We start from the raw sequence: 72,089 nt of genomic DNA on the forward strand, positions 1-72,089 counted from the left end.
AAATTTCATAAACACTTTGTTCATGAGGTGGACAAAATATGCGGGGCGTTTGTCAGTCCAAACGGCATTACTGTAAATTCATACAATCCATATCTGGAGGTAAATGCCGTCTTAGGGATATCTTCTGTTCGCACCTTTAATTGATGATACCCCGATCTTAAATCAATTTTTGAGAAAACCTTGGCTTGTGCGAGCTGGTCAAATAAATCATTTATCCGTGGCATCGGATATTTGTTATTGATGGTGACCATGTTGAGTGCTCGATAGTCTATACATAATCTCAGTGTCCCATCCTTTTTCTTGGCAAATAATACTGGTGAACCCCAAGGTGAGGAGCTGGCTCATATAAATCCTTTGTCCGGTAATTCTTTTATTTGCTTCTTTAATTCTACCAACTCGGAGGGTGGCATTCTATAAGGTTTCTTGTAAATGGGGGTGGTGCCAGGTGCTAGTTCAATGCTGAACTCTATTTCCTGCTCTGGTGGCATGCCTGGTAGTTCTTCGGGAAATACGTCAGGAAACTCACACACCACTGGAACTTTTCTTAATTCTGAAATGTCCACCTTGTTCAACTTTGGTTGCCGTGATCTTGGTCTTTCTTGAGCTGCAACTTTTATTGTCTTGCCGTGATGATGAGTGAGAATCACAGTCCGATTGAAGCAGTCGATAAATCCCGTGTTGGTGGTTAACCAGTCCATTCCTAGGATAACATCCAGTCCTTTATTTTCCAACACGATGAGATTCGCCTGAAACTTTAGTCTTTCAAACTCAATAATCACACCTTGGCAGTAACTCTGAGTGATTTGCTTATTCCCGGGGGACTTGATGATCTTGGACTTTTCCAAAGGGAGTATCGGAAAACCATGTTGCAAAACAAAACTCTTCGAAATGAACGAGTGAGAAGCTCCAGAATCAAACAAAACCGTGGCAGGTATTGTGTTGACAGGGAACGTACCGAGCATGATATCTGGGGCATTCTGTGCTTCCTCCTTGGTCACATGGTTCAGGTGACCCTTCTTGTGATTGTTATTGGGGTTGAAGTTGTTACGCTTGGGGGCTGGATTATTCCCACCATGGTTCGGCTTGGGGGCCGAGTTCCTTGGCTTTGGGCACTGTTTGGCATAGTGTCCTTCCTCTCCCCAAGCATAGCAAGTAACACCTGGGCGATACGTAAAGTCCTTGTCCCTTGCATGAAAATGTTCGATTGGGCTTGGAACATTGGTCGTGGATTTGTTTGCTCCATTTCTCTGAAAATCAGTCTTGCTCCGGTTGTTGCGAGCATGAGTCGTCTTGTCCCTTTTGCGCTTGCGAATATCCTCCATGCTGCGGAGCTCATTCTCCAATGTAATAGCCTTGTCAACCAGTGTTTTGAAATATCGAAAGGTGTGTACGACCAGCTGGCATTTAAGTGCTGGCGCCAGACCGTCCAAAAATTTCTGCATCCTTTTATTTTCAGTCATATGCTCTTCGTTGGCATAACGAGATAATTGTGTAAACTGACTATTGTACTCAGTTACTGTCATGCTTCTCTGCTTGAGGTCATCAAACTCCCTTTTCTTGATCTTCATAATGCTCCTGGGAATGTGCGCCCCACGAAAACCTTCCTTAAACTCTTCCCAGGTGATGTTATTTTCATTGGGGTGCATGTGTAGAAAATTTTCCCACCATGATGCAGCTGCTCCAGTGAGGCAGTGAGGTGCATAAAGTACCTTCTCACGGTCTGAACATTGTGCAATATTTAATTTCCTTTCGATGTCTCGAAGCCAATCATCGGCCTCAAGAGGCCTATCAGTGTGAGCGAACGTTGGGGGACGTGTCTTCTGTAGTTCAAACAACTTGGAATGCGGCTGGTATGGTTCACGGTGATTTCCCATATTGATAACATGATTCATCATTTCTTTATGCTGTTGCTGGCTTTGCTCATATAGGCGGCATACTTGAGAAAATGCTACTTCACTGCCTTGCTGACTTGACTGCCCCTGTGTGAAGTTGTTGCTTGTCTGGGTACCATAAATTTCTTCCGGCGGACTTGGCATGGAACGGGTCCAGGGACGAGGCATTTTCCACTCTGGGGTATTTTTGCAAAAATTCATGAGAAAAACCGCGTGGCACAAGAATAATTTTGCAAAGGCAAAATTTAAGAGACTCCAAGAATTTCCAAGAAAAATACTTGATTGCGCATGGAGAAGGACTGCTCAGTACATATCTTACACGCGAGTCGTAATTATACAATACATCACTCAGGATGTGCGCACACATTCCTGACATGTTATTTAGGCTAGTGCACTTCTCCGAGTTCCTACATGATGCGCACACAGACTACTTCTCACCAAACCTATGTACATATAAACATATCATACAAGCTGGCACATCGCACGACTGCTAGGCACACTCAGTCGGAGAGGGTGAAAATTTCCCTCGGCCTGCCGAGGGTAAGACCCAGTGGTGCAGGAGACTCAACCTCCTCCTCACGAATAGGCTCGAGGCGCGAAGTACTGCGTTGAGGAGTTGGTGCGGGTGCGGCCGGTGGTGCAGCTCTGATTGGAGTAGGAGCAATGACTTGGTCAAACTCCTCAGTGGTAGGCAGACGGCGAGCGGTGGCTAAAATGGCAGGTGCATAGGATGCTGAGGACGAGACGAAAGTCAGCGGTGGTGCCATGTGGAGAAGCTCCCTCCTGTTGGCGGAACAACCCTGAACTGAGTCCATACGGGCAGCCACAAGGTCGTCCACGAGGTTGTCAAAAGCTGCCTCAAGAGCTTTGAGATATTCAACAAGCATCTCAATAGCCTCATCCCTCTCTCCCCTAGGGCAAGCGAATGCATAGTGACAAGTATATGGCACATGGCATGGGAGGTAGCGGTAGCGACGAGTCTTCATCGTAGGAAGAACATCCCGAAGGCGAGCTATCGCCTCACGGGCAGCCATCTGCATGGCATGCCTCTCCGTAGGCATGGCCCTTCCCACAAAACGGAAGTGGCGAGATGCAGAACGCCCTCCCTTGAATTGCACCACGGCCTGGTGCATAGACACGTTGTCGCTGATCTTGTGCTGGTAGAGTGTGAACTCTGGACGAGTCGATGGCCCGATCGTGAGCTTGGTGATGGAGACGAGAAGCTCCCCTCGGGCACACTGGCGAACACCTGTGACTCGCAGTCGTTGCCAACCATCTACAAAAGTAGGCAAAAATTCCGAAGAGTCAAATCATAAATTCATGACGAGCAACAGAAAATAGCTATATTTGCAAAAATGCTGAAAAAGCACTGAAGACGCTAATAACCGATTAGCGGTCGCACCTAGTGGCTTCCTACAGTCAGCCTGGCTCTGATACCAAGTTTGTCACGACCGGTTTTCCAATAAAACATTTATTGAGAAACCAACCTTTTTAACGGACCAGTATAGAAGAATCCTTCTTACTGGTGGACAAATCCTTGATACAGAAATCCAGAATTACTAAATATAATACAAGGTTGAGCGGAGGCTGCTCAACAATTTATTACAATCACGCCGATATCATACATAAAGGCGGATATGACACAAGGGGTATGGTGGCATAACTACTGACTCGTAATAAAAGTGGTGGTGGATATGTCACAGTGAGGTGGGTGACATGACTCCTAAATCTTACAGCTCATCGAGCGTCGGAGTGAGGCTCGAGGACTTTTATTCTGGGTAGCGGAAGCGTATATAATACAAGTGACAAATTCCAGGATCGCACGGGACTGACTAGGACTCCTCTAGGCGTCGGACTCGCCATCGAACTCTTCATCCATAAGATCGCCTTCGTCAACATCTGGCCAAATCAACAAGCCAGGTGAGTACTATGAAAGTACTCGCAAGACAGTTTGGACATAAGATATAACAAATGCAAACATGATGCACATGAGCAGATTAGTAATGCGCACTCTGATAATTAAATTTGCACTGCATGACAAGTAAAAAGGAAGTCAGGCGGTAGTCCTCCCGAAATCCCAATGAAATACTGAAGGCCAATCGAGTGTCTGAAATGACGCCTCGAAAGGAAAAAAATATTAACAATGCCGCAGTCGGGCGTCAGGGCGACACCACATAAAGGGCTTATATTGGAATATAAACGACAGTGCGTGCCACAGTCGGACGTCTGAGCGACATCACATAAAGGGCTTATATCAAAAGTAAATAACAAGAGTGCCACAGTCGGACGTCTGAGCGACATCACGTAAAGGGCTTGTATCAAAAGTAAATAACAAGGGTGCCACAGTCGGACGTCTGAGCGACATCACATAAAGGGCTTATATCAAAAGTAAATAACAAGAGTGCCACAGTCAGACGTTTGAGCGACATCACATAAAGGGCTTATATCAAAAGTAAATATCAAGAGTGCCACAGTCGGACGTCTGAGCGACATCACGTAAAGGGCTTATATTTCATTACTCGAAATTCAAGTAGCTCATGAATTTAAATCATCTCAAGGAAATACTCAGGCACGTAATAATAAAATGGTTAGTCCATCCTCAGGGACAACATTTAACCTGGTTTACTACTCAAGCTTGTTCACCGGGGATTTTCACTGAGACTGACACAGGGACTGACGCTGAGACTGATATGGATACTGATATGGATACTGATATGGATATGTTGACCAAGGTCCTTGACCACGTACATGATTACTCGGAAGGTTTTGACTCTGCAGAGTTTGTACTCTTAACCATAGCCAACGGATTTCAGTAGTCACAAAGGACTAGTTCCATTTACGGTATTTTAGGAGAAACACATCTAACCAGTACACACCCATTCCACATTCCGCTGCTAGGCATCACCCTAGGCAACGTTCAAGAAAAACCTTGAGACGGGGAGGCTACAACCTCGCGTAGCATGGGATCAAATTTATATCGCGCGCTCTAAGGGGTGCCCCCCTCTCGGTCCCAACCGGAAACACCCATGCCCCCTGACCGGATGACTGGCTTTAATCCAGGGCCGTGGAACCCTCATCACGGCCCCTCTATATGGTGTGTACAAGGAAAGAGGTTTGCAACTCACTAAACCGTATTCTTTGCCGAAAACATGTGGCAGCACGAAAAGGGAACGAACGGTAACGTGGCTCGGTTCACGTTAACGCCGGAGTTTGACGGTTGACATAAGACTGGCATGCTTCAACAATACCAACTTACCACCTTTCATGTCACCACATGCTCAGGTTACCTCCTATCATAAGATTCGCATCAAATTTCGAAGCATACTGGTATTTGCCTTGCATGCAATATAACACGCACTGATGCTCATGTAAACATGCCATGCACTACTGTTCAAGCAAACATGCAAAACACTCGCCATATCAAAGGTTCAAACATGCTTGCCTGGTTCGGAGTAGTCGGGGTCTAGCTCGGCGAAGTTCGCGGTTCCGTCACCTCCTCCGGTATCTACGGTATAAAGAAACCGCATACTAACGTAAATAACGTGTGTGTATAAAAAATATTTGAATTTTTTTTCAAATAAATACTATAAAAAACTAGACAAAAATATAAGATTGACAGAAAAGGAATCAACCAAAAAGCATCTTTTGTTTAAAAGATATAAGGGTTTTAGTCCAAGGACTAATCTGTGATGAAACAAAAAAGACCCAGGGGCTAGTTTGAAAAAGCAGAAAACGTTTCCGTAGGAAATACGCCAGCCCAGAAGGAAAACACACTTTGCCCGAAGGCGCATTCAGAAAACGGTTCGAATAAGAGAGAGATAGACTGACGGGCGGGTCCCACCCGTCAGGTTCAAACTTCGAATAGAGCTCGCCGGCGCCCGAGGGCTGCGGTGGTCGCCGGCGTTGATCCACGGCGAGGCAGGGGGATCGGAGGGTACCTACAGGTTCACTGTGTCCTTCCGCGTCGGTGGGTGGTGGACTTGGCCATCGGCGAGCACCACGTCGACGGCGGTCTTAACTCCGGCGGACGGTGGTTCGGGCGAGGATGATTCTCTCTGACGGGAGCTGCAACCTTCAAATTAGGGCGCGGGTTAGAGAAGTGGATGCGCTAGGAGGCTACTGGCATGGGTTGAGAGGCGGGGGTGCACGCACTTGAGCGAATCTTGCCGGATCCCGAAGCGGGTCGGGGCGGCCGAAGTCGGGGAAGAGGGCCTCCCCGAGGTCTCTCCAGTGGCTGGGCGTGGTTCTGGTGGGGTGGAGTGATGGTGCTTGGTCGAGATCGAGCTCGGGGCCTCCTTTTATAGTCGACCCGAGGGGGTTGCCGTGAACGGATAACTCCGGCGGGCGATTACGGCGAGGCAGTGGTCGGGCTGGGGGTTTAGGTGATTGGGCATCAACGTGACGGTCCACCGGTTCCGTTTTTTAGTTAAAATCTCGGTCGGACTTGGGTGACACTCCGGCCCTCGACGGAACGGCCGTACGGGCACGTCGGCAGCAGGGAGCGCGCTCTGTGCCTTCCAGTTCACGACGATGGCTCTGCAGCACGCACAGGGAAGGGGACGGCCACGCGGAGGCTTCTGGTGGCTTGGGCGGTGCTGGACGGCGCCGTCCCTCGCTGCGCCTCTCTGGCAGCCACAGCTGGTGCTGCTACCGCCGCTCACGGGGGCGATGCTCCCCTGCCAGCTCACCGCCGACGCCCGCAACTGTCGAGGTGACCGTGCGGCACGGTGGATAAGAAGGAGGAACAGGGAGCAAGGTGCCACTGCAGTTACTGGCGAGATCGACGAGGGGTTCTGAAGAAAACGACACCGATGACTGAAATTGTTCTCTGAAACTCTGAACTTGACAGTAACAGTGCACGCCAGGTGTTCGTCGATATGTTTTGGGCACGAGGAAAATTTTTCTGGAGCTGGGACTTGGTGAGGTGACCTCTTGATGCATCTAGAGGCTGCCTGATTTTTCTCAGATTTTTAGGAGAAGAAAACAAATGAATTTCACCAAAATTGGCAAATATGGTCCAAACTTGCAGCAAGCACATTTTGAAAATTTTGAACTGTGGACCAGTGGATCTTCATGGATCTTGGTTGAGGGTTCTAAGGACTAGCCAGGGAAACTTGTTTGAAAACAAAACTCAAAGGAATTCTAGTGGTTCCTTTGTAAATCTCTAAGGGCCAAAATAGGAGACATAAAATATTTTTGATTAAAAATAATTGGAGATAAATTCCAGGGGGAGTTAGACTTGCTGGATTTGAAGCTTGACTTGACACAAAGTGGGAAGATGGCTTTTGGGAGGGGATTTCAACTTAGGTCATGGCAAGAGATAATTTTTGAAAGGGGAAGGATCACTCCATAAGCCATAGGGTTATCTTTAAAAGAAAATATTTCAAAAACTTTCCCAAAGAAAAACATTTGTGTTGAGTCAACACAAGATGAAAAACCTTCAAGACCAAAGATCAAGTTTTGAATGAACCCAAAGAAAAAACTTGTCATAAAAGAATTTTTTTGAGAAGGAGAGTCCCTAAAAAAATTTAAATAACCTCCTTCAAATAAAATAAAGAATTAGATAAAACCAAATAAAATTTTTGGGGTGTTACAAGGCATAACCAAAGTCCAAATCCGTAGTGGTGAGACTGCCTTATTTTGGAAAGACGACTGGTGCAACCATATCTTCGAAGAGAATTTCCCTAGGGCCTTCTATACCAGAGCGAAGATACCTCGGTTCGTGAGATGCTTACTATCTCCGAAGTCAGTGAAGCCTTTCACCTCCCTCTCTCAATTCAAGCCCATGATGAGCTTAAGTCGATCCAAAGTTAAGTCTCCTGCACCACACTCTCAAATGAGAAAGATGTTTGGATTTTCACCTAGGGATCGTCAATGTTCAAGACTACGGCGTACTACAAGTTCTGTTTTCGAGAGTTTCAAGTCCACGAGGCGTTTAAATGGCTCCGGAAAGCAAAAAGTGTCCCCAAGATCATAGTTTTTGGTTGGTTTCTACTGGTGGACCGTCTTAACACACGCAACATGCTCAGCAGGAGAGACTATAACATTGGGACCAACCTTGATTGTCTGCTTTGTGGTGATCATGTGGAAGAAACCCTTGAGCACCTCTTCTTTCGATGCAACTTTAGCAAACAATGCTGGCTCAAGCTTGACATCACCTGGCCTGCCATGGGGGATCGGTTACATATGATTAAACACCTAAAGACGAGGAATCAACGTAAAATGATCATGGACATTTTCTTGGTCGCCACGTGGAGTGTATGGAAGGAAATAAATAACACCTACTTTCGGAAAGTGGCCCTTTCGATTGGCAGTTGGCAAGTCAGATTTAAAAAAGACTTTGCCAACATTGCTTACAGACTCCTAGAAGATAAGAGACATCTTGTGTCTGCCATCCTAGCTTATGTTCCTTAATTAGATTAACATCTTAGGTATCTAACTATTCTTTTGTAATAGCTTTAGGCACCCCCCGCCCCCACCCCTTGTACATTGTAATATTTTCACCCATTTTCTTTGGGCCATTAATATAATCATGCAGCAGGGCGTGTTCCTACTGTCCAACTTTCAAAAAAATGTGTTATGTGTACGTGCAACTTGTGTGGTTGTTGCACGGGCTCCAACACGCTCTTTGAGAAAAAAGGTGGCACAACTTTGGATATAGGTGACGTGGTGGCATCATACAGTAGCATCGTTCGCTATAGTTGTAGTATACTCCTACTAGGACGAAAACTCCTATAAAACCTTGCGCTTGGCTCTTTGCCTATTCGGGAGGTTCAACAGTTCGTACTCGTGTGAACCTTGCACTTGGCTCTTCGCCTATTCAGAAGGTCCAACAATGATAATACTATAGTACAATATGCTTCTGGCAATCTGACACTGATTGAACAGCTTCACGTCCACCGCGAGGGCGAGGGCGAGCGAGAGGGAGAGGGAGAGGGCGCTGTAGTCAAAACCCTCTCCTCGTCCTGCGAGCCACCACGCGCGTGGGCGAGGGAGAGGTGTAGTAAGCAAGCTTCTCCTCGTTTGGCGAGTTGATGGGACACATCAAAGCAGTACAAGTACTAGTCCTTTCTGGTTAATATGGCTTAATTTGGAACGAGAAAAATACACTGGCGGTCAACTTAGTTAACAATACGCTCTTTACGGTCACTATATATAGTTTTGCGGTGATTATACAATGACTAGCTCATCGTAGAGCACCGTATTACACCCTAATGACCGGCCACACAGTCGACGTGGCACTTTGTTGACTGGTTAAATTGTCACCTAGTTTCTGGGTCCTACCTGTCAGTTGGCAGAGCAAAGAAATCAGTTGAACAAAACTTTACGCAGGCGCGACAGGAGTCCAACCCTTGCGCGCGAACCACCCTGGCTGTGTATGTGAGTGCATGCACGTGTACTCCCTCGGTCTTCCAACAAAGAGTGTACATCGGCTAAAAAACAAAGAGTGTACATCTACACTTCCAATGCATTTAGCCTTTAATCTAAAATCTATATTGATTTACTAATGCACCAACTTGTGCTCTAGCTATAGGCTACATGTCTATCCTTAATTACAGCATGCAAAAACCTCATTTAACCGTCTTCTCTCAATGGTCGCATGCACACATAAATCTGCTACTTTTGGGTGTTAATTATGCCCTGGTCAATGTGTAAATCTCTAAATGTACAGTCTTTCACGGACGTAGGGAGTAGGTTGAGCACTTGAGCGTGAGCGTGTGTGTTGCGTCACGTGCTGTGTGCCGCATGGGTGCGTGAGTGTTGCGTGCATCCATGTGTATGTGTGAGTGTTGCATGTTGCATGCATGCATGCATGCATGCATGAGGCTTTTACTCCCTGCCATTGACATGTTCATATTTCAAGCGTCCTCTGTTCCCTCCATATTGTGATACTCCCTCTGTTCCCAAATACGGAGTAAAAGCCTCCCTCTGTTCCCACGGAGTATTTGTCTTTCTAGACATTTCAACAACTGACTACAATGGAGCAAAATGAGTGAATCTACACTCTAAAATATGTCTACACACATCCGTATGTTGTATTCCATTTCAATGCTAAAAGGACAATTTTTAGGAATGGAGGGAGTAGCAAATAAACATTAAGTTCTCTTGTTTTTCCCTCCTTGGTCATGGTGCACAACCAAAGATGACTTATTCACTTGGATGGAGGGAGTAGATGGTCAAAGTTTGACACAAAATGAATGCATTGGTAAACATATTTTTTTTAGAAAAATGAGTGCATTAATTGAGTGTTTTTGCAAACTATAAAAATTATTCCACCACTCATCATCTACCTTGGTTGATGAGATTTTTGAATTGATCCCTATAAACCGGGAAGGAGGTAGTACTAGTACTCCTACATTATTGGCGTCGGGTGCCTTGGTCAGGATGAGGCTACTTCCAATGCATCGGTGCTTGCATGGGGTGCTAAGCACATTAAAAACTTTAGCAACTAAAGCTCCCAATGCTTACATGTACAGGTGCTTAACTTAGTGGTGCTAAGCATCCTTTATTTAATGATTTTGTAACTAAAGTTCTTCGTGCATTGGTGGGATTCTTCCATTTAAGTCTTTTTTCTAGGTTCTCGCACTTATTACTAGGGTCACCACACTTATCTCTCCTCTTAATTACCTTGCCACATCAGACTTTTTGCCTACATGGCAGCCTTAGCACCTGTACAAGGCGGAGCATTGGGAAAGGCCCGAGCGTACAGGCATAGGGATACTATAGATAGGAAGTCTTCACGATCCATTATTCCCCATCTCGGTCAGAGAGAACTATTCAACAGTCTTCAGAGTGAAGTGACAATACACGCTATAGCAGATGGGACACTTGATTAATAAGCTGAACCAGCATGTTGGTGTTACTAAATCAGCCTTACCCAGTACTGCCATCATGTTTGCCAGTGGAGCATGCTTATGCAAATACGACTACACACCTCTCTCCTCCATTAACTGACATATGGGCCCTCTTGAGGTAGACCCACATGTCATCGGCGTAACTATTTACACTCTGAAGGACGGTATATCCTGGTAGTAGTACTAGTAGAATTGAGATTTAATGCACTTTCTTCCCTGTCTTTCACTCTTCTTCCTACTGTCTTCTTCTTCCTCCTCTCTTCCCCATCGTCGGCCGCACACCATTTCCCCCCACTCACTGCTCGCCTACCTGCGCCATCTTCCTTGGTAGATCGCGCATACCATATTACCCCGCTCACTACTCAGCCACACACGCCATCTTCTTTGTTCGCCCGCCCGAATCCACTTCCCCGCTGGCTCGCAGGCACCGAAAACCCCACTCACTCAGCGCCCTAAAAAACCCTATGGCACAACCTACTCACACGCAGAGCCACGATTGGAATTCCCTCCCCGATGTTATCTTGGAGCAGATCTATAATCGTATGGACTTGCTCAGCACCGTCCATCTGGCCGCATGCTCGGTGTCTTTGTACCGTCTACTCGTCTGCAACCGCCGGCTCTTTTGAAGACACCCTGCTTGCTAATGCCCGATCTTCGCAGGTGGCCTAGACACCGACTTGACGATCGTATGGAGGTTGCCGTGGTGCCCCTCGACATGCTACCACTACCCGTCCACCGGTCCTTCATGCGCGGCCACTACTGGTCGGGCATGAAGGCCAACTGGATCGTCCTCATCCACCAATCCGTTAGTCCGTGGCATCTCATGGATATCTACAACCAGTGAGAGATCACCCTTCCATCATTCGGTACCGCCACCATTGAGCATCGTGGCCCGCCGGACACTCTTGCCTACTACGCACGAGACGTGTCGAGCTTTTGGCTCGACCTCTGTTTGCTGAAGGTTGTAATCTGCGAAGTGCCCACACCATGAGAAGACTACATGGATTACAAGCTCATTGTCGTGTTCAACATGGGATAAGTCTATCTCGAATCCGGTCGCCATACATGGTTATGGCTCATCGATGATCCTCTTCACCCAACATTTTTTTCTGATGCTATAGTGCACGATGGCATCGTTTATGCGGTCGATGCACAGATTGGCTGCCTATACTGGTGGAATCTATTGTCGTGTAATTGTTCTATCTCATCTCATCTTTACCTTAAGAATACGACTTCCTGTTCATTGTTACAAATTTAGAATATATAGTATGTCTATAACCACATCATTGCTATATGTTCCTCTAATTTCCTAGATTTTTATGACCGCACATGTTATTGTTAGAGTTGATATGAGAACAATTGGCATCTAATGATTGTTAGAATAGATATTATGAGTATAACCTCAAGATTTCTAATTGCTATATGTTACTCTCATTTCCTAGATTTTTATAACAACACATGTTATTGCTTAGAGTTGATATGATAACTGTAGTAAGTGCTATGGTAGAATATGAGTAGGCCCTGTCATATCTATTTTCCTCTCATTGTTACATGATGTTTGAACCATGATATATTGCTAGAATATGAAAGCCATTGGCTTATTTTTTAACTTGGGGTATGATTATGACCACGACATTGCAATTCTCTGTCTATGATATGTGTCACTGTTATAATAATCTTAATTCCACACAAACTCTGAACATGATTGTTTATTTTTGTCCTTTTGGTCTCCAATTTGAATTGTTGCAGCAGACGCAAATGCGCTGGCCTTCATGACTCCAGGACCTGGAATCATACCAGCCGATGGGTGGTGGTTTATTGCTCGTTCAGCTGACGGTGGTCATTTGATGCTCATTTGCACGTACCAAATTGACCAAACCATTTCATCAAACCACATGCGGTACAATGCCTGGGGTGTTCGTGACATTCATGGCTATGACTGCTTCATGTTCGAGAAAGATCCCAGCTCCGTTGGACTGGGCGTATTCAACTGGAGGCGGGTTTACAGCCTCGGCAACCACTCCATGTTCCTCGGGCTCAATTATCCGATCATCCAACCAGTCATCGATCATATCACCGGCGATGATTACTGTGCTATGCAACTTCCATTCGCCAGGGGGAACTGTGTTTACACATCATACCATGGGTTTGATGAATCACCATATCCAGAGATTCGTCGACACAACTTGTTGCCAGATAATCTTCAGTGTGTGAAAGGCATCAAGCTTCCATGCGATGGATGGCTTTTGCAAACCCGACATGCGGCGATGTGCTTCATGCCAACAACAAATATGCACAACTTGATTCGTACTGATATCTAGACTGAGCCATGTATCCTACTGCTGTAGCATGACCCTCTTTTGTTGGATATTATGTACTGTTATTAGTTTGAAGCACTCCTTTGGTTTGAAGGATAGATACCTTTCTGGGATCAAGTGCATCCTAACTCACTTGCGTAGGATGTACTGATAATGATGATGGAGATGCTATGCAGAAGCCATATATATATATATATATATATATATATATATATATATATATATATATATATATATATATATATATAAATTAGGCTTCAAGTGTGTACTTGCTGGTGAAAGTGTTCTCCAATGGGAATTATATTTTGTATTACTCATGTAGCCTTCAAAGTCTGTCGCACAGCCTTGTAACTTCTTAGCCCATTTCTAAATTTGTACTAGTCCTCTATACCGTATATTGCGCTACTCGTACTACTACCTCCCTCCTAGTTTATTGGTCCCTGTGGTAATTTGTGTCAAATTTTGACCATAAAGTTGACTAACTAGATGTTAATGCATGTCACAACAGAGTATATCGTTTTATTCGTATTTGAACATAGTTTCCAATGGAATAATTTTCGGTGACATGCATTGATTTTTTGTTAGTTAAACCTATGGTTAAAATGTGATACTAAATACGACTAGTAAGTAGTACAGTAGCAGTACTAGTATACGTCGGTCAAATTATTCATCATGTCCTCACATTGAATTGACGTGACAACACGCTGCGCGTGAGGTGACACAAGAATCCCGGCGGCGTGTTCGGGTATTGTGGACTTCCTATGTGGAGTACTACCACTTATCTGTCGAAATCTTTCATCATTCACTTAAAACAGTCGATTGATCATATATTGAGTACCATATAACTGGAATTAACCGATGCAACTCCAAGAAGGATTGGCCGGTGCTGCCGGCTGGCGTCAAGTTCGATCCCATGGATCAGGAGCTGATCGAGCACCTTGAGGCCAAAGTGAGTGCTGACAGCGCGAGATCTCACCCTCTCATCGATTTGTTCATACCAACCATCGACAGCAAGCACGGCATATGCTACACCCATCCTGAGAAACTTCCAGGTAAGACACCGATCGGCCGTCTACTTGCACAAACATATTCCTTTGTTTATAGCTCTATTTTTCTTTTTAGACGCAAACCTAGTGAAGCAATTACAACTTGACAGTTAATAAAAAGTGAAACAAGTGACTGCAACATGCCAAAGATGTTATGAAAATGCCAACTACGTACACTAAAACCTGTATTCGACAATACTGCAGGTATCACACTAAGTGGCCTAAGCAAGCATTTCTTCGGAGTGTGGCATGTGGACGTGTCGCAAGATACAGTCGGAGTGCGGCATGCACGCGATGTGGCACAAGACCGGCAATACCTTTCCGGTGATGGTCAATGGCCGGCAGACAGGCAACAGAAAGGTTCTGGTGCTGCACACCAACAAGAACTTCGACCATTCCCGCAAAACAAAGAACTTCGACCAGCTGGGTGATGCACCACTACCACCTCGGGGACCTGGAGCAAGAGATGGAGTGGGAGCTGGTCCTCTGCAACATTTTCTACCAAACGAACACTAGGTCCAGGACTAAAAAGATTATAAGTAGTTTGGTATTGGTACTTGTACTACCTTGTCGTCCGCAAGTTGGTATTGCTGTTAACGAACTTTTGGTATGAACTTAGCATTAGCTTCCAACCATCATGTCAAGGGTCGACGTGGATATAAAGCTGAATAATTTGTTTCGAAACGAATTTTCAGGCACCTGATTTTTATTTGATGGGTAGCATAAGCACCTGCTGTTTGAATTCCTAGTTCTCCAAATTTTTCGAAACAAGTGCATGCACTTATTATCACGATGAAAAAACAATATACCTGCTGCATCCCAGTTATCAGTCTGTACTTGCAGAATTCTCTCGTTTATTGAGCAGGTATATTGTTTTTTCAGGTCGAGCTAGTTTCAACTGGGCTGTAGACTGCCCAGGCTTGGTTTTGTTTTTAAAAGGACTAGCCCATGAAGACAATGGGGCACAAAGATCCAGCAGGTATCTACTGCCCGTTGGCCCGCCAGCGTTACTTATATTTTGTCTTACAACATCCGCAGGCAGTTTTTTTACTGAATCAAACACACAGCCCGGTTCTATTTTCCTCTTGAAACGCCATGTCCTACTTCCATTTTCTAATCTCTACCTATAGTTTTACTAGTTCATATACACGTACCATTATGTTGAAAATACATAAAGTTTCCTTTTCATATTTACATCCTTATTTTTGTTGTTTTTTTCCCTCCCAGCGCTGATTTTTTACCACTGGTTTTCCCTTAAACCAACTCAATTGTCCCACGTCTTGTTTGCTTACAAAAACAAAGCGATATTTTTGGCAAATCAATAAGTTCATAAAAAATATCATTTCGGGATTACAATAGTTCGGACTCCACCGAAATATGCAAAATAAGGATGAACTTTTTGACCATGGTCCTAGGCAGAAAATGGGATGTAATAAATTACTTAAGAATTAGCAAATGGGCTGCAAATTATTAAAAAAAAGGAAATGGGCTCTATGTTGTTTGCCACAGATTTGGAGGCTTATTTGTGGGCCTACTAAGTTCATGCGTACACAAGGTTTCCCAAAAAAAGAAACTTAGTCAACAATCGACTCTACCAGCGTCAGACCGTTAGATGTCAATCTAACGGCAATCGTGCTTCTTCAGTCTCTGATCTTCCTGCTCCAGCCGCCCAAACCAGCGCCGGCAGAACCGCCTGCTCCCGCCTCCCGTGGCCGGCTGTGCTGCCGAGCAGGCTTCACGGCCCCACCATACTCGCATCCCTGGGCCTGGCTATCCCTCTACTCACCCACACCTCCTGTTATTTTCCGGCGACGGCAGCCGAACCAGTCAACCCTCGTACTCCCCACCGCGTCGGTAGCCACTGCCGTGTCTTCCCCGGCTCCGTGTCGTTCCCTTTGTAGGCCTCGCCATCGTCCACCGCCCTGGTGCTCTCGGCGCGGCGTGGTCAACGTGGTCAATGAACGACATCCATCGGAAGTGGACTGTACGTGGAAAGGCTGACAGTTGGGTCCACGGCTGCACACAAGGAAATGCCTCCTTATTACGCGCAAATAATGATTCCTCCACCCGACATCTGGGACCAACCGAAAGGGCCTCTGTATTTCGTGAAAAAACCGTTCCCGCCGCTGACAGCTTGGAACCACCAGCTATATCTTAGCACGCAAGGCAGTGCTTCCTTATTACGCACAAAAAATGAATACCCCCTGCTAGCTGGGACCCACCATATGGGAGGCTGACTTGTGGGCCTACTAAGTTGACATGGACGGAGGGCTTTGTCAACTTAGTCAATATGAACGATTCTAGCTCCAGTGACCGTATAATGTCCATCCAACGGCCGTAGTGCTTCTTCAACCTCTGGTCTTCTTGCTCTAGCTGCCCAAACCAACGCCGGTTGTGCCGCGTGCTCCTGCCTCCCGTGTCCGGCTGTGATGCCGCGGAGGCCTCACTGCCCCCTACTACTCCCACCGCTGGCCAGGCCATCCCTCTACTCACTCGCACCCCATGTTATTCTGCGGCGACGGCAGCCTCACACTGCAGCCAAACCAGTGATCCCTCATACTCCTCTCGGCGTGGGCATCCACTACCGCGTCTTCCCCGGCTCCATGTCGTCCCCTTCCTAGGCCTCGCCGTCGTCCACCGCCATGGTGCTCTCGGCGTGGCGTGGTCAATGTAGTCAAGGTACGACTTCCATCGGAAGAGTGCTGTACATGGAGAGGCTGACAGCTGGGTCCAAGGCCGCAGGAAGGAAGTGCCTCCTTATTACGCGGAAAATAATGATTCCTCCACCTGATAGCAGGGACCCACTGGACATGCCACCATATTTCATGAAAAAAATGTTTCCCCTGACTACTGGGACCCACCAGCTACATCTTCGCATGCAAGGAAGTGTGTCCATATTACGGGCAAAAAAATGATTCGCCCCCGTGACTACTGGGACCCACCAGCTACATCTTCGCACGCAAGGAAGTACCTGACAGTCGGGATCCACCGGGTCGAAGCGTACGTAGCGTTGTCATTCTGGTCGCGAACGTGTACGTACATACAATCGGTCTGTCTACAGGCTGCAGCGATAAACCGTGGCCGTGTAAGGAAGGGCACGTATCGTAGTAGAGGCACGCACGTAGCATGTACACGTACGTACAATGGCCAGGGTGCAAGAAAGTAAATACGACCACGTACGTACATACGGGCGGGGTCTCGAACGCCTACTCGCGCATACGTATGGCCAGGGCTCGTGTACATGGCTGTGGCTGGGTCGGAACGGTGAAACTGCGTCGTCGTCGTGTTCATGGGGAGGCAACGGAATGCGTCATGTTCATCGGGAGGCAACGGAATGCATGCTGTTCATCGGGAGCCAACCGGCTTGGATGGAACAACCGATAGAAACGAGGCCTGGCGTACCGCAGAACGGAGGAAACGGCCTTGTGTTCGACCAGCCACGGTCGAAACGGGCTCCTGTTCATCGGGAGGGGTCTGGTGTACCGCAAAACGGAGGAAACAGACCTCCTATGGTTGAAACGGGGTCCTGTTGAACCACCCCTCCACGGGCTACTGTTCATCCAGCCCTCCACCGACTACTGTTCAACCAGCCCTCCACCGGCTACTGGTCAACCAGCCCTCCATGGGGTCCTATTCATCCAGCCCTCCACGGGGTCCTGTTCATCCACCGGCTCGATCGATCGGGGTCCTGTTCATCCAGCGGCAACGGCCTCTACTACCACGAGGTCCTGTTATCCACCCCCCACCGGGAACTGTTCATCCAAACCCCCCAACAACACTCACTGTTCATCAAGGGAAGGAGGCAGCAGTGTTCGATCGGCTTCAGTTAGCAGCAGTAGCGAAGGAATCACTCGGGTTCAGTTAACAGCAAGGGATCGATCGATCTCTCGAGTTCAGTAATGCGTAGCCTGCAGTGCAATCGCTCGGGTTCAGTTAGAGCGCAACGCCTTGCACACACGCGCGTACGTATGAGAGAAACGCGCATCGCTCGGCCCCCGACCACCCACCGTAATCGGTAACTCCCCCGATATTTTCCCCGCCCTCGCTTCTACCACGGTTTTCTCCTTCATGGACGGCCCAAAGAATGTCATGCAACTGCGTCTCCAGCCCGCCCAGGACGAAAAGCCCATTTTCTTTCATGATTTTTTGTCATAGAAGTAGGGGCCCACCACATCTATGATGATACGGGTTTCGTCACTATTATCGTCATAGAAGTGTCATAAGCATGACAGTAAAAAATTCGTTTGGCCCAAAATGTCACGGATGTGTCTTTTTTTGTAGTGTATGCTGGAGGCCGTGCATGGCGCTGACCCTATGGGTGGGCTATGATGCAGTAGGCAAGTGGCACGGTGTACCGGGGCACCTGTTTGTTGGGCTCGGGAACCCTGCACACATCGTTTGGGTCCGTAGTGGAAACCTTGACCAAACTCCCTACGGATGGAACCTAGACTAGGGACTTGTGTGGTTAGTCACGTCATGGTCTACACCCACGTCGGCTTTCGCTTGAATCCTGTCGAGCACATGTCGTGTGCAGACGCTAAGTGGTGGAAACATGTGTGAAGAAGTACACCCCTGCAGGGTTATAAATGATCTATTTGAATAGCCACATCCGCGGTAATGGATTACTGGGTTGCTTATACAGTTCATAGAGAAGTGAACGTGGATACTCTAAAATGCGCAAGATAAGCGTGAGTGCTGTGGATGGCCTTATCGTAGGGAGACGAGAGCGGATCCATAGTGGTGCATTGATATGGTGAATATGTGGACTCATGTGCGCCACCTCAAAGAGTTATCAGCAGTCGTAGTACATGATAGCCACCGAGTCAAAGCTGGCTTGCTGCAGTTAAACTCCACCACCCCTTTGTTGATACTGATGCATATGTAGCTAGTTCTGATGTAAGTCTTCGTAGGTACATTTGTAGTCACGTTTGCTTAATTTATGTTTTTGCAGAGACTTCGGTCTCACTAGTAGTTTCGCATGGACTTTGATGTTTAGCTTGTTTCCTCAGTTACCATCTTGAACCCTTGGGAGGGTCATGTAGATAGTCAGGCTCTAAATCCTTCTTCCTTTTCAGATGTATGTACCCTTTTCAGATGTATGTACCCAGACATGTTTATGCTTCCGTTGCCTGTATGCTCTGTATGTTGGGTCATGTGACCCATGATTGTAATCCTTACTATTTATGACTCTTCGGAGCCTTTTGAATAAATACTTTGAGTCGTAGAGTTTTGTTCTGATGCCATGTTATATTTGCACATATCGAGCATATTGTGTGTATGATTTTGAAATTCATGGTAAGTGTGGGATCTGACAACCTAGTTGTTTATTCTTGGTAGCCTCTCTTATGGGGAAATGTCTCCTAGTGCTTCCACTAAGCCATGGCACCTTGCTACTCCTCCGGAACACTTAGGCTGGCCGGCATGTGTCCTTCTTCGTTCCTGTGTCTGTCCCTTCGGGGAAATGTCACGCGTTGTTCCTTTAAATCCTTGTAGCTTGCTACGACTTGGGTTCATACGTTGATGATCGACATGTTCGTTGCTGGGTTATGTATGCATGTCCCTATAAGTTAGTGCCACTTTGGATTCATGACTAGTCATGTCGGCCCGGGTTCTCTGTCATATGGATGCTAGCGACACTATCATATACTTAAGCCAAAAGGCGCAAACGGTCCCGGGCCAGGTAAGGTGGCACCCGTGGGAACACCATGCATGAGGCCGCAAAGTGATATGATGTGTTACATGCTAGCTCGGTGTGACTTAGGATCGGGGTCCTGACAGCTTTGGTATCAGAGCCAAACTGCCTGTAGGATTACCAAGCCAAACTGGTCGATGTCGAGTCTAGAAATTATTTAGTTATATAAGGAAATTGATTGTGGAAGGGAATGTAAGGTTCTTTTTACTCCTTTACCTTATGCTCTTCTGATCTGAGTCATCCTCTTATCTTCTACAAGGGTTAAGAAACTAGGCTTTCTCATCTATCCATCAGGATCACGTGTTACTAATCCGTAGACTTATAGGATTGGTGGTTTCAAGCCTCAGTTTAGTTCCTACTACTTCCGTGTGTTCATAGCTGGCCTTAGAACCTTGATATTGCGATGTTAAGTGGTTATGCCACCACTTTGCAGGATGTCTCAAAACTTTTTGAGCATTTACAGCCGTTATGTCGTCCGAGTCATCCCAGGTTTTCTAAATAGTCTGATGTACTTGCAAATCTTTCCTCCATGTTCCCGATGTCCTTTTGGGCCAGATTAAGCACACTAATCGGCATGTTGAGGTACTCCATTGCCTCGACGTATATGTTGGAGCTATTATTATGACCCTAGGTGTCTTACAGAATCATCTAGTAATCCAGCCATGTTTAGTGTTCCCAGTGTGATGATTCTGGCCACCCTTCTCGAAAGCATCCGTGATTCCATTTAGTTTGTAGGTATTTCATCTTTGGGTCTTGAACCCAAGATTCACTCTACTTACTTCATGTTGATAGTATTTGCTCGTTCCTTTAGGATATTAGTAACTATTGGGATATGACTATTGGGTATGAACCGCCCAGGAGGGGTCGGGTTATACCACTGGTGGCTTACCCATGAAGATGGCGGATCATGTGAGCCTGTTGACCACCCATGACCCAGAGGTGACTTAAGGCCCAGGAGGATGAACCGCCATTTATGTATGACTTGAATTGTAAGGCAAGCGTACCTAGTCACCGAGCCGGACACGTTGTGTATGAGCCGGCCGGGACTCCGTTAGCCGCCGGGCGTCAACCTGTGTATATAAAGGGATGACCTGGCGGCGGTTTAGGGAAAGAAACAAGAGATCGTAGGTCAAGCGTATTCGCTCCCTGGTAATCGAAACCCAAGCAATACCACCTCAAACTGGATGAGGCCTTTACCTTCACCGCAAGGGGCTGAAACAGTATAAACTCTCTATGTCCTTTGTCCCATTTAACCCCTTTAAGCTAACCTAGCTGCGATGGCTCCATGACTATGTCCTGCCGCTAGGACATCTGCCGTGACAATTCGATGACAGTTGGCGCCCACCGTGGGGCTAGCGCACGGTGGTTTTGAGTGCTTATAGGGCAGCTTTGAAGGCATCAAGGGATACGCTATGGGCCGGATGACCAACAGTCGTCGCGGCAAGCTCTACATCGACGATGTAGGCTAGGGCCAAGAGGCCGGCTCAATCGAGTACGGGTACCGGGTCCCCTTCGGCGGAATCCATGTCTTCATCGGCAAGATCGGTGAATCGGGCCCTAAGCCGGATATCTGCACCGACATCATCGAGATGGGTCAGCATGCACGACCCGCCCGAGTTCAACCCTCCATGAAGCGTGCCTTTGTTGGTTTCATCCATGGGGCAGAAGTTGAAGAAGGATCTGTGTCTGGCGGTGAGACGGCCATCTACTCTGACAGTGAGTCGTCCACAGGCGAGACTAATTCATTTTATCAACTACAAGGCGGCCAGCTTGGGGGATGTTTCGATGGTGAGAGTATTCTGGACCCCTATGAGCCGCCGAACAGGGTTGCGATCTTCATGGCCGGTACACAACCGGTGCTTGGTTCAACAACTGCCGCGGCTATGACCTCCAGCTCAATGGCTGCAGCGGCGGCTGGTGCCAGCGGCTCTGCACGCCCGTCGGCTCAAATTCTCACAGAGTTATTGGAGGCTCTAACGGCTTTGGTGGGGACAGAGGTAACCCCGGACAACCAAGAACAACATAAGGTTGATGTGGCGAAGCTGCGAGATGAGATCGCTCAAGCCAAGGAAGAACTGGCAGCTGAGAACGCTAGGATGGCTATGGAGCGGGTTGCTTAGGACGCCTAGGCACAGCGGATTCAAGCGTGGTCCTTCCGGCTCACGTTGGATCAGAACACTTCAAATGAAGTCATGAGGAGGAGGCACCAGAGTCATCTACCCCCGGTTTATGAGCCGAGGAACCTCTTCAACACGCCTGGAGCAGGGACCAGTGACCCGCCGGCGGTGAACCGGGTGGTCGAAGCGCCTGGGACTGGAGCACCGGTTCAGCCACGTGTGGTGGACCCATCAAGTTTTAATAATATTCCGCCTCAATATGTTGGCGATGCTGCATGCGCTAAGTATTTCACCATGATGTTGGACGGGACAGCTCGTACTTGGTTGAAAGAGCTGCCTGCCAACTCCATTGGATCATGGGCCGAGTTAAAAGCCCGGTTTATCCAGAATTTTAAAGACACGTGCAAACAGCCTATGTCAATCGTGGATTTGGACTCCTGTTTCCAATGTGAGGGAGATTCAACAACCCATTGGGTGCGCCGGGTCTCAGCCATCCTACACTCATCTGACCGTATCCATGCCGGTTCAGCAGTCCTGATGTTGGAGAAGAATTATCATTTCATGCCCCTGAAGCAGAAACTGGAGCAGCTCAAATGCCACTGTAGCGACATGGGGGAGCTGATGGCAACTCTCGTCAAGTATGCCAACTCTGATAGTACCAAGGACCCTGAGTCTGATGATGAAAGGCCGGGTAAGGGAAAGAAGAGTAGCAACACAAAAGGGTAGCAACATAACCCGGCGAGTCAGGGTGGCAATGGTAAGCGCAAGGCTGATGGTAATTTGGATTTTGTGGCTAACACCAATACGCAGAATAATGGTCAGCACCGCAAGGGAAAGCCACCCCCTCGGTTTGGAGGGCCAAAATTCAACCTTGAGGCAATGATGAATCAACCCTGCCCAAAACATTGTACGAGGGAAAAGCCGGCCACTCACCTCTTGAAGGATTGCTTCATTATGAGGGAGTATAGAAATTCCAATTTTTTATAGAACAATCATGGGACGGGCGGCGGCTCATGATCCGACTCTCACAGTCCAGGTTATGGTGGTGGTGGTTCTAATTCCGGTTTCCAGGGCCAAGGCAATCACGGTGGTTTAATCAACAGTCTGGTCAAGGGAATCAACAGCAGCAGTCTGGTTATCAGAGTAACCCAAAACAGTTGAATAGTGGGAAATACCATGTTTTTACCACAAGTTTATGCAAGCGGTATCAGAAACTCCATAAGAGGGCAGTGAACGCAGTTGAGCCGGTGATTCCCCATTACTTGCGATGGTGTGAACACCCTATTCTCTGGAGTCGTGAGGATCACCCGCCCCGGGCTGATAATCCGGGTCATTTGTCTCTGGTGGTGGCGCCTCAGGTTGGGGGTACAGATTTACCAAGGTACTCATGGATGGAGGCATCAACATCAATATTCTGTATTATGAAACTTTTCGTCGCATGAGCTTAACTGACAAAGATCTTAAGCCATCAAACACTATCTTTCACAGCGTGGTGCCTGGTAAGTCGGCATATCCAGTGGGCAAAATATCTTTGGAAGTCGCTTTTGGAGAAGATCATGATTCCAGATCTGAGACATTGACTTTTGAGGTTGTTAAGATCAAGAGCCCTTATCATGCTTTGTTTGGGCGTCCTGCTTATGCTAAGTTCATGGCAAGGCCTTGTTATGTTTATTTACATCATAAGATGCCGGGTCACAAGGGCACCATCACAATGCATGGAAGCCGGAAGATAGCCTTGGAATGTGAAGAAGGAGACGTTGCTTATGTCGAGTCTGTCTGTGCAACAGAAGAGTTGAAATATTACAAGGATAATGTTGACCCGGCGGATATGACATCTCTGAAGAAGCCAATGACAGAGCATGACCCCCTATTGAAATTTAAGTCGGCGGATGACACTTAGCTAGTTGACTTCGTTCCTGGTGATTCGTCCAAGCAGTTCGGCATTAGTGCTAATCTAGAACAGAAATAGGAAAGCGCGCTCATCGAGTTCATGCGTGAGAACCGGGACATCTTTGCATGGAAACCTTCAGACATGCCAGGTGTACCGAGGGAACTCGCTGAGCACACTCTCAATATTGATCCAAAGTTTAAACCAGTCAAGCAATTCCTTCGCTGTTTCAATAAGAGAGGTGCAAGGCCATTGGTGAAGAAGTGGCCCGGCTCTTGGCGGCTGGGTTTATTGTTGAAGTTTTTCATCCTGAGTGGTTGGCTAACCCGGTGCTGGTACTTAAGAAAAATGGCACATGGAGTATGTGTGTGGATTACACAGAGTTAAACAAAGCCTGTCCGGCTGATCCCTTTGCCCTCCCCCGTATTGATCAGATTATTGATGCTACGGCGGATTGTGAGCGTTTGAGCTTTTTGGATGCTTATTCTGGTTATCATCAGATCAAGATAGCAGTTAAGGACCAGGAGAAGATAGCTTTCATCACTCCCTTTGGAGCCTTCTGTTATGTGTCTGTGCCTTTTGGGCTCAAGAGGGCCCAGGCGACTTACTAGCGGTGTGTGCAAAATTGCCTTCATGATCAGATTGGGCGCCATGTTCATGCTTATCTAGATGATATTGTGGTGAAATCCAGGAAGAAGGAAACCTTGATAGATGATTTGAAAGAGACCTTTGACAATCTTTGGGTCTACAAGATGATGCTTAACCGGGCCAAGTGTGTCTTTGGCATACCAGCAGGCAAGCTCTTAGGTTTTCTGGTTTCTGAAAGGGGTATTGAAGCTAACCCGGAAAAAAATAAAGGCCATCACTTCCCTAGCTAAACCGGCGTGTATTAATGATGTTGAGCATCTGGCGGGTCGTATTGCGGCCTTAAGCCGGTTGGGTGAAAAGGCTATCCCTCTTTACCAGATGATGAAGAAGAAAGATCACTTTGTTTGGAGTGATGCTGCTGATCAGGCGTTTGAGGCCTTGAAGAAACAGTTGGCTGAGCCACCGGTTCTTGCTGCTCCCATTGATAAAGAGCCTTTGTTCTTATATGTGGCTGCCAATAGCCGAGCTGTCAGCATAGCAATTTTGGTGGAAAGGAAGGAGTCAGGCAAGGAATATCCGGTTCAGTGGTTGGTTTATTAAATCAGTGAGGTACTCATTGAGTCCAAGCAAAGGCATCCACATTGGCAGAAGCTTGTATATGGGGTCTTCATGGCTAGTCGAAAGCTCAATCAATGTTTTCTGGGTCATCCCATCACTGTGGTTAGTTATGCTCCCTTAGGGGATATTATTCAAAACAGAGAAGCCACAGGTCGGGTAGCCAAGTGGGCCATTGAGCTTGGACCCCATGGTTTGAAGTATATGCCTCGCACACCCATCAAGTCTCAAGCACTGGTGGACTTTATCAATGATTGGACAGAGCTGCCGTTGCCTGAGGAGAAGCCGGATAACACATATTGGACTATTCATTTTGATGGATCCAGGCTGTTGGAAGGCTCGGGGGCTGGAGTTATCTTGACTTCCCCACAAGGTGATAAGTTTTGTTATGTTTTAATGTTGATGTTCCCTTGTACTAACAATGCAGATGAATATGAGGCCTTGCTCCATGGTCTTCGGGATGGCTAAGGAGATGAACTTAAGCCAGGTGAGGTATTTTGGTGACTCGGATTTGGTAGCTCAACAAGTTTTTGGCGCTTAGGATTCTAAGGACCCACTCATGGCGGCTTATCGCTGAGAGGTTGATGCTATTGCTGGTCACTTCAAGGGCTATCAAGTAGAGCATGTTGATCGAAGGAATAACGAGGCGGCTGATGCTTTGAGCCGGTTGGGATCCCAGCGTAAGCTGGTGCCACCCAATATTTTCCTTGATATTCTGCATAATCCTTCAGTCAAACTGCCTATAGAGGAAGATCTTGCTATTCCTGACTCGGAGGCATAGCTGGTGGCGGCTCTCCACGTAGTTCCTGATTGGACAGTCCCATATTTGGTGTATATGACCCGGGGCGAGTTACCTGAAGATGAAACTTTGGCTAGAGAGATAACCCGGTGGTCTAAGTCAATGACTATTGTCAATGGAGAGTTGCATCATCGCAGTGTTACGGGGGCGTTTCAATGTTGTCTTTCTCCTGAAGAAGGTTGTGAGATCCTATGAGAGATTCATGAAGGAGATTGTGGTCATCATGTCGGCTCTAAGTCTCTCGTGGCCAAGGCTTTTTGTCATGGATTTTATTGGCTGACGGCTCATGCTGAGGATTTGGTCTGTAAATGTGATGGTTGTCAAAAAAATTCAAGACGAGCTCACGTGCCGGCTCAGGAATTGAGGATGATTCCAATTGCTTGGCCATTTGCAGTCTAAGCGCTTGATATGGTGGGACCTTTCAAAAGGTCCAAGGATAAAAAGACCCACCTTTTGGTGGCGGTTGACAAATTCACAAAGTGGGTTGAAGCAGAGCAGGTTAGTAAGTGTGACGCAGCAACAACGGTTCAGTTCATTAAAAGGGTGATTTTCCATTTTGGTTTTCCCCACATCATTATAACTGATAATGGCACTAATTTGTAAAAGGGTTCTATGAAATAGTTTTGTCAACATGAGCATATTCTGCTTGACGTATCATCAATGGCTCATCCCCAGTCCAATGGTCAAGCTGAGAGAGCCAATCAAGAAATCTTGAGAGGCATTAAGCCCCGGCTTATGGTCCCTTTGCATAGGACGCCAGGTTGTTGGGTGGAGGAATTACCCTCAGTGTTATGGAGCATCAATACCACTCCCAATAGATCTACGGGTTACACGCCTTTCTTCATGGTTTACGAAGCAGAGGCAGTTCTCCCTAGTGACATCCATCATGACTCGCCCAGTGTGGCAGCTGATGTTGAAGCTGATAATGAAAAAGAATGCCAGGATGCTATTGACCTGTTGGATGAGGAGCGTGACCTTGCGGCAGCTCGTTCGGTGATTTACCAGCAAGATCTGCACCGTTATCACAGCCGTCGGGTTAAAACCAGGACCTTTCAAGTAGGCGATTTGGTTCTCCGGCTTATCCAAGATCAAACTAATATGCACAAGCTATCCCCACCTTGGGAAGGGCCCTTTGTGGTCAGCAAAAATGTGAACAACGGGTCACACTACCTTATTGATGTTCGAGACCACAAGGACTCACGCACGTCGGAAGAGGAGACCCGCCGGCCGTGGACTATTGCTCATCTTTGGCCTTATTACACCTGAGCCACTGGCTCTTGTGTTGTACATATTTTGACAATGTATATATTACAATGAGTATAATAAAGCCGGCATCCCTGATAATTCAGGGCCTCTGTCATTTCATTTCTGAGAATAATGAGTCTTTATTGTCACCTCATATGATCACTTGGGGGCTTCCTGCTCATTGAGCATAGCTATGACTACCCTTTTGATCCGGCTTGAATGCCATGATTACCAAATACTTGGGGGCTTCCTGCTCATTGAGCATAGCTATGACTACCCTATTGATCCGGCTTGTACGCCTAGAATGAAATATTACTTGGGGGCTCTTTGTTAAAAGGACAAGAGCTTTCATGACCCTTGTAGTAGGCTTGGAAGCCAGGTGTATTCACCTAAAAATCCAGGTTATCCTGCCTTTTTTAAGTCTGCCACTCCGCCCAGGAATGCCTGGAATGACTTGCCGTACTCTTGACAGTCAATCTTATATAGACCCTGAACTTGTCAAAGTTAAAACTGCGATTGGTTATCTGAGGCCCGGCTTATAAGGTTGAATGAAGGTTTAACTCAGTGGTTGTGTGGCCCTTGAAAAGCACTTGACTTGAAGGCTTGGCAGCCTGTGAAAGCTTTGTCTTTTTTTTTGATTTACATTTGATTTGAACATTTTTTGAGATTCATCTTTTGTGACATGATAATATATGGTTGAAAACCAATGAGGCCTATGTTGCCTTATGGTTCATATATGAATCTATCCGGTGTTTGTTAACCTGGCCGGGCTTTGGACTTTAAGTCGCTAGAGTATTATGATTTTATGGGCTTAGAGCGATGTGCTCTAAGTTTTGGGATATTACCCCTTGCTACATGTGGCGATATAATCCGGCAGTATAAACTAATTGAACAGAGCATTGTGCTCTCAATCTTTGGGTTGTAACCCTTACTGCACAGGTATGATAAGCCGACAGTGTGAGCAAATATCACAGGTATGATTTTTTGTTATGATTATATAAGTCTGTGCTTAAACCGGCCCTGGTTATAGACTATTTTAGTCACCAGTGGTTTTTATGGGGTATTGTGACCCGCCCTGGGGTAAACCGCCAGGGCACTTGTGATCTATTTTGTCTGCAGGAAAATTAATAAATCTGATCTGCATAATTGATGATATCATAATCATAAGTGGCAGATCTTCATCTGGCGGATCAGCAGTATTATACAAAACAAAACATGCACGATGGCACGACAGATCAAAGGTTAACTAGTCTATTACATAGCTCCCTGAGCCCAATTGATTAAATGTTTTCAAAGGCAATGTTTGATAATGAACATTTTGAACCGTCCGGCGGTTCAGCTCCCTTGGTCTTGGCGGTTCGAGGCTTCCAGGTCATCCTGCGCCTGTTCTTCTTCTCCCTCCACCGTCTGGAAGTCAGGCGATGACCAATTGATGCCAGTCGAGGCTTTGAATTCAGCTTCATCAATGATAATCTCAGACGGGTCGATTTCAGGGGCAAAAGTATGCTGACGAATTGGAGGGATAAGATCTGCAATTTTGTAAGCCGGCGTGGGCATCTTCTGGTTCTCTGAAGTGTAAGCCGCCTGATATTTGGTCAGATCTGTTTCTTCAACAAGAAGGCTCGCCAAGGGACGCATCTCCTTCACACATGCAACAAAATCTTTCTTATCGAAAGCAGACCCATCCTCTTTGAAGCTAGGACAACCAGTGGATAGCTTGGCCGGGTCTAATTATGACTGCCATGCCTTCGCCCGGCTTAAAACCGTAATGGCACCGACTCTCGCAGCCGACCGTTTGTTTTCTTGGATACGGGCAGGCAGGACAGAAAGTTGGCTTCAAACATTGCTGAGTAGAGATGGAGCTTGATTACTTGGGGAGATGGTGGCTATTGTACGCTGAGCTCCGATGTATAGTCGTTCCACCAACGTATAAACCTCCTTCAGCTTTATCAGCATTTCCTTCCCAGGATTGCTGCTTCTGGGACCTACATATAGCATATTATGATTAAATCACCTAACGGTTTATAACATGGAGGGTGGAAAATCATTACAAGATAACAGGTCTTACCAAAGATAGCAAAAGTCATCTGATTGATATGATGCTTCAAGCTCGTAAGTTCTGTGTTCACCTCTTCTAATGAGGCCTCGGCCTTCTCAGCTCTCTTGATCAGGGAAGCTTTTTCTTCAGCCTAGGCCGCTTTTTCAGTATTAAACTCAGTCTTGAGTTTTTCATTTTCTTCTAAGCTAAATTTGAACTTGGAGTCAGCCTTCCGGGTCTCAGATTTTTGTGCTTCAAGCCGGGTTTTAAACCAGCCAGCTGAGATTGAAATTGACAAGATGCTTCCTGAAAAGACGAGGTTCAAACAAGTATGCATAGTTATGAAATAGTATATATTGATAAGTCCCAAGCCCTTTGCAAGTAATAGCACTTGGCACTTGGGGGCTAATGCGTGCAGAAAGTTTCTTTATACTACATTACATATTGCTAAGTCCCAAGCCCTTTGCAAGCAATAGCACTTGGCACTTGGGGGCTAATGCATGCACAATTTTTCTTTTATGATGTGATGACAGATGACCCCGGTTCATACATTTTAACAAAGTTAACCCGGTTACAAGAGTGATTAAAGACTGGTTATCTGACAATGATAAATCCCGGTTTAATCATATGGATTCAACCGGCTTTCGGCGGCTACAGCTAGGAAATTGATCATTATTACTGAAGACCCGGCTCAATTTTTTAAGCTGGCCCTTGTGGGCTACAGGTGCAAAGTTGATCATTAAAAGTCCTGGCTTATCTTTATAAGTTTAAACCGGCCCTTGGGGGCTATAGGTGCAAAGTTGATCATTACAAGTCCCGGCTTATCTTTATAAGTATAAGCCGACCCTTGGGGGTTACACATTTTGCTTAAGGCTATCTAACAAGTCTACAATATATTCAATTCTATCATATTCACTAGACTTGGGGGCTAAAGGAATATAGCTTATGTGAAAGCAATAAATGACACCTCATGCTTCTGATGCATGTGCTTGACCATGTCAATCTCCAGATCACGGCTGCTGTATATTTGATTAAGATAGCCGGAGAGGATTTTACTCATACTCAGATTAGAATAGTTGGCCATGTCAAATTTGACCTTGCACCTGTCAACCAATTCCGGTCAATCCATTGCCCAGTAGAGCTCCAACATTTGAGAAGGTAGGCGCAAGTTTGGCCCGCTCAGCAGTGGTAAGCCGATTGGGGAGACGATGCTTTGGGTTGAGCCGTTGGTCACGAAAGCTGGGCATGGGGTTCTCATCAGCAGGAGAAGTATCTTTGCGGTAGAACCAAGTTTTGTTCCAATCCTTGGGATGACTTGGAAGCTTGGTATAAGGAAAAATGGCATCTCTGCGTTGTTGAATTGAGATACCTGCAAGCTCCTGACTGGGCCCGTCAGTAAATGCATTTTGGCGGTTCAAGTAAAAGTATTCTCTGAAGAGATCAACACCAGGTTCTTCTTGAAGATATACTTCATAGAAGACTTGGAAATTGCAGATATTTGACACGGAATTGGGTCCATTGTCTTGAGGATGGAGTTGACAGAACTGCAGAACATCATGGAAGAACTTTGACCCTGGCGGTGAGAAACCCCGATTCATGTGGTCAATAAAACGATCACTTCATCGTCCTGGGGCTGAGGCCTGACTTCATCCGGTTTGGGAGCACGCCAGTGAATGACATTCTTTGCCGGTAAGAAGCCAATCTTGACATATTCTTGGAGCATTGCCTCAGTAACAATGGACAGAACCCAGTCGCATGATGTGACAGTCTTAGTCATGGTTGGATGCACAACCTACACAAGGCAGTTCAAGATGTTATTAAACCGGCAGATATATGGCAACTTACAAATTATTTCTCTCTGTACAAGGTTAATAGTTATGGATATATAGTTCAAAAAATGCAGTTGTTAAACCGGAAGGATGTTCCAGAGTTAGTAACTATGAAGTAAAGGATGACGGGTTAACGGGGCCTAATGATATATAAGGGGTCATGGTCTGTGTCATAAGCCGCCATGGCAGGATTGGTGTGCTTCAGATCTATCAAATGAAAAATTTCCTAAGTTGTGGACAAATAGATTTCGTAAGCTAAAGCTATAGTTTTGGATCTATGGCAGTTCAGAAAAGGCAGTAAAATTCTAAACCTAAGGTGGCGGCAGCAGCAAGTTTTGATGCTCTGATAAGGTTTTCTATCGAAAAACGCTACTTTGACGATGCACATGAATGCTAGACTACTACCGCACAATGTTTATGACTATTCAGATTGAACGCTGTTTGGAGTTGAGGAATACGAAGAACAACAAGAACACCGATGAACGGTCTGAACCCTAGCGCAGATGTGAGGCTTGGATAAAAGGGCACTTACAGATGCGGTGGAGCAGCGGCGGCGCGTCGGAGTTTTTCTGGTCTGATCAGGTCGATTGGTGGCCTGAGTTGGTGCAGCGTCGGAGGTCGCGACGGTGGAGCTCGAGCGGCAGATGAGACGCGAGAGGAAGATGAAGGAGCAAGCGAGGGGGAAAATGATAAAGACTCCCTGCCCCTATTTATAAGTGGGTGGATACAATGACTATATGGACGCCTCGATTCTCGGGATGTTTATTAGGATAAAGATCAGTTAAGATGTTTTGGGCCACGTGCGAAGTTCATGCGAAGTGATGTCATGGCGGTTTAAGAAAATTCTGTGAGCTGACGTCATGGCGGGTTACAACAAGGTTTATCAGACAAGTGATGCAAGATTGTGATAAGTCAGGTATTGAAGATTGATGTGAACAAGTTCAAATCAACCTCGGGCCTAATGTTGGGGATATTACTATTGGTTATGAACCGCCCAGGAGGGGCCGGGTTATACCACTGGCAGCTTACCAATGAAAATGGCGGATCATGTGAACCCATTGACGGCCCAAGACCCAGAGGTGACTTAAGGCCCAAGAGGATGAACCGCCACGTATGTATGACTTGTATTGTAAGGCAAGCGTAGCTAGTCACCGAGCCGAACATGTTGTGTATGAGCCGGCCGGGACTCCGTGAGCCGCTAGGCGTCAACCTGTGTATATAAAGGGATGACCCGGCAGCGGTTTAGGGCAAGAAACAGGAGATCGAGAACTAGATCAAGCGTATTCGCTCCCAGGTAATCAAAACCCAAGCAATACCACCTTAAACAGGATTAGGCCTTTACCTTCACTGCAAGGGGCCGAACCAGTATAAACTCTCTGCGTCATTTGTCCCATTTAACCCCTTTAAGCTAACCTAGTTGCGATGGCTCCACGATTAAGTCCTTCCGCTAGGACATCTGCCGTGACAATTACACGACAGTAACCTTTGTGATAGTCATCAAGGTTCGTGGTATATCGTTCCTCCAATATCATAAACCAAGATGGTAGAAGTTCTTTGAACCAAAAGATCACAACCAGAGTGCTCTTGATGAGTTCTCCATTCTACACTGTAAATCTGCCAGTCATTCCTCTTCTGCATGGGTTATCCGAAAGAAATATGTTGAGCCTAGTTCGACATACTAATCCATGCATCCACAACTCGGAAAGTTACATGTTCCTTTGAGTTGTCCTTCTTCATTTGTATTCTAGTCCTCGTCTATCAGTTGATAGTCGGGAGTATTTGTGCATCCATGTTCATCGATGCGTTTTACTCTTGTGGTCCGTCTAGTCATTCTATTTCAAAATGACTAGGCGAAACAAACTCCAGTTCCTCATCCATATCCAGGATTGGGTCAAAGTAGTTGTGCTCCGTAGATCAAAATGCCAATCCAGCTTCTGTTCTATTCTACCCTGGAGTATTACCCCCTTTATGTAAGGATTGTCATGAGAATTGCACCATCTCTTATGAATTCTTGATGTAGTGATACTTCTTGCCAGCGTTGTTTATTCCTCGGTCCCCGTGTTGGTTGTAACCGGAATGCTGACAAGTGAACCGTGATGTGTGAAGTCAATACTCCTAGCAATCCCATTGCTTGGTAGTTAATGGACAGTACTCTCATTCTTAGCGTGTTGGATATTGAATGTTCATTCTAAGATTGATCGTGCGACCTAGTCCATATTTCCTGGTGCACTCTTTGATCAATGAGTTAGGATTGTGTCAATCTCTTGCTCTTTTGATCATATCATCTTGCCTGAAAAGCAAGATTGCTCCCGATCTTAATAACATATCGGTGGTTCGTGATTTTCTGATTATCTTCTCGGAAGTATCACCAGGTTGTCCGCTGACTGTTATGTTGAGCTCGTGATCAAGTTGGTTTCTTGTAACCACCCCTTCTCCAAGAATCTGTGTTGGATGCTCCTGAGCTAGTTGGTTAAGCTAAACAACAACTTGGAGAGTTGGAAGATAAAAGCTTGCCTAACATAGTTCGTTCTGAAGGGATATCTTTGCGTTTGTGTGCGTGTTGAAGAAAGATGCTATCTTCATTAATTGGTCCTCGTGATCCGTTGTTGGACCTATTGTCTTACCCAATCTTTGGTTTGAGTATGGGCTATTGTCAAATAAAAATTTGAACCAATGATTCTTCTAATGTTTTCTTAATCGTGGTTGATTCCTTGAGCACGCATCATTATATTCTACTGGTCTGACCAATGCTAACACCTTGCTCACATAGTTATAGAATTCCATCTTCGTCGAATTTTGATGAATTGTTGTTGATCCCATCGGCAACATTGTTAACTTGTCCATGACTCGTGTTGATCATTAAGCTGGTGTTGGAAACTTGTGCTAGCATCTCCTTCGTCCTATCTCATGAAGGGTATGTTTGGATGAAAGAAGTGACTTTCTTTAATTCACGTGCACTTGATGTAAGTTGCCACCGTGGATCCGAGAAATATTGTTTTTGCTTCCTCTGGAACCGTCTCAAGTTAGTCACGCCTATGTGCGAAGTACTCTATGGTTTGATAGGTTGGCCGCCTCCAATCCATATGTGTTTCCTAGCACACCAAGCCACTGATTGACTTGTTCAAGAAAAAACGAAGTATGTTCTAAGGTTAATCCTTTTGACTTCCACGCGTGGAGACTTCGATATCCTTGATGATGGTTCCCAACTAGAATTCAGTAGTGTTTTGTTGTAAGGTATTCATGTGGTCATGATTATCTTCGACAATGTGATCACGTGTGTCTTGCAATCCAAATCATGTTTTGGAGCATGCTACCGTAGTTCATTTCCCGAGAATCTTGCAATGTCGTCTCATCGGTTTGTGTTGCAAACTTTCTTTTCCAGACATGTTGTCTGAAATATCCTCTTACCAACCAGATCTGAATCTCAGGAAGATATGATGGTTGGAACTTTTCCAACATCTATGATGTAGGTTCCGGCGAGGTTGATTGTCAGTGGAAAACGACGCCTATGGGATCACAAGAATCCCTACTACGGTTGCCGGGGTGCGGTGTCGTGAGAAGAGCATGATTAACAGTCGACACAAGGTCGTTTACCCAGGTTTGGGCTGCGAGGATGCGTAAAATCCTAGTCCTGCTTTGGAGGATGCATTGAGTGTTCTTGAGCTTTTGAACTAGCTACGGTGGATGTGTAGTTCAAAAGAGCCGAATCCCCCTCTAGTACGCCATGGGCCTCCTTTTATAGTCGAAAGGGGCTGCCACAGTGGCACACAGGAGGTGGAAAGGTATACAGTTCTGCGAGCTTATCGCCCGTGTTACAGGACAAGACGCATTTAATGCGTAGCTTAGGTGTCCCTTAGCTTTATCGGGGACGGGAGCGAGACCCGTCCCGTCCGTTGCCGCCTTGCCTTGCTTCGACATGCGCCCAGGTCAGCGGTGCATGCGGCGCCATGTAGGCAGGCAGGCAGCTGAGGTGGCGCGGTGGTAGGGCCTTCACGAAGATCCGCATGCCACCACGCAGGTGCTTGCTAAGTTGGCGTAGGGGCCGCCCGTCGCCACGTAAGTGCCTGCCCAGCTAGTTGAGCTAACAGCTGCTTGGGGACGGCGGTGGAGTCTTGGTCGACGTGGGCCTGGTTGTGGACCCGCTGACACCCTCGGCAAGGGCCTTGCCGGGGGCCCGGCAAGGGTCTTGCCGTGGCGTTGTAGTCGTCCCCGGCAAGGCGCTTGCCAGGGGTCCTGTGGATCTCCTCGGCAAGGAACCCGCCGAGGGTCGCCGTCTTCTGGTTCTCACCTGATTTCATATATCTATGGTCTTGACAAAGATCTGCATGCCACCACGGAGGTGCCTCCCGAGCCCTGCTCCCAACGCAGTTGGTTGGGTTGCGACCCGTGGGCTCAAGGGTGGCTCACTCTGTTGGCGTCGGGCGTGCCGCTCCGGCAAGGCCCTTGCCGGGGCCGCCGAGGTTGCCCCAGCAAGGGCCTTGCTGGGGGAACATACTTCGCCCTTCTGCCCTTTGTGTTTTTTTGTCTTGGCATTGCCTTGGCCGTCTTGTGCCTTTGGCTTCTCTCCGGCTTCCCTCCCTTGTCCTGCTAAGAGTGGTCGTGGCGCGTGGCTCCGACTGCCCATGCACAAGTAAAGGGGTACAAAGGAGTGCCCGTACTTTTGTACACCGACAGGAGCCCCCGGGCCTGGGCCACACATAAGCGCGACACGTTGTTGGGCGAGACCCAGAATGGTGCGCGGGCAGGTGGGGCGGATTCTACCGCAGTAACTCTTCGTCCGCTGGGCTTCCCCACGACCCGCGTTAAACGCGCAACGTGGGGGGGGGGGCGTGCGTGACGCGGGTGGCATGCGTGGGGCTGTTCTCGAACGCATGCGGCACATCGTAGTTAATGGGAAAGGAGGTGGCCCGCGCCTTCCCCGTAAAAAGGAATAACCGCGGGCGCGCTGCTCACTTTGCCCCCTCCCCTGCATCTTTTCTAATCTCAGAGCCGCCGCCCCGTTTCTTCCTCCTTCTCGAGCTCTCGCCTTCGCCTGCCGCCGCTGCGTCTCCGCCGTCTTCTGTCTCTTGCTCCCCCCAGCCGCCATGGCGCCAAATCCACCAAGGGCAAGGGAGTGGCCAAGGACGCCGGAGCGACGGAGCCGCCAGAGAGTGCGTTGGCGGCGCAGCGGACGCAGCTCGCCTACTTCCTCTCGACGGTCGACGTGTTCAAGCTTCGGGAGGCCTTCAAACCCCTGTGGGGGGTGAAGATGGGGGGGGAGACGACGGGGCATCCAGCCACGCGCGTCATCCGCGCCAATTGCCCCGAGGCCGCTTCAAATCGGTACCCTTTCTTTGTCGACTACTTCTCCTGCGGGCTCTGTCCCCCCTTCTCCGACTTCTTCAATGACGTCATGCACACCTACGGCTTCCATCTTTTGGATTTTACTCCGAATGCTGTGGCGTGCATGGCTCTTTTCGCGCACCTCTGCGAGGGCTTCGCCGGGGTGCATCCCAACACGGCGCTCTTCCGCCACTACTTCTTCCCTCGAATCCAACCGGGGGGCGCCATTTCTGGTTGTGTCGCCTGGATCCCACGGGCCAAGGGGGCATACCCGGAGGGCGCCATGAAGGAGAGGTGGGAGGAATGGCGGGGCCGGTGGTGCTGGATTGAAGAGAAGGACCCGCCGAACTTTTGTCGGGTCCGTGACATGCCGCCGGTTCGCCGGGGCGACTAGAGCGACGTTCACGCTGACGATGCGAAGCTCATGGTCGCCACCACCAGGATCCTTCGCCTTACCGAGGCCGGGCTCACCCTTGAGATGATCGGGGCGGATTTCATCCGTCGCCGGATCGCTCCGCTGCATAACAAGGGGAGGCCGGCCTGGCTCTTCATGAACGTCGCCGACATCATGAGGCTTCGCCCCGGCCTCGACCACAACTTCACGGTGATGGGGCACGCTCACTTCTGCCAGCGCCTCTTCCAGCTCAACGTGAACCGCGACGGCAAGGTCGAGCGGACCGGCAAGGCTACGAGGGCCGCCGCGAAGGCCAGCAAGGTCGCCAATGGGCCCTTGTTCAAGTTGCCGGCAGGAGCGGTCCCGCTGAGCAACAACTCGTGCCCGACCGACATCATCGCCATGATCCCGGACTTCAACGCGCATGGCGTTGACCCGAGCTGGGTCGAGCCAGAGGAAATTTAAGTGCAGGAGTTCTTTGACACCTTGCATGAGGGGTATGTCACTGCCGAGCCGCGGCTCGTCCAGGACACCACCCAGGCGGAGCTAGACTACATCGCCGCCAGGGCGATGGAGGCGAAGCTTGCCGAGGAGGCCGGCAGCGGCGGTGGCGTGGAGGACAAGGCCGTGGCGGAAGCGGAGGAGAAGGAGCTCGCCCAGTGGGCGGAGGCCGCTGGGGAGGTCAGCAGCGCCGGCACCGGGGCTCCTCTCGTCGAGGAGGCGGTCGACGAGTCGTCGTCGGAGGATGCCGAGGCTGTTGACCCTCCGGTCACGAGGAGAGGGCGAGTCCTATGGCGGGCCACTTCTGGCGAGCCGGTACGGCCCGTCAAGGCCGTGCAGCAGCCAAAGTCTGCAGAGGAGTCCGTGCGTCAGACGAGGGCCGCGGTGGCGAAGAAGGTGGTGAAGGCCGCGGTGGCGAAGAAGAAAGCATCCGCCTCCTCTTCATCCAAGCGCGTGCAGACTCCACCCCCTCCCCTCCTCCAGCAGACGTCGACGCGGATGTCACCTTTGACTTCGGGTCCCTCAGCCCAAGGAGGAAGAGGAAGGTAACAGAGGAGGAGGTGGATGACGAGTAAGTATCTTGCTCCTTTATGTCATGTTCGTCTCCTCAATCTGTGCTGTTTGTCTTGACTTGTTCTAATCCTTGCAGGGATGCGGAGACGCTGGCCCAAAAGGTGAAGAGGGCCAAAGCCTCGGCGGGCGGCCAGCCCCCGGCGGGTACTTCGAGGGCACCACTGGTGGTGTTGAGCAGCCCGGATAGCAGCCCCCGGCACAGCCCCGAGTGTAAGTTCATCGCTCACCCCCCGTCACCATGTGTTGGGGGCACGATCTCTTGGTGCTGACCTTGCCGTGGCTGCAGGAGGAGGACAGCAGCAGGAGGAGCCACAGAGGGCCACCCCCAACACGCAGCCCCCGTCGACCACGCCGCCCCGAGGGGCGTCCCTGGCAAGGGCGCCAAGCACCGAGCCCACACACATGGAGGAGGAGGAGAGCTCGGGCGCCGGTGGCTTCGCCTCGGCGCCAAATGTTGGCGGGAAGGGCACCTCTGCTTCCCAGCCCAGCGCTGGTAAGCCATTCGCCTTTCGTCCTTGTTCTTTTTTCTTTCCTTGCTGGCTCTTGGCCTTGGCTTTGTCTCATCCCCTTCTTGGTATCCAGATCGTCCGTCGGCGGACCAGGAGGACGTAGAAGCTATCATCGAGGATGTCGCCAAGGACGCTGCGGCAGAGGCCGAAAAGATCGCCGCTGAGGAGACCGCTAAGGGTGCTGCCGAAGACGCCGCCAAGGGGCCTGCCGGGGAGCCCGGCAAGGGGCCTCCCGGGGAGGACGGCAAGGCCGCCACCGAGGAGGAGGTGGTCGATGACCAGCCTTCCTCCTCCGTTGCCTCCAGCTCTGGCAGGTATCTGAGGGTGACTGATGACCTCTTCGTCCACCTCCTAGGGGCGTCCAGCTCCAAGGCGCCCATCGAGGGAGAGATGTTCGACGAAGAGTTGCTTGCTGCCGCTGGGCTCGAGGTCGTCAACGAGCTGAGCGTCGGTGGCGACGGCTCTCAGGAGGAGCGGCTTCTCCAAGCCATGCGCGCCAACTTCCGGAAGCTCCAGGCGCTCCACCGCGCCCGCCTGGACAAGGCCAAGTCCAGGATGGCAACGGTAGACAAAGCGGAGGCGGACCTTGAGGTGCGCGTCGCCGAGGCGCAGACTTGGTTCCGCCAAGCTAGCGAAGAGCTGTAGGCCGCCCAGGGCGAGCTGGCCAAGCGCGACGTGGAGCTCACCATGAAGCTGGCCGACATCGAGAAGGCCCAGGAGACGGCGGAGAGCTTGGCCGCCGCAGCCGAGGCCACTCGGACTCAGCACCAGGCCGCGCTGAACTCCCAGGAGGAGCATCTTTCCAAACGCGAGGCGGATATCGACGCCAAACTCCGCACCAAGGATGAGGAGGTGGAGAAACATGTCGTGCTGCAGACCCAAGAGCTGGAGCAGAGGCACAGGGAGGTGCTCGATGCTGGTGGTGGAGCGGGACGAGCTGAAGGGCCAGGCCCTGAAGCTGTCCCAGGAGAAGGATACGCTCAACGGCGCCCTGACGGAGGCGTAGGGCACGGCCGTCAGCAGGGCCGGGGAGCTCTCCGAGGCTAACAACTCCATCAAAGACCTCAAGCTGAAGCAGGAGGGTCTCGAGGGGATTCTGTTGGAGAGCAAGGCCCGGGAGGAGATCCTGGCCAAGGATCTGGAGGCCGAGAAGCTGCAGCGGAAGAACGAAGCCGCCAGCCACAAGGATTTTGTGGAGGGCGAGAATCGCTGGAACAGCCGCCTCGAGGACGTTGCCGGCAGGATCACCACGCAGCTGGGTACCATGGGGATGCCAAATGTGAGGTACGCCCCGGAGCGCAGTGGGACTACCAACGCCAAGCTGACCCTATTCTTCGAGGGTGTTCTCGGGGCCCTGGAGCAGTTCCACTCTAACAGTGCGGCTTTACTGGCCGACGAGAACCGAAGGCTCCGCCGGGGTGCCATGACCAAGGTCCTCACCAAGGTGGCGTACTGGAACCCCACCCTTGACTTCGACGCCGCCCTGGAGAGCTTGCTGGAGGGTACTGACCTTGCGTCACTCAAGGAGCGTATCGAGCCCATCATCAGCCTCATGGACGGAATTCAAAGGGTAGAGGGCCAGCGCCGGGTTAGGCACCCCGTTTCTTATCGCCGCTGCAGGTTCATGACCAAGACAATTTCTATCCTTAGTTAGAACCGCGGCAACAATTTGATGTAATATAACTCTACAGTACTTTTGATACAATGCATGTTATTTTCCTGTTTGATTTTCCTTTGTATGTCCACCCTACGTTAACCGGGTAGGCTTGCCGGTGCGTAAACCCAGGGCGACGTCTTCAGGACAGATCCCCATTGGCCTGTCGGGCATGCTTGCTGCTGGGCAAATCACCTTACCGCCCTTAACGCGGCCGCTCGAACTGTCGAGCTTGACTCGAGTCAGAATCGAGAGCGTTGCCAAGTGCGGAAGGCTACCCTGCCACTCTCGACGCGGCCGCTTGAGCTGTTGAGTGGACTCGAAACAGAACAAGGGCGTTGCCAATTGCGGGAGCACCCCTTTGCGTGGAGGTTTTCCATACATAGGCAGGATCTTTGAAGACATATTCAAGATCAGATGAGGATTAGAAGACGACGATTCTTGGCAAGATCCTTGCCGAGGAAGGCCACCGACACCCGGTAAGGCCCTTGCCGGGGACGACAGCGCGCCACGGCAAGACCCTTGCCGGGCCACCCGGCAAGGCCCTCGCCAAGGATGCCAGCGGGCCACCGCCAGGCCCGCGCCAACCAAGCTTCCACCACCATTCACATGCAGCTGCCAGCCCAACCAGCTGGGCGGGCACCTGCGTGGCAACATGCAGCTCCCAGGCCAACTCATCGAGCGCCTGCGTGGCGGCATGTAGATCTTTGTGATGGCTCCGCCACTGCGCCACTGAAGCTGCCTGCCTGCCTACATGGCACCATGCGCCTCACTGGCCAGGGCGCGTGTCAAGGCGAGGAGGAGCGGCGACGGACGGGCCGGGCCTCGCCCCGGTCCCCAATAAAGCAAGGGGACACCTAAGCTACGCATTAAATGCGTCTTGTCCTGTAATACGAGCGATAAGCTCAGGGCACTGTACGCCTTTCCACCTCCTGTGTGCCACTGTGGCAGCCCCTTCCGACTATAAAAGGAGGCCCATGGCATACTGGAGAAGGATTCGGCTCTTTCGAACCACGCACTGACCACAGCTAATTCGAGAGCTCAAGAACTCTCTGAAATACACCCACCAAAGCAGGACTAGGGTTTTACGCATCCTCGCGGCCCGAACCTGGGTAAACGATCCTTGTGCTGTCTACTAGCCCTGCTCTTCTCGCAACCCCGCGCCCCGGCAACCGTAGTAGGGATTCTTGTGATCCCATAGGTGTCGTTTCGCACCGACACGCAGTGATGACATCATAAATGTTTTCTGGATTTTAAATAAATCTAAATGATTTATTTATTTTCAGAAAATGTCCGAAACTTCTAAAAATCATAGAAAATAATCTATAGCTTAGATTTAAAAGATATATAGATGAAAAAATATTAGAAAAATTCAAGGAATCTGTTTATGGCGTTTCCATGCATGTTTGAACAAGTTTACCTACTATCAGGTCAAATCAAATAAATGCCATTTTATATGTTTCTTTTGAAGTGCAAATTTGAATCTATGATTCAAATGAACTTCAACTAACATGGTAGCAATTTGCATTAGCTCAAATCACAGCATATTGCCATTTCACATTCATGCATCATATTGTTGCATTGCATAGATTGTGTTCCTTTTCTGTTTGCCAGTATTTGTCCCCTCACAGTGGACGTAGTTTCGATGATTAGTTCGATGACACCGATGAAGAGCTATACCATCTTCAGAAGTGCCAGGCAAGCAAAAACCCCATTGAACATTCCGATACAATTCCACTCTCTCGCTCTTTCTCTCTTTTACTGCATTAGGACAACAACGTTTCAACTGTTACATGCTCCGGTAGTTGAACCCATTCCTCTGCATGACCTGTCTTTGCCACAGTAAATAGATGAAACCCACTAGCATGAGTAGGAGTTGTTTGAGCCATGATGTGCCTATTCATTTTTGCTTTCTTGTCATGCCTGCTATTGCTTAGGGTTGTGTCAGGTCTGATTCATCAGGGATGGATTGGAATGTGGTCATCATGTCCTATTGTTGAGAGCTAAGTGTGTGAACACGATTTGGTAAAGGTAGCCGTGAGAGGCCATGTAGGAGTACATGGTGGGTTATCTCACCGAAACCGTCCTCAGGAACTGAGTTCTGTGTTTGTGATCCAAGAACAGCTACTACCATACGTTGGGCCCTGAAATATGACCCCGATCGACTTATTAACCCCCCTGTCCTCTGTCCAGGAGTTGCAAGTAGTTTCTGGTGTTTGTAGTATGCTGGAGGCCATGCATAGCGCTGACCCTAGGGGTGGGCTATGATGTGGTAGGCAAGTGGCACGGTGTACCGGGGCACCCGTTTGGTGGGCTCGGGAACCCTGCACACATCGTTTGGGGCCGTAGTGGAAACCTCGACCGGACTCCCTGCGGATGGAACCTGATGAATAGGCGATAAACTTGGACTAGAGACTTGTGTGGTTAGTCAGGTCATGGTCTACACCCACGTGGGCTTTCGCTTCAAGTCTACCGAGCACATGTCATGTGCAGACGCTAAATGGTGGAAACATGTGTGAAGAAGTACACCCCTGTAGGGTTATAAATGATCTATTCGAATAGCCGCATCCGCAGTAATGGACTACTGGGTTGCTTATACAGTTCATAGACAAGTGAATAGTGGATACCCTAAAAATGCGCAAGATAAGCGTGAGTGCTATGGATGGCCTTCTCGTAGGGAGACGGGAGCAGATCCATAGTGGTGTATTGATATGGTGAATATGTGGACTCGTGTGCGCCACCTCAAAGAGTTATCAGCAGTCGTAGTACAGGATAGCCACTGAGTCAAAGCTGGCTTGCTTGAGTTAAACTCCACCACCCATTTGTTGCTACAGATGCATATGTAGCTAGTTCTGATGTAAGTCTTGCTGGGTACATTTGTACTCACGTTTGCTTAATTTATGTTTTTGTAGAGATACTTCGGTCTCACTAGTAGTTTCGCGTGGACTTCGATGTTTAGCTTGTTACCAGCTACGATCTTTAACCCTTGGGAGGGTCATGTAGATAGTCAGGCTCTAAAGCCTTCTTCCTTTTCAGATGTCTGTACCCAGACATGTTTATGCTTTTCCTGTATGCTCTGTATGTTGGGTCATGTGACCCATGATTGTAATCCTTACTATGTATGACTCTTCAGAGCCTTTTGAATAATACTTTGAGTCATAGAGTTTTGTTGTGATGCCATCTTGTATTTGCACATATCGAGCATATTGTGTGTATGATTTTGAAATGCTTGGTATGTGTAGGATCCGACAACCTAGTTGTTTATTCTTGGTAGCCTCTCTTATGGGCAAATGTCTCCTAGTGCTTCCACTGAGCCATGGTACCTTCCTACTGCTCCGAAACACTTAGGCTGGCCGGCATGTGTGCTTCTTCGTTCCTATGTCTGTCCCTTCGGGGAAATGTCAGACATTGTTCATTTAAGTCCTTCTAGCTTGCTACGACTTGGGTTCATACGTTGATGATCGACACGTTCGTTGTTGGGTCATGTATGCCTGTCCCTGTAAGTTAGTGCCACTTTGGATTCAGGACTAGTCATGTCGGCCCGGGTTCTCTGTCATATGGATGCTAGTGACACTATCATATACATGAGCCAAAAGGCGCAAACGGTCCCGGGCCAGGTAAGGTGGCACCCGTGGGAATACTGTGCGTGAGGCTGCAAAGTGATATGATGTGTTACATGCTAGGTCGGTGTGACTTAGGATCGGGGTCCCGACACGCGGGCCATGTGTCGAAGTAGCACTTCCCCTCAGGCACACGAGCTGCGTATGTCGGATATCCTAGATCCTTCGAGGCCAGTAGGCTTTTCTTAGTTGACAACACATGGTCGTGCAGTCTCCTGAGATCCCCTAATATTGCCTCCAATGGTTTCGGCGGTAGCATCGGCTCGCCCATGACATGGAACATGGCCGCACCTTTGACAGGTACACGCTCTTAAAAATCCGCCGTATGCTACTATGTGCTCTGGCTTGTTTGTAGGCAACAGAGCCTCTCTTTCCCGATCTCTTCTTCTCCTTTTTCTTGGGCAGACCTTCCAGACCCTTCCTTAACCCCTGCCCCAGTGTTGTCTTGCTAAGCACTGTACGACCCTCGGCTAGTTGAGCCTGTGTTTTGTGAGGATTGCATGAAGAGAGACTTCTTGCAATCCCTGCTAGGAAGTTCTTGCCCGGGCAGATCATCCATATCCTCATCAGCATGCTGATAGCCCGAGTCGTCATATGGCTGACTCATCATATCTAAGTCACCGTCATAGGCGCCTGTATTGAGGAACCGAAGAGGGTCCTCCTCAATCTCATCATCCATCCTTTGTTCTACGGGGCGATTACATTAGCCACTATTGGCCCCCCTTCATCACGTCGTCTGCCGCTCTCACCTTGCACTACAAGCGCTGGTAATTGCATAGGCGGGGTGGTGGTGTTCATACCTGCTTGTTGATGTGTGGTTATTGGTGTGCTCTCGGCCGGCTCTAGACAAAGAAGATTCTTCGGCCATAGCAACACTCAACCCTTGTTGTTTCCAATCCGCGGTGGGGTCTCGTCGTCCTCTCCCCCTAGCCATACTGGAGGAGGCAAATCCTCTGCCCCGATTTCACACTCAACAAGGTAACCCTGAAGTGCCCACCGGGCATCAGCTGGCTGTGGAACGTGAGTTCTAAGGGCTTCATTATCACCCTCTTTCCCACGTCCACCTTCTAGCCTTTGATCAAGTAGAGTATGGTGCACGGGGTTTTGTTGGCCGGCAAACACATGTCGTGGCGTAAAACATCTGAAAGGCGACGAAAATGGAATATTCTAGATATATGTTGGTGCGACATGTAATTACCGTGAGGGTGTCGAGCTCAGCCAAAGACGAAGGCCCACCTAGTGTGCCAGAGACTGCGGACGGCTTACTATGAGCTGGTGCGGGTGCGGGAGCAGGCGCATTTGCATGAGGAGGTGATGGTGCGGTGGTGTTGTTCACCGAGTTGCTCTCGACAAACCTGGGCATGGGGAAATCATCTATCGTCTTGTCTGGATTTTCCTTCGTCCAGTTGATGATAGCCGGGATCAAGTTAGTAGCGAAATCATTTCTGCATGCATGTACAGCTGCATCGACTGCCTGCTGTAGCAACTCCTTTTTCTCCTCGGCTGCTTTTTTCGTGTCCTCAGCTATTTTTTTCTCGAATTCAAGCTACACCTTCTCGTCGATGTCCTCCTGACTAAACTTTTTTTTCTGCTTCTTGGCCTCCGGGCCCTTGTTGTAAAAGACCTTCCACGTGGCATCATATCCGGCGCCGTGCGCATGTCCATATTGCGGCCGCTGGGCCAAAAGGAGTCCCTTAACTTCGTTTAAGGCCCGGTTGAGAGGGGGTGTCCCACTTGGGCCTCATCGATGAAGACTGGCTTTCGGCTGCAAGCTGGTGTTGCTTCTCCTGTAGAACGAACATGAACCATTTACGAATGCGTAGTCGACTTGATCAGAAGCTAAATGTAAGGTGGTAAAAGAATAGTTACCAGTATTCTAATCAATTTCCTCGTGATCGGGTCCGTGTAAAAAATCTTCTTTTCCTTGTCCCACTTTTAGCGGGCCCTGATGAAGTCATGCTCCAAGGGGTTGGTGAACTTCGCGAAGGGGTCTGGGAGACCCACGGCTTCACGTTTCGCGTCCTCCTTATCCCATATGGACCGTTTGCCAAGGTAGCCAAGGCTTCTGAGGTGATGCTTCCCCGTGTTGCTTTGCTGAAGGCTCTTGAATTTCGCAGCCTTAGCCTTGGCTACCTCGGTAGCGCAAGTGTCCTTGAACTTTTGGAACTCCTCTTCCATAAGTGTTGGATTTTCCTCCAGAATCTTGGACAGGGGTTCCTAAGCCTCAATAGGTCATTTCACCCTCCCTTTCCAGGAGGCCAAATCATTGCTAAACATGCCCATGTCGTTATTGTTAATCTTTTTCATCTTTGGATCATCCCACGGTTGTTCTATGCTCAGTGGCGAAGCCACGTTATACCTGTGTAGTCAAGCGACTACACAAGATTTTCGTGAGTCCATGAGCCCCACCACATTAGGCCCGTCTAATTAGCATTTGTTTTGTAAAACAATTAGCTAGGCCATAGCAAAAATTACCTCCTTGGTTCCTTAGTGGATCGGGAAATATCCTAAAATCACATACTTTTCTCCTTAAATTTCTCTAACTTCCCAACTTCTAGATCGTGTATCCCAAGAAAGGAACTTCTAAATCGTGTGTTGCGAAGAAAAAAAACCTTCTCGATTGTGCATGTCTCAATGTCTCGCCAGAGCATGGCAACCGCCGTGAGCCGCAACCTCCTCCCGTCATCCCGCCGGCGATCTTTGGTCAGGGTGTGAGCCATGAGGCGTGGAAACCTCCGGCCATCCATGGCCGCGAACGACACCGATGCACTATACAGAGAGCCGCAAGCGACGCAATATCCAGCACCCGCAGGCACCGATTAATCCAGACTGAATTGATCTATATATAGTCCAATATTGCTGCCAGTATACTAATCAAACACCAGGACGTTCCCATACATCTGTAAGTTCCATCATTTCAGTGCGTTATCTTCCTTCTGTAGCCTCCAGGCCTCTTTCAATTTTCCTCTCTTACGAGCAATAGTACAATTTGGATGCAAGAGAAGTTTTTTCTATTAAGAATCAGAATTGTAGATCCAATTTTGTTCTCTCACCGATGTTGTTGTCCATATACATATCAATGATCACAAAGGGCTTGCTACAATAAATAAACATGTTCGCAATAAAGTAGGTTTTTTCATGTTTATAATCAGCCTACTAAAATCATCATTAGAGAAGTTTGACATCACAGATTTACGATCCTGGCACCGCCACTATCTATCCTATCATCCCGGTTGGGGAACTTGAATCTCTTGTGGAACTTCGTGATAACCCACAAGTATATGGGATCGCAACAGTTTTCGAGGGTACAGTATTCAACCCAAATTTATAGATTCGACACAAGGGGAGCCAAAGAATACTTGTAAGTATTAGCAGTTAGGTTGTCAATTCAACCACACCTAGAGATTAATTATCTGCAGTGAAGTGATCAGTAGCAAAGTAGTATGATAGTTTTGATAATAGTAGTGACAGCAATAATAACGGTAACAGTGATAGCAGTAGTTTTGTAGCAAGTGCAACAGTAACAAAGCAGTAGTAACTTAGCAAGATCAATATATAGGAAAATCGTAGGCATTGGATCGGTGACTTGTTGGATGATATTCATCATGAGACAGTTATAACCTAGGGCGATACGACACTAGCTCCACTTCATAAATATAATGTTGGCATGTATTCCATAAATAGTCACACATGATTATGGAAAGAACTTGCATGAAATCTTTTGTCCTACCCTCCCGTGGCAGTGGGGTCCTATTGGAAACTAAGGGATATTAAGGTCTCCTTTTAATAGAGAACCAGAACAAAGCATTAACACATGTTGAATACATGAACTCATCAAACTACGGTCATCAGCGGTAGCGGTCCCGACTATTGTCACTCCGAGGTTGCCGGATCATAACACGTAGTAGGTGACTATAACTTCCAATATCGTATCTAGAACATGGATATAATGGTGATAACATAAACAATTCAGATCTGAAATCATGGCACCCGGGCCCAAAGTGACAAGCATTAATCATGGCAAAGTAGTAGCAACATCAATCTGAGAACATAGTGGATACTAGGGATCAGGCCCTAACAAAACTAACTCGATTACATGATGAATCTCATCCAACTTCTCATCGACCAGCGAACCTACGAAGGAATTACTCACTCCCGATGGGGAGCATCATGGAATTGGCGATGGAGAAGGGTGCTGATGATGAAGATCGAAGATCCCCCTCTCCGGAGCCCCAAACAGACTCCAGATCTGGCCTCCCGATGAAGAACAGGAGACGACGGCGGCTCCGTCTCGTGGAACACGATAATTCTTTCTCCCTGATTTTTTTGGAAAAATAGGATTTTATAGTGTCGGCTTTAGCGTCTGCGGGGCCACGAGGCGGGGACAACCCACCTGGGTGCGCCTGGGGGTGCAGGCGCGCCCTGGTGGGTTGTGCCCACCAAGGTGCCCCCCTCCGATGGTTCTTGGCTCCAGAAATTCTCTTTTATTATATAAAAAATCGTCGCAAAGTGTCCTTCCATTCCGAGAACTTTTATTTCTGCACAAAAACAACACCATGGTAGTTCTGCTGAAAACAGCGTCAGTTCGGGTTAGTTTCATTTCAATCATGCAAATTAGAGTCCAAAACAATAGGAAATGCGTGAGGAAAAGTAGATACGACGGAGACGTATCAAATCCCACAAGCTTAAACCTTTGCTTGTCCTCAAGCAATTCAGTTGATAAACTGAAAGTGAAAAAGAAAAACTTTTACGAACTCTGTTGCTCTTGTTTGCATAAATAAGCATAAACATCACCCAGGTTTTCAGGCAATATTATAACTAACCATGCCGACAATAACTCGTAAAATAATATATTAACTCATATCAATGACATAATCATCTAGCGAGCAATAATAAGATATCTCGAACAGCATCACGTTGTCAAAACAACCATGATATAATATGACAATAGTGGTATCTCGCTAGACCTTTCTGAGACCGCAAAACATAAATGCAGAGCACCTCCAAAGTTCAAGCAGCGACTAAACATTGTAATTCATGGTAGAAAAGATCCAGTCATGATGCACCCAACATTAGCTACACACAATGCACAAGCATGACATCAGTGCTCTCAGGTTCTGGCGCTTATTTTAGAAGGCGATGAGTCTGATGACACAAGATAAAAGTAAATAGATAGTTCCTTCGCAGAGGGAAGCAGTGATTTAAAGCGGTGCCATAGCTCAAGTTGTTAAAACAGAGGTAAATGATATTTTGAGAAATATACCCTTTTTGTTTACTTCGTGACCATCAATTATCAATATCTTCCATCCTAAACACATTAGTAGCGGTTCCCAAGCGGTAAAGTAAAGGTTATGACTCCATAGGAGTTTTTGTTTGATTATTTGTAAGCTCTTTTCTGTTTGCAGTTTGGGACTGGGAATCCCTATTACTGCCCCTTTCTCGCGCAATGGCGAGTGAATAAACACGCGTCCTGAGAATAATCCGCTTAGCATGGAAGATACCGACTACCACCTATCGTTATATGAACAATCCAGGCACACAAAAAGGATATTTATTTGAAATTTTTAGAGATGGCACATGCAAATTTACATAGGACGGCAGGGTAATACCGCATATAGGTATGTATGGTGGACTCATCTGGAATAACTTGGGTTCAAGGCTTTTGATGTACAAGCAGAATTCCACTTAGTACACACGAAGGCTAGCAAATAGGTTGAGAACCGGCCAGCTAGAGAGCAAGAACGGTCATGAACATGCATTATGCATAAGTAACATTGGACACTGATACGTCTACAACGTATCTATAATTTATGAAGTATTCATGCTGTTATTTTATCATTCTTGGATGTTTTACAATCATTTTAGAGCAACTTTATATCATTTTTTGGGACTAACCTATTGACCCAGTGCCCTGTGCCACATGATGTTTCTTGCTTGTTTTTTACATCGCGGGAAATCAATATTAAACGGAGTCCAAACACCGCGAAACTTTTTGTGGATTTTTTATGGACTAGAAGACCACCAATGGGCTAGGGCAGCACCTCGGGGGTGTGCCCCGAGGGGACACAACCCACCAGGGCGCGCCTGGGTGGGTTGTGCCCACCTCGGTGGCCTCCCGCACCCCCTCTTTACCCTGTAAATTCACAAATATTCTGAAGACCCTCGGGGTTAACCTAGATCAGAAGTTCCGCGGCCGCAAGGCTCTGTAGCCACCAAAAACCAATCTAGATCCCGTTCCGGCACTCTGCCGGAGGGGGGAATCATCTCGGGTGGCCATCTTCATCATCCTGGCGGCCACCACGATGAGGAGGGAGTAGTCCACCCTCATGGCTAAGGGTTTGTACCAGTAGTTCTATGTTTAATCTCTCTCTCTCATGTTCTTGAGATGTCATGATCTTGATGTATCGCGGGCTTTGTTAATATAGTCGGATCATATCGTGTTTTCCCCTCTCTATCTTGTTCCGATGAATTGAGTTTTTTCCTTCGAGATTTCTTTGTTATCGGATTAAATACTTTTATGGATTTTAGAACACTTGATATATGTCTTGCAATTGAATACTCGTGGTGACCATGGGGTATTGTATTGATTCACTTGATATATGTTTTGGCACTCAACTCGCGGATTCCCGAGGTGACATTGGGGTAATCTATGCATAGGGGTTGATGCACATTCTTGTCTTTGTTTCTTCAGTAGAAATCTTGGGGCACTCTTTGAAGTTCTTTGTGTTGGATTGAATATTATGAATCTGAATTTTCTTTGGTGTTATTTTAGTGCAAATTCTTGGTTAGATTGATCGGAAGGAATAGCTTCGTGTTATTTTAGTATGAACTCTAGGATAGATTGATCGAAAAGAATAGCTTTGAGGTGGTTTCGTACCCTAAAAACAATTCCGTCTTATGTTCTCTGCTAGATATGAACTTTGGAGTGAGTCCTCATTGCATGTTGAGGGACGGTTATATGATCAATTATATTAGCATTGCTGAGAGATTGCACTAGTGAAAGTACGGACCCTAGGCCTCATTTTCAAGCATTGCAATACCGTTTTTGTTCCCGTTTACTATTCGCTACCTTGCTATTTTTATTTATTCAGATTATAAAAATATATTTCTACCAACAATATTACACTTTTATGACCATATCTTCGCCGAACTAGTGCACCTATACAATTTGCCATTGTATTGGGTGTGTTGGGAACACAAGAGATTTCTTGTATTTGGTTGCAGGGTTGTTTGAGAGAGACCATCTTCATCCTACACCTCCCACGGATTGATAAACCTTAGGTCATCCACTTCAGGGAAAATTGCTACTGTCCTACAAAACTCTACGCTTGGAGGCCCAACACGAGTTTACAATAATAAAGTTGCGTAGTAGACATCAAGCTCTTTTCTGGCACCGTTGCCGGGAGGTTAGGAAAGCGGCACTCACAACCCGTCAACTAAGCTCTTTCCTGGCGCCATTGCCGGGGAGGTGAGTGCTTGAAGGTATATCTTTAGATCTTGCAATTAAATCTTTTAGTTTCTTGTTTTATCACTAGTTTGGTTTGTAAAATAAAACTACATAAAAAATGGAATTGAGGTTCATCATATTATTGATCATCTTTATAATATCTTTCTTGAAAATGATGGTTCGGAAAATTGTGCTCAATTTTTAGAAGAAGAAGTCAATAAAATGTTTGGCACAAAATATTTGAATGATGAGCATGATTGCAATGTTTAGTATGAATTCTTTGAGTATCCATGATGCTAATGATATGCAAAGCCATAAGATCGGGGATGCTATGTTTGATGAAGATGATATTTTTAGTCCCCCAAGATTTGATGTGCAAGTTTTTTATAATGATTGCATGCCTCCTATTTATGATGATTATAATGATGAATGTGGATTTGTAGAGGTCATGACTTTATTCAGTGATGAATCCACTATTTTGGAAGATGTTGCAACTGACTATGACAACAAAGTTGCTATTTATGATGATTATGGTGATGACATGTATGCTATAAAGAATGATGATAATCATGAAACTTGTCATCATGATTTTAATTTTCACTCCCATGATAGTTATTTTGTTGAGTTTGCTCCCACAACTATTGATGACAATAAATTTGCTTATGTGGAGAGTAACAAAATTTCTATGCTTATGCATCATGAAAAGAGATTTATGTGATAGCTATATTGTTGAATTCATTCATGATGCTACTGAATATTATTTTGAGATAGGAATATATGCTTCTACATATTTCAATAATATCAAGTTTCCTCTCTTTTTGTTGAAAGTTTTGAAGTATTGCTTGTTTCTCCTTCCTATGCTAGTTGATTCTTGCTCGCATAAATTATTTGCTCACAAAATCCCTATGCATAGGAAGTGGGTTAGGCTTAAATGTTCTTGCCATGTGATTCATCATGCTCTTTTTCGTGTTTCAATTACTATTCTTATGCGAGGATCATTGAAATCATCAAGCCTAGCTAAGAAGGCACTAAAGAAAAGCGCTTGTTGGGAGACAACCCAACAGTTTTACCTACTGTTTTTGTGTGTTCACATGATTATTCTACTGTAGTGATCAGGTTTTATTGCTTTTGTATCAATAAAGTCCCAGGTAAAGCCTTTGGGATCATCTTTGGTGATAGTTGATTTGATCTTGCTGAAAAACAGAAACTTTTGCGCTCAGGAAAACAATTCTCATTTTTAACAGAAGCGTGATAAAATGCTAATTCTTTTTGCAGAAGATTAATAGAAAAATTTCCCAGGTTTTCCTATTTGTTCAGGACTTTTGGAGTAGCAGAACTATGGTTGGAGTACAGATTACTCCAGACTGTTCTGTTTTTGACAGATTCTGTTTTCAATGCATAGTTTGCTTGTTTTCTAGTTTCCATGGCTTATATTGCTCAATATAAACTGTGGAAATGATATGACACAGTAGTAATTGTGTGAGAACAATTATGAATCTTGTCTTTTACAGTACCAAAGTGAAATGGTTTGCTCTTTATCATACTAACCTATCTCACGAAGTTCCGTTAAGTTTTGTGTGATTGAAGTTTTCAAGTTTTGGGTAAGATGTCGATATGAGGAGAATAAGGAGTGACAAGACCCTAATATTGGGTATTCCCAAGGCACCCCAAGGTGATATTCAAGGAAGATCCAAGAAACTAAGCTTGGGGATGCCCCGGAAGGCATCCCCTCTTTCGTCTCCAACATTATCGGTAACCTCACTTGGAGCTATGTTTTCATTCATCACATGATATGTGTTTTTATTGGAGAATCAATTTATTTAGTTAGGATTTTCTTTCTGTTATTTATAATAATGTTTTTTATCTTTTATTTCAATAAAAGTGGCATTGATAGCCTTTGCCATGCTTATTTTGCAAGTCTACATGTTGCTGTTTCAAAACAGAAAGTTTATCGATGTTGCAAAAATTCCCTAGAAAACTCAGAATATGATAAAATGTTGAAACTTCTTGCAAAATAAGCTCTGATAAATTTTCTAAAGAGTGGTAATTTTTTCATAATTTGGGAGTTGAATAGGTATTGATACTCTTGCAATCTTTACAGACTGTACTGTTTTGGGCAGATTGCTGTTATGTTTGCAATGTTTGCATATGTTTGCTTGTTTAATGATTCCATTTGAGGATAGGAATATTAAATATGCAAAGGTGTTTAGTTAGTAATTTGCTACAGTAGAGAATGATAAGGTTTTTGCATTGGTTTATACTAACTTATCTCACGAGTTCTTATTGAGTTTTGTGTGGATGAAGCTTTTGAGATTTAGGAAAACCGTGATATAAAAAGAATTAAGGAGACACAAAATCTCAAGCTTGGGGATGCCCAAGGAATCCCAAGATAATATTTGAAGATGTCTCAAGCATCTAAGCTTGGGGATGCCCCGGTAGGCATCCCACCTTTCTTCTTCAACAATTAGCGGTTAGTATCGGTTGAGCCTAAGTTTTTGCTTCTTCACAGGATGTGTGCTATTCTTGGAATGTCATTTTATTTTGTTTTTCTTGCTGTTTTAATAAAATGCATAGATCTTAAAGGTTTTAAATAAAATATAGTCCTCAAATAGTTACCAGGGAGGCTAGGTAAGCGGCACGCACATCCCGTCAATGAAGCTCTTTTCTTTGGAATTGCTCTAGTGCTTCACTTATATCTTTTTGAGCACGGTGTGCTTTAGTATTTTTGAAGAAATTCTCTCTTGCTTCACTTAAATTAATTTGAGAGAAAGAAATATTATTCTCATGATCTTCATTTATATCTTTTTTGGGCAACTTGTCATTTACTCTTGTGCTTCACTTATATCCTATGAGTAAATTGTTGAATAAATTGAATGTCATGAAGTTGAAATCATATCATGCCTAGTTTTAGCTTCACATTGGGTTTAGAACGTGAAATATTTTGAGGCTAGACAATCTCAGTATTGGTCATACAAGCAATTCACGAATATTTAGTATAAGGAAGACAACCTTTCCATGCAAATACACTATCTTGGCAATCTTTTGTGATTGTGAGCCTCCATCAAAATATTATATGCCAAAATTGTTGACGTTGGACAAGGAAGACAACGTAATGATTTATGTTTGTTCATATTCGCACAGAAGTTATATTGTCATAGATCCTTCAACATGTGGTGCCTGCCCCCATCTTTGCTAGCCAAAAATTCCGCACCAAGTAGAGATACTACTTGTGCATCCAAAAACCCTTAAACCGAAATCTTATTTTCAAGAGTCCACCATACCTAACTAGGGATTGAATAAGATCCTTCAAGTAAGTTGTCATCGATGCAATAAGGCAATAAAAATTGCTTCTAAAAGTGTTAGATCATTTAGTGTAAGAGAAAAATGAGCGTTGTACGAACTTGTGATGGCAAAGAATAAAAGCGACAAACTGCATAATAAAGGTTGCTATCATAAGGGGCAATATAACGTGACGTTCTTTTACACTAAGGGGTTGAGCATACAAATAAATAAGCGCATGGCAACCTCTGCTTCCCTCTGCGAAGGGCCTATCTTTTACTTTTATGTATTTACTTTTATGCAAAGAGTCAAAGTTTTTCTCTCTATTCCTTTTTATTTGTCTCCTTTGGCAAGCATCATGTGGTGAGGAAAGATCTAGGCACATATGTCCAATTGAATCTGGGTAGCATGAGTTATTATTGTTGACATCACCCTTGATTTGAATACGTTGGGAGGCAAAACAATAAGCCCCTATCTTTCTATGTGTCCTGTTGAAAAGTTTTGCTCATGTGTATGCGGTGAGTGTTAGCAATCATAGAAGACTATATGATGGTTGAGTACGTGGAGCTCTTACTACTCTGTTGAATAAGTTGAATTACAATTGCTTGGTGACTGAGAACATAGGTTGTTGAGTTTCAAGAGAATTCATTGTCTGAACCTTAACACGTGAATTGGTTGCTACTATAACATGAGAGGTTTTATAAAAAAAATTGTTGTTATGATGCTAGGAAAAGTGATTGAAATTATCATTGATCAAACTTATGCACTTTGCTAGCATTCACACTTCATAAATTCTTTCTTTCATCATTTACCTACTCGATGACGAGTAGGAATTAAGCTTGGGGATGCTGATATGTCTCCAATGTATCTATAATTTATGAAGTATTCATGTTGTTATTTTATCATTCTTGGATGTTTTACAATCATTTTATAGCAACTTTATATCATTTTTTGGGACTAACCTATTAACCCAGTGCCTAGTGCCAGTTGCTGTTTTTTGCTTGTTTTCTACATCGCAGGAAATCAATATCAAACGGAGTCCAAACACCGCAAAACTTTTTGTGGATGTTTATGGACCAGAAGACCACCAATGGGCTAGAGCAGCACCTGGGGGGTGCCTCGAGGGGGGCACAACACACCAGGGCGCGCCTGGGGGCCCATGCACGCCCAGGTGGGTTTTGCCCACCTCGGTGGCCTCCCGCACCCCCTCTTTACCCTATAAATTTACAAATATTCTGAAAATCATCAGGGTTAACCTAGATCAGAAGTTCCACCGCCTCAAGGCTCTGTAGCCACTGAAAACCAATCTAGACCCCATTCTGGCACTCTGCCGGAGGGGGGAATCATCTCTGGTGGCCATCTTCATCATCCCAGCGGCCACCACGAGGAGGAGGGAGTAGTCCACCCTCGAGGCTGAGGGTTTGTACCAACAGTTATGTGTTTAATCTCTCTCTCTCTCACGTTCTTGAGATGTCACGAGCTTGATGTATCACAGGCTTTGTTAATATAGTTGGATCATATGGTGTTTTCCCCTCTCTATCTTGTTGTGATGAATTGAGTTTTTTCCTTTGAGATTTCGTTGTTATCGGATTGAATACTTTTAAGGATTTGAGAACACTTGATATATGTCTTGCAATTGAATGCTCTTGGTGACAATGGGGTATCATATTGATTCACTTGATATATTTTTTGGCACTCAACTCGTGGATTCCCGAGGTGACATGCGGTAATCTATGCATAGGGGTTGATGCACGTTCTTGTCTTTGTTTCTCCAGTAGAAATCTTGGGGCACTCTTTGAAGTTCTTTGTGTTGGATTGAATATTATGAATCTGAATTTGCTTTGGTGTTATTTTAGTACAAAATCTTGGTTAGATCGATCGGAAAGAATAGCTTCGTGTTATTTTAGTACGAACTCTAGGATAGATTGATCAGAAAGAATAGCTTTGAGGTGGTTTCGTACCCTACAAACAATTCCGTCTTATGTTCTCCGCTAGATAGGAACTTTGGAATGATTCTTCGTTGCACGTTGAGGGACGGTTATATGATCCAATTATATTAGCATTGTTGAGAGATTGCACTAGTGAAAGTACGGACCCTAGGCCTCATTTTCGAGCATTGCAATACCGTTTTTGTGCCCATTTACTATTTGCTACCTTGTTTTTATTTATTTATTCAGATTATAAAAATATATTTCTACCATCAATATTACACTTTTATGACCATCTCTTCGCCGAACTAGTGCACCTATACAATTTGCCATTATATTGGGTGTGTTGGGAACACAAGAGATTTCTTGTATTTGGTTGCAGGGTTGTTTGAGAGAGACCATCTTCATCCTACACCTCCCACGGATTGATAAAGCTTAGGTCATCCACTTGAGGGAAAATTGCTACTGTCCTACAAAACTCTACGCTTGAAGGCCCAACATGAGTCTACAAGAATAAAGTTGCGTAGTAGACATCAGACACTAGCATGAGTAGGATATGAACACCATTAACATAAATATCATAGAGGCTATTTTTTGATTCAACTACATGCATGAACATGTGCCAAGTCAAGCCACTCGAACATTCAGAGGAGGATACCATATCATCATACTACATCACAATCATTTTAAGGCAATGTCGACATCCAAGATAATTCATTATCCAGTGCTAGCTACTTATGCATGTCATGAGAAACTATAATCACTAATTGTTATTGCAAACATGTTTAATCATAATGAGCTGAATCATGGATACTAGGTTAAACATATTTACAAAAACAGAACAAGTCGAGTTCATACCCGTTTCTCTCTGCCACAACCAGTTCATCTAATATCGTCATTATTGCCTTTCACTTGCACGACCGAATGATATGAAAATAATAATAGTGCAAGAGTGACGTGGACTAAGTTGGAATCTGCAAACATTTTATTCAACAGGAGAAGACAAGGTAAATTAGGCTCTTTGTTAGATCAAGAATTATGCAAATGAGAGCCACTCAACATTTTCATCGTGGTCTTCTCCTCGTTATGACTCAACAAAAGAAAAGAAATTCAGAGAAACACACTGAAATATTTTTGGAGTTTTTGGTTTTCTAGAAACAAAGCGAATAAAAGGGAAAAGCAAAAATGAGAAAACTATTTACACAGGAAAGCTCCCAACAAGCAAAAGAAGATCAAGGAAATCTTTTCAGGTTCTCTTTTTAGTGCTATAGCTAACTACTCTAGAAATAAAAATAAAAAAGAAACAGGAAATACTTTTGGATTTTCTCAAAGTTTTTCAAACACGCAAGAAGAAAGCGAGAAAACAAATTTAGCATGGATAATATAATGTAAAAGTGTGGACACCGACAACTGAAATGAAATGTGTGAACTTGAATGTAATATTGGTGGAAATACGTACTCCCCCAAGCTTAGGCTTTTGGCCTAACTTGGTAATCAGTAGTCGAAGAAACCATGGGGTCCCATGTCGAAATGCGTAGTAGAGGGCACCTGTGGATCCCACTACTGAGGCTCTGCAGCTAGGTTGTTCCGGTAGGCGACGATGTTCGCAGGCATAATCATGTATCCACCCCTGGCAATAGGATCAAACAAAGCAGCTGCATGCAATGGAATAATATCACGAGTGTTCACACTAAAAACCAGGTTATAAGGAATAGTAATCGCGTGCAATATACTGGTGGTGTTCCATGGCCACGGGATCAATGTAAACCTTGGGCAAAGGATAATCATGCCCGCGTATCTGAATGTTAAAGCGACTAGCCAAGCGAGTAGCGTAAATACCACCATGTATTTTGCCCTTGGATTTATTAATATGGAGGCGGCGTGCCACAATAGCTCCCAAACTATAAGTGGTGTCGCCTTGAAGTACATGGCGTAAAACAGCAAGGTCTGGGGCACTAAGTGCACCCACCTTCTCTCTAGAAAGCAAGAATTTTGTAATGAAAAGAGCAAAATAATGCATGACAGGAAAATGCAAGCTAGTGGCGGTGACACTTGACACTCCTCTCTCATCCCCTACATACAGAGTGCCATAAAAGCCTTCGTAGTCTGCATGCCTAGGCTCGGCTAAACTCCCATCGGAAGGGATCAAACATATGTCACAAAATTCAGTAAGCGGTATCTGATGGGGTTCAGCGTAAAAAATAAACTGCACATCAGGGGGATTATTCCTTGGAAGGAAACTAAAACTTTGCACAAAGGAGTTTGTGAGGAGATGATACTGTTCACATTCAGCTACGATGAAGTCGGTGAGGCCGGCATTAGCAGCATATTGTGTAAACTCCTGAAGGATTGCGGCCCCTTCCATGAATGGATTATACGACCATTCACACGGCCGTAGCTCCGCCGTTCTCCAGGTGCGGAGATCACTATCAGATGACTCCCCGATAACTCTCTTGGAGTTCTTCTTGGAAGCAAACTTCCTAAAGATACTCATTTTTTTTCCTATGAACAAAATTCTGAAATTTTTAGTCCACAAATTTTTTCTCAACAAAAGATCACAATATTGGTAGCAACTACTCATAGGGATTTATAGAGGCCATCGCAAGCATTAAAACTACTTAGAACTCTAAGAATTCAACATGCAAGCTCATCTACAGCAGCACCAAGATTAGCTCATTGTTCAAAATATAAACCACTGAAACAAAAACTAATTGGACAAATGGAGGAGTCACATACCAAGCAATAATCCCTCGAAACAGTTTCGGAAACGGAGCTTCGAGCAAAGAGATCGAAATCCACGGTTTTGAGAGCAAGAACAGGCGAGAGAGAGCAATGGTGATTTTTTTCTAGAGGTAGGTGGTGATGTGGGATGAAGGGATAAGTGAGGGGGCCCATGTGGGGACCACAATCCACCAGGGCGTGCCTGGGGTTCCTGGCGCGCCCAGGTGGGCTGTGCCCACCTGGTGCACCTCCCTCTGATATTATTTGCACCAAAAATTCTTAAATATTTTGAAAAAAAATCATATTAAATTTTTAGAGCATTCTGAGAACTTTATTTTTGGGTCATTTTTTTATTGTACGAGAAATTCAGAAAAGAGGCAATACATGGAATTTATTTTATTTAACTAATAAAAACAGAAAAAAGGTAGGGACAAAAAGTAGTAGTTACTAATTCATCAACTTCATACCTCTAAAAAATGATCCATTAATAAGGTTGATCAAGTCTTATTAACAACCACTTTCGATTAGCATAAAATCGAAGAACTTTCGTAAATCACTAAGTTACCTCAATGGGGATGTGAATATCCCCAACAATAAGCATTTCATATTTCTTGTTAATAGTAGGTAGAGGTAGTTGAGAACTTCCAATAGTGATTGTCGGAGATCTTTCAATAACATTAATACCATTAACTTGGAATAGTTTCTTTCCAAAGTGCACCGTATGCTCATTACCATTGATATGAAATGTGACCTTGCTTTTATTGCAATCGATAACATCCCCTGCAGTATTCAAGAAGGGTCTACCAAGGATAATCGACATGTCGTCATCCTCGGGCATCTCAAGTGTAACAAAGTCAGTCAAAATAGTAACATTAGGAACAACAACGGGCACATCCTCACAAATACCAATAGGTATGGCAGTTGATTTATCAGCCATTTGCAAAGATATTTCAGTAGGTGTGAGTTTATTCCAATCAAGTCTTTTATATACAGAGAAAGGCATAACACTAACACCAGCTCCCAAATAACATGAAGTAGTTTTCACATAATTCCTTCTGGTGGAGCAAGGTATAGTTGGTATTCCCGGATCTCCAAGTTTTTTAGGTACTCCATCTTTAAAAGTATAATTAGCAAGAGTGGTGGAGATTTCAGCTTCCGGTATTTTTCTTTTATTGGTGATGATTTCTTTAACGTGCTTTGCATAAGGAGGCATTTTCAAGATATTAGTCACGCGAGTACGCAAAAAGACTGGCCTCAGTATTTCAGCAAAGCGTTCAAATTCTTCATCATCTTTCTTTTAATTGACTTAGGTAGAAAAGGCATTGGGTTTTGAACCCATTGTTCTCTTTCCTTACCGTGTTTTCTAGCAACAAAGTCTCTTTTATCATATCTCTTATTCTTAGGCTGTGGGTTATCAAGATCAACTATAGGTTCTATCTCAACATCATTGTCTGGTTCTTTATTATTTGTTTGTATATTTTCGTGAACCTCATCATTATCTTTTTCATTATCAGAAGGTGAGTGTTCACTACCAGATTGGGTTTTAGCATCAGAGATAGAAACTTCATTGTCATTATCCGGAGTTTTTGCTACTTCAGGTTCACTAGAGGCATGCAAAGTCCTATCATTTAGAAGACTACGTGCATCAATGTTAACTCTTTGAGAGTCTTGTTCAATTCTTTTTGGGTGTCCCTCAGGATAAAGTGGTTCCTGAGTCATTCTACCTCCTCTAGTCATTACTCTAACAGCATGATCATTGATTTTATTATTCATTTCATCTAGCAACTCTCTTTGAGATTTAGCAACTTGTTCTAACTGAGTTTGAACCATAGAAGCATGCTTCCCCACACCTCTAACATCATTTGAGATTCTAAATAACAAGTCACTCAAGCGAGCAATCATATCAGAATTGTATTTCAATCGTTTCATAACACTTGCATTTAAGTGATCTTGTTTTCTAATGAAATTTCAAACTCATAAAGGCATTGGCTAGGGTGCATATTGTGAGGATTGTCATTATCTGTCACAGCCCTAGATTCAGCTACATATGCATTAGTATCAACAAAGGGGTGGTGGAGTTTAACTACAGCAAGCCAGCTTTGACTGTGGCTACCCTAAACTACGACTACAAGTAACTCTTTTGAGGTGGCGCACACGAGTTCACATATTCACCATAACAATACACAACTATGGATCCGCTCCCGTCTCCCTACGAGAAGGCCATCCATAGCACTCATGCTTATCTTGCGCATTTTAGAGTATCCAATTTCACTTGTCTATGAACTGTACAGGCAACCCAGGAGTCCTTTACCATGGACGCGGCTATTCGAATAGATGATGTTAACCCTGCAGGGGTGTACTTCTTCACACACGCTCTTGACACTTACCGCCATGTACACGTCATGTATCTCGGCAACCTTCAAGCGGAAGCCTGGCGAGGGTGTCGGCCACGACCTAACTAACCACGCAAGTCTCTAGTCTAGGTTTATCACCAATTCAGGTTCCATCCCCAAGGAGATCTGTCCAGGGTGTCGCTCACGGCCCCAAACGATGTGAGCAGGGTTCCCCAGCCCACCAAACGAGCGACGCTTGGTACAACGTGCCACTGCACCTAGTCTGTCCCAAGCCCACATGTACTGGGTGCCACTTGGTAGACTACTAGCACTACCTACAAACACCAGAAACTAGTTGCAACTCCTGGACAGAGATCGAGGCGATTAATAAGCCGAGAGGGGTCGAGTTACCGGAACCTAATGTGTGGTAGTAGCTATTCATGGATCACAAACACAGAACTCAGTTCCCGAGGACGGTTTCAATGAGACAACCCACCATGTACTCCGACATGGCCTCTTACCGCTACCTTTACCAAATCATGTTCACACACTTAGCTCTCAACAGTAGGACATGTTCACAACTTTCCAATTCATCCCCGATGAATCATACCTGACACAACTCTAAGCAATAGCAGGCATGATAAACAATCACAAATGAGTAGGCACATCAGGGCTCAAACAACTCCTACTCATGCTAGAGGGTTTCATCTATTTACTGTGGCAATGACAGGTCATGGAGAGGAAAGGGGTTCAATTATCACAGCATGTAACAGTTGAATCGCTGTTGTCCTAATGCAGTAAGAGAGAGCAGGAGCGAGAGAATGGGATTGTATCAGAACGAACAAGGGGGTTCTGCTTGCCTGGCACTTCTGAAGATAGTATAGTTTTTCATCGGTGTCATCGATCTCATCGTCGGAACCACGTCTACTGAGAGGGGACAAATACCGTCAAACAAGAAAGAAAACAATCAATGCAATGAAACAATTATGATGCATGATTATGACATGGCAATATGATGTGATTTGGCCTAATGCAACTAGCAACACAATTAAGTGTAGTTGGTTTGAACCCAAGGTTCAAATCCAAACTCCACATAAGACATTTCAAATGCTATTTATTTGATTTGTCCAATTCAGAAAGTATAAGTTGTTCCAACATGCTTGAAAATGGTACAGATGAATAGATTGAAATTTTTTGATAATTTTTCATATATAACTTATTTCAATCTGAGCTACGATTGAATTTATACAATTTTTTGAAGTTTTGTCTATATTCTGGAATTTCCTGGATTAGAATAAATCTAGAAAAGGATTTACTGCGTCAGCCTGGCGTCAGTGTGACGTCAGCGGTCAACTGACCCGGTCCAAGTCAAACCTGACCTGTGGGGCCTACCGGTCATTGACTCAGCTAACTGACATGGTTAATTCACTTAAACTAAAACTGTTAGCAGGGCCGGGCCCACATGTAAGTCGCCCATGGGAGGGTAATTAGTGGCCTAATTAGCTTAGTCCAATTGGACACATTAGTTGGCCGGGGTTAGGCCGCTGGCAACGGCCAGACGAGGCGGAGGGCGTCGGAACTTGCCCTCCGACGTCCAAACGGACGGCGGGCACCACCAGTGCGAAACCCAGACTCTCGCGCATCCAGTGGAACACCAGGAGGCCGTGGAGTGGCCGGAGGCGACAGCGACGTCAAGGTCAGCGGTGGCCGGAGCACGGGCTCGACCGGCGCGACGCTACGGTGTTGTTCGGGAAAAAGGAGGGGGGGTTCGGGGAGAGGAGCTCACAGCGGTCACATCGAGAAGCTCAGCGGGCTCAAGGAGGGGCTGGTGACGGCGTGCGGTCACCGACGATCTCGGCGACCGAGGTTGAAGAAGACGGCGGTGAGGGCGTTTAGGGGCGTCTGACGGGGCTTGGATCGATGGAGAGGGCGAGGAAGACGCGGCGGTGCTTCTGGACCCAGCGGCAGGACAACGGGTGGCTGGTGGCCGCGAGAAAAGCGGGCGGCGGCAACGAGCTCCGCTCGGGTTCCTCTGTTCTTGCGAGACAGAGACGAGGAGGAGGAAATGAGGCCAGGGGTGTCAGGGGGAGTGCGAGGCGTCGCCTAGGTGCATCGGGGATGAAGCAGGCAGGGAGGAGGTGGCTCACGCGCGGCGACCACGCGCCCTCCTGCCCACTGGCAGGAGGTGGGAGACGAGTGGCACCTCGGCTGGGCTGGGCCGCAAAGTGATTGCTGAACCCTCTGGTGGGCTACACAGGTGAGGCCAGGTAAGTTTGCTCTCCTTTTTATTGTTTTCTGTTTTCTGCTTTTCTGTTCTGGTTTAAAATAATACTAAACCATTTCATAAAATCCTGGAAATAATTATGGGTGCTTTCTGAATTATTCCAGTAACCCTTAACAATTTTCAACATTTTTGGAGCATCTAAAATATTTATATAATTCAAATAGCTCCAATTCAAATATAATTGAATTAATTCAATGTCCAAATATGTCCTGCAAAAATGTGAACCATTTTTGGTAGATGCTTCCACCTTGATCCAGAAATGATGAACATTTTTAAAGGGCATTTTGAAATCATTGAAAAAGATTTTAGTTGAACCTATTTGGATTCATTTGGAGCTAGGGTTTGAACATCCCCAATTCAAATTCTATTGAATTTAAACATGATGCATGGATGCTCATAGATGCAACTAACTACAAGCAAATCTAGGGCTGTGACAACTCATCCCCACTAAACAAGAATCTCGTCCCGAGATTCAAGACGTGGGGTAAGAAGACAGAGGGGACACAAAATTAACACGATCTTCATGATCCAACTGCCCTTCTCAAAGATGTTGATTCATTGCATCATATTGATCTTGACGTCTTTTCTTTCGAGAGCTTCATCCAACTATGACGACGGTAGAGAGGGAAAGTCTACAGGATTCGGTCTTCACAAAGGTCGGGCAACTCACGATCAACTCATGAAGTGCAATGTAAGAACATCTCTCAAGGTGAGACACAAACACACATCAAGAGGGATGGAAAGAAATAGATGACGAAGGTTCAATTTGTAGGCAAAAATTCCACGCTGAAGAAGATGGTGCATGATTTCAAGATAGCGATAAAATAGTTGCCATGATTCCATAACGGGGCACCTTAGAGGAGGTGACTCGTAGGGTTATTCCCTCAAGTGGAAAAAAGAATTAATTTTGATATCTACATCATTGAAACTCTCTATACCAGCTTAAGGCAATTCACAAACGATTGTTTGAAGGAATTCGATAGAATGGCATACTCAGAATGAAATAGAAGCTATGATTATAGAACAATCGGCAAATGAAGGCACATTCAAATTGATACTGAGGATATAACCTAGTGTCTGAGCGTGCTCACAAGAACTTGAGCATTTCCATATTCATAAGGTTTTTGCCAACATCTGTGTCAGGATCTTGGCAACACTTCATACGACCACGATGAGTAATGGTGGAGGATGCAGATGCAAAGGAAGACAACATTTTCTCAGATTATGCCTTGACAATGCCAAGGAAACGAAATCTGGATGATCAACTGAGAGTTATTTAGCACTCCGCTTCTAATGTTCTCCTTGATGTACCAGCTTAACCCAATAGCATTCGGTATTTGGGACATCAAGTAAGGTATAACTTCGGGAGCTCAAGGAACCAATAAGGAACAACTTATGGACTAAGTCATACCAACTCCTCATGGAAGAATGGCCAAATTGCTGACTCAAGATACTACAATAAGACATCTCCCAGATAAGTGTGTTTGCCATGACATCCACTTATCGGTTCAAAAGACCAATATTATAATTCTTGGGAACGTCCCAACTGTCGGCGTTCTAGGAACGGGGGTCCCCAGACTTGCCTGCCTGCGGCCCGCGGCGTGGATCCACTCGTGGCCCAGTACGGCCCGTCCTCACCACAAACGCCCAAGACCCTCGTGAGGGGTCAAGCCTCGCGAGGCGGACGACACAAGACCTCTTCAGGAGCGGCCTCACCAGGCTGGCTCGCGAGGGGCGGAGAGATCAAGGCAAGGCGAACCTCGCGAGGTTCCAATGACGTAAGCCATGACAATCAAGGCCAGGCGGGCAACAGCGCGCACAGTGTCCTCGTTTCCTCTTTGGTCCTAAGGAGGCAAGCGCAGGCGATGAGTACCGAGGCATCAGGCAAAGGTTTCCATATCGGTGCAACGAGACCAAGACCAGCAGGACGGCAGGATGGAGGTCACCCTGGAGCCCAAGACGGCGTCACCACTAGAGCCTTTGGCAGGCGAAGACTACCTTTAGTCAGGATAGCTTGTACTAGCTGTCCCCCTTCAAATTGGCCGTTGTGGCATCCCTTCCCGCTCAATATTTGGGAAGAGGACCAGGGCCTCTATAAATAGGACTAGCCACCACAGTAGGAGGGCAGAACAAAACTTACCTTGGACTAGATCCATCCTCTCCCACACAAGAACACCTCTCCTCAGGAGGCAGTTCTTCCCCTTGTACTGTTCATCCTTAGCCCGAGAGGCAATCCACCACACCTCTGTCACAGCCCCAGATCAGCTCTTGTTTGACTTTGCTTGCTCATCATGTCATCATGTTTATTTCCCAAAGAAACTTGAAATGGGGATGTTGAAACCCTAGCACTAAATGAATTCAAGTAGGTTCAAATAAACAATATTTTCAATGAACCCAAAATACCCTTTGAAAATGTTCATGATTTTGTATAAAGGTGAAAACCTCTGCCAAAAATGATGCCAATATTTTTTAGGCCATTCTAGATTTTTGAATAACCCATATTGTATTTGAATTGGGGCATTTAAATACTATTAATATTTTTAAATGCTCCAACAATTCTAAAAATAGTTAAGGGCCTCTGTAATAATCCTTTTAATGCCCACAATTATTTTCAGGATTTATTAAAATGATTTGGGTTATAAACTAAATCAAAAAAATAAGAAAAATAGAAAAGCAGAACAAATTAGCAAAGAGAGAGAGAGAGAGAGAGAGAGAGAGAGAAAGTACATGGCAGCCCACCTGGCCCAACTCCAGCTGGCCCAGCCCACCGCCTCCTCCCTTGTCGTCTTCCTCCTCTGCCAGGAGGACGAGCGCATGCCAGACGCGGGCGCGCACGCGCCCCGGCCACCTCCTGCTTGCCGCCGCTTCCTCGACGCGCCTACGAGCGCCACGCAACCCCCTGGTCACTCTCCCCCTCTCTCCCGTGTCTCTCCCTCGTCTGCCCCTCTCCCCCGAGCACCACCGAGCGAAGCTCGTTGCCGCCGACACCGTTCACCGCGCCACCGGCCCTCCCTCACCCATCCCGCGTGTCGAGGAGAATCACAGCGGCTCCGTCTTCCTCCTCGATGACCCATGCAACCGGGGATGCACCACAGCGTCTGCATCGCCCTCTTCTTCGATATCGGACGGTGAGATCGCTGGTGCCTGCTTGCCACCTCCGACGTCTCCCCCGAGCTGCTGGGACGTCCAACCGACCCCTTGTGAGCCTCGCCATCGTTCACCCCTACCCTCGTTATCTTTTGCTTGCTCTGGCCGCCGATTCCATCAAGGCCGTAACCCACCGCCGCACGAGCTCGACGCCAGTATCACTCCGGTGACCATTTGGTCATGCACCAGCGTCCAACGAGCTCGAGGCTGCACGTAGAGCATGGCTAGCGCGTTAGTTGGTTCGTTTGCGCGCTGCAACACGAAACCTGCAACTCACCAAGCTTCGACCGCCGCCCAAATGCTCGCCGGCGTTGTTCCCGGCCACCACGCCCTCAACCACCTGCACCGCTGGACGCGGCATTCATCCAGCTGGCCGTAGGACCAAGCCACGCGCCCAGCCGACGCCTGTGTCGCTGTTCCGAGCGCCTCCGCCGCTCTGATTGGTCGCCGGCGACTAATCTCGGCGGCCGCTGACGTGGCACCATCATTAGGGCCTAATTACTAGTTAGTTAACCCCCTGACCCACTGACCACTGGGTCCCGCCGTGTTTAATTGATAGTTAGGTTTTAACTAAATCCTGTTAGCCACTATGTGACTCACATGTAGGCCCCAGCCATCAGGTTTGACCTGCGCTGATGCTGTTGACTAGCTGATGTCAGCATGATGCACTGATGATGCAGTAATCATTTTCCTGGATTATTTCTAATTCTAAATGATTTGGAAATTCCAGAAATGTTATAAACTTCTAAAAATCATAGAAATTAATCTATAACTCAGATTGAAAAGATTTATATATGAAAAATGATCAGGAAAATCCAATCTATCCATCTGTACCATTTCCATGCATGTTTGACCAACTTATGCCTGCTAATAAGGTCAAATCAATTAAATGGCATACGAATAATCACATATGGAGTTTGAATTTGAATCTTGGATTCAAACCAACTTCATTTAAATTGTTGCTAGTTGCATTAGCTCAAAACACCAGCATGTTGCCATGTCATGATCATGCATCATATTGTTGCATTGCATTGATTGTGTTCTTCTCTGTTGCCGGTATTTGTCCCCTCTCAATAGACGTGGTTCCGACGATGAGATCGATGACACCGATGAAGAACTATACTCTCTTCAGAAGTGCCAGGCAAGCAAAACCCCCTTGTTCATTTCGATACAATCTCACCCTCTCGCTCCTGCTCTCTTTTACTGCATTAGGACAACAACGATTCAACTGTTACATGCTGCGGTAGTTGAACCCCCTTTCCTCTGCATGACCTGTCATTGCCATAGTAAATAGATGAAGCCCACTAGCATGAGTAGGAGTTGTTTGAGCCCTGATGTACCTACTCATTCATGCTTGTTGTCATGCCTGCTACTGCTTAGAGTTGAGTCAGGTTTGATTCATCAGGGATGAATTGGAATGTGGTGAACATGTCCTACTGTTGAGAGCTAAGTGTGTGAACACGATTTGGTAAAGGTAGCGGTGAGAGGCCATGTAGGAGTACATGGTGGGTTGTCTCATTGCAACCGTCCTTAGGAACCGAGTCCTGTGTTTGTGATCCATGAACAGCTACTACCACGCATTGGAATGCTTAAGTGCCCCTCTCGACTTATTAATCACCTTGATCTCTGCCCAAGAATTGCAACTAGTTTCTGGTGTTTGTAGGATATGTGTTGGGGGCCGTGCGTAGCGCTGACCCTAGGGGTGGGCTATGATGCGGTAGAGACACGAGGCACGGTGTACCGGGACGCCTGATTGGTGCCTCGGGAACCCTACTCTCATCGTTTGGGGCCGTGAGCGACACCGCGGCCGGATCTCCTTGCGGATGGAACCCGAATAGGCGATAAACCTGGACTAGAGACTTGTGTGGTTAGTCAGGTCGTGGCCGACTCCCTCGCCAGGCTTCCGCTTGAAGGTTGCCGAGATACACGATGTGTACATGGTGGTAAGTGGCGAGAGCGTGTGTGAAGAAGTACACCCCTGCAGGGTTAACATCATCTATTTGAATAGCCGCGTCCGCGGTAAAGTACTTCTGGGTTGCCTGTACAGTTCGTAGACAAGTGAAAGTGGATACTCTAAAATGCGCAAGATAAGCATGAGTGCTATGGATAGCGTTCTCGTAGGGAGACAGGAGCGGATCCATAGTGGTGTATTGATATGGTGAATATGTGGACTCGTGTGCGCCACCTCAAAAGAGATACTTGCAGTCGTAGTTTAGGATAGCCACCGAGTCAAAGCTGGCTTGCTGTAGTTAAACTCCGCCACCCCCTTTGTTGATACCGATGCATATGTAGTTAGTTCTGATGTAAGTCTTGCTGGGTACATTTGTACTCATGTTTGCTTAATTTATGTTTTTGTAGAGACACTTCAGTCTCGCTAGTAGTTCCGCGTGGACTTCAACGTTTAGCTTGTTACCTCAGCTACGATCTTGTGCCCTCAGCAGTGTCTTGTTGATAGTCAGGCTTCTTAGCCTTTTCTTTTGTAGTTGTCTGTACTCAGACAAGTTAAGATTCCACATGTGCTATTGCTTGTATGACTTGAATGCTGGGTCATGAGAACCCTGTTTGTAATATCTGACTCTTCGGAGCCTGGTGAATAAATACTTTGAGTCATAGAGTTTTGTTGTGATGCCATGTTGTATTTGCACATATCGAGCATATTCTGTGTATGATTTTGAAATGCTTGGTATGTGTGGGATCTGACAACCTAGTTGTCTATCCTTGGTAGCCTCTCTTATGGGGAAATGTAGTCTAGTGCTTCCACTGAGCCATGGTAGTCTGCTACAGCCCGGTTTACCGGAGTCCTGTTAGCCCAGTTGCTACTGCTCCGGAACACTTAGACTGGCCGGCATATGTCCTTCTTCGATCCTGTGTCTGTCCCTTTGGGGAAATGTCACGCGGTGTCTTTTGGAGTCCTGTTAGCCTGCTACACCCCAGATTCCTGGAGTCCTGCTAGCCCAGTTGCTACAGCCCAAATTCACTTGCTGATGACCGACACGTTCGTTGCCGAGTCATGTATGCCTGTGCCTGTAAGTTAGTGCCATTTTGGGTTCACGACTAGTCATGTCGGCCTGGGTTCTCTGTCATATGGATGTTAGCGACACTATCATATACGTGAGCCAAAAGGAGCAAACGGTCCAGGGCCAGGTAAGGTGGCACCCGTGGGAATACCGTGTGTGAGGCCGCAAAGTGATATGATGTGTTACATGCTAGATCGATGTGGCTTAGGATCGAGGTCCTGACAACCTCAATGGAGTAGGGTATTACACCACAACGGTGGCCTGAACCAGTATATATCTCGTGTCTCTTGTGTTGCGAGTTCGTCGAGCTAGGCCTTGAGATCGCGGCGAGGCTGAGGGCGTGATTAGGTAGGGGGAAATCTTCGTGCACACCCCAGCGTTTGAACCTCAAGGGTTTTGCCGGAACCCGAAATCCGACATTTGGCGCGCCAGGTAGTGGTGTGCTGAAGCTTTCCTTCCGTCGATCCGTGTCTTGTCGCTTCGTCGTCTCCATGGTGGACGCTCGCCGAGCTGCCCTCGCTGCCCGCGTTGCTCAGACAGCTCCTGTCAGCGGGCCTCCCCATCGTTCTCCGTCGCCTACCACCAACGCCGCCACCGGCCCGCCGGGAACGGGCAGCAAGCGTCCTCGCGGCACCCCTCGGTGCGGCGGGACGGCCGCACCGTCACTCTGTCGCCGACCCCGGTCGGCTCGTTGTCTCACGCCGGTCGCGCTCCCATGGACGTGCAGGCCGCGCTGTGCATGGCACGCGAACTCCTGCGCTACCACCCCATCGACGACCTCTACGAGGACTGGCTGGACCGCATCGCCGAGCTCGTCAGCGCAGTAGGGGGCTCCCTCACGCCGTCCCTCTCGCTGCCTCGCCCTCCGCCAGCTGCGGCCGACGTGGCTCATGGAGCGCCACCGCCACCACCTCCGCATCAAGACGGCGTCCTGGCGCCAAGGCGTGCAACCCCCCGGCGCGACCCGCTACGTCGGGCGCCCGTGCATGAAGAAGGGAGTTGCCAAGAAGTTCCTCGTCCACAAGAAAATGCACCCGCGCTCCCGGCACCTCTACGACAAGACCGAGCGCCGCCTGCGGTGGCGGTGTGCGGACATCAAGGGCAGGCTCCACATCAGCAAAGGGTCCCGGTGGCCACCGCGGGCTGCCGCGCCTTCACTCCTGAGCTGCGTAGCGTCGCATGGCTGGGCAAGTTTAAGCCAGACCTGCCTCCTCGCTACGACGGCACCCTCGATCCCGCGGAGTTCCTGCAGCGCTACCAGTTGAGCATCGAGGCAGCCAACGGCGACGAAAAAGTCATGGCGAACTGGTTCCCCATGGCTCTCAAGGATGGCGCCTGCTCATGGCTCCTCAACCTGCCTCCAGGCTCCATCTCCTCCTGGAACAAGATGCGCGACCGCTGCGTCGCCAACTTCTAGGGCACTCGCGACCGCCCTCCGGCGCAGGTGACCTGCGCCGTGTCAAGCAGCAGCCAGGGGAGATCCTCCAGAAGTACATCCAGCGCTTCAACAACGTTCGCCTCAAGACCCCCAAGGTGACGGATGAGGCCATCATTCTGCATTTTCCGTTGGCGTCCGCGACGTCAAGATGAAGGAGGAGCTCGCCATCCACGAGGAGTTGTGCACGTCCTTGGAGTTGTTCAACCTGGCGGCCAAGTGCGCAAGGGCTGAGGAAGGGCGCCTTTCCCTCCTTGAGCTCCCAGCTGCTGACCTGGAGGAGAAGAAGGCCAAGGCCAAGGATGTGAAGCGTAAGGGAGTGGCCGTACTCATGGCGAAGCCGGACACGAAGCGCAGCCCCGACCAGCCTGAGTCATCCAAGAGCAGCCGGCCGTGCTGCGCCTTCCACAACGTTCACAGCCACAACACTAACGACTGTCACGAGCACAGGGCCAATTGAGATGGGCGCAACGACCGGGGCTACGACCGAGGAGGATGATGTGGCGGAGGACGCTGGGACGACCGTGGCCCTCGCCAGGAGTGGCGTGACCGGCCTCGTGAGGACCACTGGCAGGACCAGCCTCGTGAGGGTGCCTGGAGGGATCAGCCTCGCGAGGACCGTCCTCAGGGTAATGTTTGGCTTCCTCCGCTGCCTCCACCACCAAGAAGGAACGACGACCATCATCATGACGAGGGGCTGGGGGCTTCCAAGAGCCAAGGGCTATCGCCTGCATCCTGGGCAGTGCTCAAGCCCCAGCCTCTCAGTGAATCTTCAAGCAGTTTGCTCGCGAGGTGAATGCAGTCCTCCCCAAGCTCGAGGCCACACGCCCGCTTAGGTGGTCCAAGTGCGCCATCACTTTCAGTTCAGCAGATCAGCTCAAGTGCGCGGCCACCGCTGGCGCTCTCCTGATGCTTTGCTCACCCGTCATCAGCAACGTACCAGTCACCAAGACCCTCATCGACAGTGGCGCAGGGCTCAACGTCCTGTCCGTCGAGATGTTCG

This window comes from Aegilops tauschii, chromosome 6 (assembly GCF_002575655.3).
Source record: "Aegilops tauschii subsp. strangulata cultivar AL8/78 chromosome 6, Aet v6.0, whole genome shotgun sequence".
Taxonomy (NCBI): Eukaryota; Viridiplantae; Streptophyta; class Magnoliopsida; order Poales; family Poaceae; genus Aegilops; species Aegilops tauschii.